This window comes from Miscanthus floridulus, chromosome 3 (genome assembly GCF_019320115.1).
Source record: "Miscanthus floridulus cultivar M001 chromosome 3, ASM1932011v1, whole genome shotgun sequence".
Classification (NCBI taxonomy): Eukaryota; Viridiplantae; Streptophyta; class Magnoliopsida; order Poales; family Poaceae; genus Miscanthus; species Miscanthus floridulus.
The window spans coordinates 118,639,569-118,711,657 of NC_089582.1; the positions used below are offsets into that span (position 1 = coordinate 118,639,569).

Consider the following 72,089-nt stretch of genomic DNA (forward strand, 5'->3'; position numbering starts at 1 on the left):
TTCGACAACATATGTCTTATGATGACTAAGCCCCGAGTTGTTTCCAAAAGAGCAAAATGGCTGAAACATGCCTGAGCCTACCGGCCGAGAGCAAAATAGCTGAAAAGATGCTTGAGCCCGCCGATGAGGGTAGCTAATAAGCTAACGCCCGAACAAAAGAGCAAAATGGCTGAAACATGCCTGAGCCTACCGGCCGAGAGCAAAATAGCTGAAAAGATGCTTGAGCCCGCCGATGAGGCTAGCTAATAAGCTAATACCCGAACAAAAGAGCAAAATGGCTGAAACATGCCTGAGCCTACCGGCTGAGAGTAAAATAGCTGAAAAGATGCTTGAGCCCGCCAATGAGGGTAGCCAATAAGCTAACACCCAAACAAAAGAGCAAAATGGCTAAAACATGCCTGAGCCTACCGACCAAGAGCAAAATAGCTGAAAAGACGCTTGAGCCCGCCGATGAGGGTAGCTAATAAGATAACACCTGAAACAAAAGAGCAAAATGGCTGAAAACATGCCTGAGCATCCTAGCCGAGAGCAAAATAGCTGAAAAGACGCTTGAGCCCGCCGATGAGGGTAGCTAAAAAGCTAACACCCGAAACAAAAAAGCAAAATGGCTGAAAATATACCTGGCCGAGAGCAAAATAGCTAAAAAGACGCTTGAGCACACCAATGAGGGTAGCTAAAAGCTAACACCTAAAACTAGTCGACCGAAATTAAGCTTAAAAAGACCCTCCAGCTCTTCATTCCGAAAAGCAAGAGGCTCGGGGGCTACATCTAGATAGGAATACTTTTTCCTCAGAAAAGCACAAGCGCCACTCAAGAAAGCACTCGGATACCAAAGTTTGTTAAGGCAACATTCTATGCCGAGTCGTTTTTACATAGCGCAGACGAAAGATTGTCAACACAAAGATCTACATCTAACAAGTCATAGCACGGACAAAGCACTCGACGGATCACAAAAGAGGAAGAAAAGAAAAGTACTCGACAAATCAAGGGATTTCGTCAGGATAACGCACAGAGTTGTTTATAGGGCAGAGACGAAAACGGGACAAAGTACTCAGCAAGTCAAGTAACTCTGACCACACTCGGGCAAAGAATACATCAACAAAAATAAAGAATCTTCATTTGAAGAGGAGTGTAATATTACAAGAGGCTGGTCAATTGGATCAAGCATTGTCATCAGGAAGGGAAATATCAATATTAAGACTGTTTACAACCCTACTGGCTAAACCTTCGACCTCAGGCTCCATCCTCTCAATGGCATCAAGGTACTCTTGGCTATCAGCTTCCTCTGCTATCTTGGATAGAGGCGCCTCTGGAACAAGGACCCAGACCTGGGCCAGCACATTCTTGGTACATACTTGATCGCACTTCTTCGCAAACTCTTAGAAACAAGTCAGAATCTAAGGAATGAACTGAGCCCAAGATTGCCCATCATCCGTTGGAGTCCAGAGAACATCAGCTACTGAACGAAAGGATTTCCACAAAACGTTCTAATTTTCAGTAGCCATCGCTAGCTTCCTAGACAAGTCTTCAATAGTTTTTTAGGCCTGCACAAGATCTTTATCAGCTCCACGCCTGATCAACTTAGCAAGTGTAAGTTCTTCCTCAGCATGAGTAATTACCTCCTCAGCCTTGTTATGACTTGTACGAACAAGAGTCTTCATTTCATCAATGCCCTCCAAGAGCTTTTTTTCTTCAACTCGGAGAGCTGGACAAGACACCAAACAACAAGTCAGCAGAAGAGAAAGGTTTGAATACTGAAATAAACAAAGGGAACCCGAAATACCTTTACATTCTTTCTTCATGGCTTCCAAGCTCTTCATGGCCTCTGAGTTCTTTGAAGCCTCCCGGATAGCAACATCTTTCTGTTTCTCCAACTCCTGGGCAACAGTGTCTCTCTGTTTCTCTACCTCTACCACCCGGGCACGGAGAGCCTTTTCCTCCTTTTGATGCAACTTACGCTCAGTCTCCAACTCAGCTCGGAGGAGGTTAAGGTCAGTCTTCAAAGAACTTACCTCGGAGGATAGCTTCTTCTCAGTTCTAGACAAAAAGAAGAAGCCGGTATGGTCATAAGAGAAAGTCTAAACAATTAAAGATAGAGAAAAATAAGGCGTAAGGATGAAGGCAAAACAAATGGCCTAAGAAAGAATCTCAGAAAAACTTACGTGAAGCTTCTCCCTGAAAGAAGTCGTAGAGGACGCCAAGCTCCCCCAGGCTGCGGTCAGCTCCAATAGCCGATGGGTGGCATCGAACTGTTGCACCACGTCACCGGTAAAAGAGGGACCACCGGAAGTGAGAGAAGGGGAAGGAGAGGCCGGCTAGGGCGAAGAAGGAACAACCAAAGCAACCTCCCGGGAAGCCGAAGCCAATCCCTCAGAAGGACCCGACGCGACGGCCACAGTCACCTCTGGGGTGGCCAAGTCCGCAACCTCACCAGGTAGCTCCGAAGCCCCCACAGCAACTTCACCAAAAGCATGTTGTGAGTCCTGAGGCTCGGAACTCAATGGCATAGCGGAAGGCTAGAAGAAGTCGATGAAGAAACAAGAGAAGACGAAAGACTGGAAATTGATAAAAGAAAGCACCGATGAGAACCAGAAGAAGGAAGACAGAAGCAAAAGGATGAAGCCAGAATCTACTCACCCAACCACTTTCTTCTTCACGAAGCCAAAAGAAGGCCTCGTAGGGGGGACCACGACGGCAAAAACATCCCTGCCACCCGACGACGGGAGCGGGATAGCAGATACCGAAGCCACGGAAGAAGCCGGGGCTAGAGCCGTGGAACAACTCTGCACTAGAGGAGCAGTAGAGCTCGGTACCAAGGCTACCAAAGAACTCGACACCGGAGCTTCAGAAGAAGTCAGCGTGGGAGCCTTAGAAGAACTCGTACCCGACGTTCGGTTACTTCAAAAAGTTCAAAACTAAAAGTCAAGACAAAGAAGAGAAATTCAATGCAACAAGAATATGAAAACAACTCACCGCCACATGATAAGGGGTACTTCGTCATCCTCCTCTCCCTCAACCAAGGAAACTAGAGCACCTGCTGAAAAAAGAATAAAAAGTACTCGGTTCAAGAGAAAAATAGGAAAACAAAGGAACAAAGAGTATTAAATGTGCTCACCTAAGAGCATGCTAGCAACAACTGGAGTATCTGAGAGAGTACTTGGTTTGTGAGGCTTCTTGGAAATAGGCAGGCTAGATGAAGACCCATCCGTTCGCCCCCTCTTCGGGACACTACGAGGACCGCGAGGGACTAGACGAGGAACATATTCTTCATATACATCAACAAATCCGGAAGAAACTCCAGGAAGCGCTATGGAAGTTGGGGACTTACTAGTTGTAGAAGTTCCAGCAAGTTTATCCCCAGTCTCCACCACGGCAGGGAGAACATCAAGAGGGATCGGGTCAACAAAGTTCTGCCCAAGCTCCTATGAAAAAGGATAAAATAGCAAGACAACGAAAAGCTAAGCAAAAATGGATGCATCAAGAGTACATAAAGTACCCAAACAAAGAGATAAACAACTCATAGCTGGGGGCGGGTTGTTGGCAGAGAACTTAGAGATAGCAGGAGGAATAACGCTCACTCCTTTCAGCATCTTCTGGAGACGCTCGAGTACCTCCTCATCGGTCAGCTCAAGAGCTGGGACCATGCGTGAAGGATCCTCGGCCCCAGAATACTCGAAGCCAAGGTGCTCCCGCTCTTTCAAAGGTTGAACTTGGCGACGAAGAAAACTCGAAACAATATCAAAATCGGTTAAACCCTGCTGTTTCAGCATGCTAATCCTATCAAGGAGTGGCTGGATCACTTGAATCTCAGCAGGTGACTCAAGTTTCTTATCCCATCGGTCATTCACCACAGGACCAGATCCAGAGTGGACGACAAGGGAAGGGATCAAATTGGCAGCGTAAAACCAGTCGGCACGCCAATCTTTTACAAAATCAACCAGGTCATAGTCAAAGAACTTGCTCTTAAGACCCTAGCAAAATTGAATCCCACAACCACCAAGAACGCTGGTTTCTTCGCGGCGGGGTTGAGGTTTCAGATGAAAGAAGTAGTGAAAAAGAGATAGAGAAGGAGAGATTCCAAGGAAAGCTTCACAGAGATGAACGAAAATGGAAAGATGGAGAACGACATTAGGGGTTAGATGGTTCAGACTAACCTCGAAATAACCAAAAAACTGATAAAGGAAGGTGAAAGCAGGAAGGCAAAGTCCGGCGCGGACAAAGGAAACGAAGAGGACAATCTCACCAGGACCCGGAGCAGGAACCCGATGCTCGCCCGGAACTCTCCATTCAGCAATGACTTTGCTTTGGATCAAGCCATCGCTGACGAGCTCGCGCAGCTGATCTTCGCTTGTTGTTGGAGCCAGCCAAACCTTTTGAGCAGCCCTCATGGCCATGAACTCTTGGTTCTCGATCAAAGAAAGGGATGACTCCTCGTCCATGAAGGTCGCCTGAGACTTGCTCGCGGTTTTATTCTTACCCATGAACTAGCGGAAGCAAAAAGGTACTAGGGAAGATGAAGCTAGATGGCGGCGCTAAGGATGGCGGTGGCAATGGCGATGACGGATGATTAAGAGCTAGGGTTTGAAGGCAAAAGAAAGGCAGTAAAGAAAAAGAGGACGAAGGGTCTATAAATAAATTTTACAGCGTTAGAAATGGCCCACTAGGCCCGTTAAAACAACGTGTGAGAATGCAACGGTCTATTTACCGACGCAGCTAAAATGACGGAGGACACAAATCCACACAACGGTACAATCCAATGGGCAGATTTTAGACTTATCTGTCTAGCACCACGGCAGGGTCATCAGATCACTACAAGAACAACCCGTCAACCAAGAAGAAACAAAGGGCTACCTCGCAAGGAACAAAAGAACCCAGTTATTTAAGAAAGAACTTGGTAATCTCATGAACAACAGGGATCACAGCAGAGAAGTGAAGGACAACTCAGAAGACAAGATTCATTTCATTACAAGCGACTTCAAAAATAGAAGATTACAAATCTTACAAGACCCAACGAACTTGGTACCATGAAAAGCAAAGTAGCAAAGAGGAACATGGACACGGCTAGGCTCTGGAACGACTACGTGTCCCAAATTGCTACTCAGAAGGACAAACCACCATCAGCTACACTGTTTTCTTCAAAGAACAGACACAGTGCATCCAAGGAGGAAATCAGTAGCACAGTAGGACAACATGGAGCAGAGAAGGCCGGCGGGCATCTGTCTACCCAAGACCGATGTGATGCTAGATATGGTGTTGATCTGCACCGAACAGTCTTAGGACAGGCGACGAAGATCAACCCAGAACTGCCAGATGAAGGAACGAAGCCCACATCACAAGACTTCCTCCAACTACCGCCATATACATCCTGGTACAATGCTGTCGCGGGATTAGCCTACCTCTAATCCCTATCACAAGACTTCCTCCAGCTACAACAAGACACACAGGAACTACAAAATATGCCTGGGGGCTGCTCTACTTCACAAACTACCATGTTCATGACCACGAAGGTTTCAACAGAATGTCCAATGGATGAAAACAAGTACTCTGGGATAGTATTTATAGATCAAAGGAGCGGCGCACATGGACTAGGAGTACCAACGAAATAAGCCTAACAAAGGACGCAGTGAAAAGACAGGACTCAATAATGGAAGACTCAGGCGAGAGGGAACAATACTCAAAGACGAGCATATTTGGAAGAATATACCAGCACAGTACAACCCATGAACAAAAGGCATTTACACTCAACCACCACCATACAACTACATCTGACAACAGTAGACTATCAAAGAATACGCCAAGACCTCGCATCCGAGTTCTTCCTAAACAAAACAACACGGATATACGCTCGGAGGCTGCATGCTATGAAACTACTCGGATGATGGTTTAATCCAAGACTAAAGGGCTGCTTCGGAAAGATGCCACAAAACTACTCAGATGATGACATAATCCAAGTCTCGGGGACTACTTCAGAACACAAATTTACAAACAAAATAAAGATTCAAGACCCTCCAACTTTTTGTTCCAAATAGCAAGAGGCTTGGGGGCTACACTCAGTGAGTGCACTTTTTCTTTGAAAAAGCGCACATCACCAAAAGACTTCCTCAATGCAGACCACTTCAAGACATTACGACAAAAAGAACCCGGAACGAGCCATATTTGAGTTCTTTTTGATAAAACTTCAATGAACAATCAGAGCAACTTTAAGACAAGATCCTCCAGCTCCTTGTTCCAAATAGCAAGAGGCTCGGTGGCTACAACCAGATGGATGTACTTTTTCTTCAAAAAGCACTCACCACTTGAAGGTCCCAAGAAGCGCTACAAGGTTTCACTCCAGAAAGCACTCGGATGACGTTTGTTCCTACTCAATAAGACTTGAAGGAGCAAAACGAGACTTTCAGAGCTCAACCATGAAGTGCTCGGGGGCTTGTCGATGTGGGACCCATAGGATACCTCGCAAGGGAGAGAGAAGATCTAGTCCAACTAGGATTCTTCCCATGTAATCTTAGTAGTAGTACTATTTAGTAATCCTACTAGGAACTCTCATTGTAAACCGACTAGGACTCCGGCCTCCTGACTATATAAAGGAGGGTAGGGCTCCTGGGGAAGAGGAGAACAGAACAACAATTGTACATGACACTTCATAATCAATCCAACGTAGAGGCTAACGTCGGCTGGACGTAGGGCTATTACTCGATCAATGATCGAGGGTCCGAACCAAAATAAGTCGTTTGTCTCTTGCGTTCACCATCGAGTTCTGCATACGCTGAAGCCCGAACAAAACTGCCTCGGGGACCCCCGTGGTAGGCTATCGGTGGTAAAATATCGACAGTGCCTTCCAATCCATAACCTCTTGCACCTTACTTGGATCGACTAAAACTCCATTTTCTGACAGAATGTGACCAAGGAAAGGAACTTTCTTCAACCAGAATTCGCATTTGTTAAACTTAGCATATAGCTTATGATCTCTAAGTCTAGTCAAGACAATTCTCAGATGCTCTTCATGATCCTTCTCATTCTCGGAGTACACCAGAATGTCATTAATGAACACAACCACGAACTTATCCAATTCTAGCATGAAAACTGTATTCATCAAAAACATAAAGTATGCAGGAGCATTTGTCAAGCCAAAGGACATGACAAGATATTCATACAACCCATATCTGGTGGAAATTGCAGTTTTCGGTATATCTTATGGCCTAATCTTGATATAATGATAACCGGATCTCAAATCTATCTTTGAGAACACCTTAGCCTTGGCTAACTGGTCAAATAGAACATCAATATGAGGCAAGGGATACTTATTCTTGATGGTTACAGCGTTAAGTGGCATGTAATCCACGCACATTCTCAACATGCCCTCTTTCTTCTTTTTCACAAACAAGGCGGGACATCCCCATTCAGACTTGCTTGGCTGGATAAACCCCTTTTTTGATAACTCTTCTAGTTGCTTCTTTAGCTCAACTAATTTATCTAGAGGCATCCGATAGGGTCTCCTTGAAATCGGAGCTGTTTTGGGGATTAACTTAATTCCAAACTCAATATCCCTATCTAGCGAAAGACCAGGTAACTTGTCTGGGAATACATCCGGAAACTCACACACTACTGGAATCTGATGAATAGGAATAACTTCAGTAGCACATGTCACACTTATAAGGTTCGTTCTCTAAGGCAACGGTACTTGGAAAGTACCCTCACCCAGGGGATCCTTAAGGGTAAGTACCCGACTTCCTGTATCTATAACTGCTCCCCAATCCTTCATCCCTATAATGACATCTAGAACTAGTCCAGGCATAACTATTAAGTTCACTCGAAACTTTCTGCTACCTAATTCAAGGGTTGCCCCTCGAACCATCTGATTGGTCAAAACATCAGCCCCTGTTGAACTTATACAATAACCATAACCCAATTCTGTGCATAGTTGTTCATGTTTCTGTGTAAATGCTTGACTCATAAAAGAATGCGATGATCCAGAATCAAATAGAACAACTGCAGGGTTTTGGTTGATAGGAAACTTACCAGCGGTTATGGGCTCTCCCTCAGGAATCTCATCCACAGTTGTACTATGCACCTGAGCATTATAGGTCTGCTTCTTCTTCTTGGGCGGATAAGGACAGAACCTTGAGAAGTGGCTAGATTGGTCACAATTGTAGCAGGGTCCCCTTACTGTACCAGCAGATCCCACAGCTCCCTTGGAACTGCCCTATACCACGGTTGCGGTTGCCTTGTTAGACTGTACTGCCATCTTGTAAGGCTTCTGGGTCCCCAGAAATTCTAACCTCTCTGTTGTGGTGGCCTGAACCTAGCGCTAGGTGCAGATGGATGATAGGGAGGACGACCTCCCGCAGGTGCTCTTGCTTGGGACAGACCGCCTTCTAGTGCTCTCTTGCGAGTCTTGGCTATGGTGCTGGCGTTGTTGTTCTTTTCCTGCTTCAGACAATCACTGATGAAGTCATTGAATCTAGCATGGGTGTTGGTACCCACATGCTTCATCATCTTTGGATTGAGTCCTCTCTTGAAACTGGCGATTCTCTTAGCATCAGTGTCAACCATGTCGGGAGCATAACGACACAAGTTATTAAAAGCATGCAAATATTGCGTCACAGTCTTGATGCCCTGATTCAATGCCAAGAACTCTCCCAACTTCATCTCGGTCAGGCCGGGGGGAATATAAACTCCACAGAAGGCCTCAGCGAACTCTCTCCACGTAATCTAAGCATTTGGAGAGAAGGTTGTGCGATGGTGCTTCCACCACATTCTAGCTGGTCCTTGCAACTGATGTGCATCATACTCAGTTTTCGAACTCTCCCAACTTCATCTCGGTCAGGCCGAGGGGAATATAAACTCCATGGAAGGCCCCAATGAACTCTCTCCACGTAATCTGAGCATTTGGAGGGAAGGTTGTGCGATGGTGCTTCCACCACATTCCTGCTGGTCCTTGCAACTGATGTGCAGCATACTCAGTTTTCAATACCTCAGTCATCCTCAGCACATGGAATTTATCTTCTATAGTGTTGATCCATTCTTCAGCATCGAGTGGTTCTGTTGCTTCCTTGAATATTGGCGGCCTGGTGTCCATAAAATCTTTGAAGATGCTATATTGATTCACCCCATTGCCACCACCCTGATTGTTACCGCGCTAAACATTGTTGGCGATAGTACGTAGAAAATCCTCCATGTTCTTCTAGGACTGTTCCGTGTTGCGCTGACTCCCGAGCAACTGTGCGAGGAACACCTCTGGGGTGAGCGGGGGAGGAGGTGGCAAATGCGGTTCATGGGGGGGCTCATTGTTGTTGCCGTGGTTTCCACCACCACCACCGGTTCCAGCACCATTTGCACCGGTCTCAGCGGCCTCATACGTGGTATGGCGAGTATTTGTCATCTGCATATTTCAGCAACAAGTAATGATTGAGTGAAGCTATAATAATTATGAGTGAAGGAAAAATTATGTCCTACTGAATTTACTGGAGAGAATAAATTCATACAATAAAACAGAGGCATAATAATCGCATCCCAATTAAAACAACATCACTAATTAAATTACTTCAAATGCAAACATCGCATCCAATACAACCAAATTGCCAGCATACATACACTGGACTTTTATGCGTTTAGATATCACATTACTAGCCAAGTTCCAATCACATGCCAAGTCTCATAAGTTTGAAGCCAGATACATTAGGTTACATGCCAACAAAAGAAAGGTCATCGTGACAGGACCTAAACACTAGCGCAAGGCAACTAGCCTACTCCTCAGGGCTGTCGTCAGGGTCGGAGATGTCACCATCACCCCTAGGTGAAACTACAGGATCGTCCTCGTCATCATCGTCGATGTCCATGCCAGCAGCGTCTGGAGGAGCATATGGGCTAACCCCATTATAGAGCACGTGAAACTCCTCGTGTAGGTTGACGTTGTACTCCTCTAGCTCATTGACCCTCTGCAGCAGAAGGTCCCTCTCGTCCTAGGCTTTATTCCTTTCCTGAACCAACTGTCCAATCATGCAGTCTGCATTGTTGTTGGCCTGAGTCAATGTATGCACCCGCTATATAGCTCTATCACCTCTCTCTACTGTCTGGTCCCGCTGTAAGCTCATATCAGCCAACTGCTCCTACAAACTAGCTATAGCACGTGCCTGCTTCTTCTTCTGCTTTCTTACCTTGAGCTTATCATGACTACATAAGCCAATCAAAGTCCAATAGGTACTCTTAAGACCCTCATACGCTCTGATGGCGGCGAACATAGCACTCATAGCATGGTTATCGCTAGCTCATCCCTCAGCTAGACCTCTGACCAAGGCACTTCCCTGAGGCTGAACCCAAATAGCATCATGAGGATCATCCCTCGGAAAGGTGCCAGCTAGAGCTGCTGCAAGCTCACTGGGAAATCTGCTCATGATATCCCTAATGACACGGAAAGCTGCTCCCTCTGCACCCTCAATAGGAGTGCGACCCTCAAACTCCAAGCACCATACTGAGACTGGGTCTCAAGTGTAGGGGCTTGGAGTCCAAGTTTGGACGGGAACGTGGACCCCTTGATAGGAGTGGAACGGGTTGGTCTTGTTTGTGCCTAGGGTACAAACGGGGCGTATGTTTTGGGGTATCCAGCTATACATTGGTTCATGAATCACCGTTTCTGTGAGATGGTATGACTTGGCTATGACCTAGCACCGTAGTAAGAATTGAAAGATGAAATATGGTGAAATGGTTCTGATTGCTTAACCCTTGCTTGAAAGTAGAACAAGTGCTTACTTAGAATGTTAGCTAATGAATTAATCATGACTGCTAATAAAACTTGATATAAGGTGTAACAAAACCGGCCAATTATACGAAATTAAGTAAGAAAATCATCCACCAGAGCAGATGATTTAGCAAACTTAAGCCCGTATAACCCAATAGTCCATAAAATCATGAAGGATTTCAAACCAACTCACATACCAGCTAAGATCGTAATAAGTTTAGCGGTCACCATCATGTATTACATAAAAGTTTGCATCTCAGATACATCAGAGTTTAAACATAGTTATTACAAAATGAGTTCAAATAGAAGTAGCGGAAGCCATTTGTTCAAAACCACACACACTCACACGGAGTTCAAATACAGTGCCAGCTAATGATCATGCCCATGGTCCTAAGCATCACCCATCGTAGGATAAAGGCAGTTGATACAGTAGCCGTACTACATCTGCCCATCTGCAATAAGTGGGAATAAAACCCTGAGTACGAGAAGGTACTCAGCTAGACTTACCTGACATAACAGAAAATAAAGTGACACTAAGGATTATGAAGGGCTTTATAGTAGGGTAGCTGACTTATTTGCAAAAAGAGGCATTTTTAGTATTTCAAGAACCTTTCCAAAAGCATTATTGTCAAGTTAATTATTATAACATGTCGACTACATTTGCACCTATACTAGAGCAAACATGTGATTAAGCAAATAATGATAACCCATGATCATTAATAGCTTTCATAATGTCATATTCATTATAACTGTCTAAGTGTTCCATCAACATTACTATGATGAAGTCACTTAAGTCAAGTGCTCACTATCCAGGAGCGATGGCGATTCGAATCGATTCCTAACCAGCTGGTGATTTATTCCTTACACAAACCTCACTCACCCGCTAAAGTGAGGTATCGGTCACCGAGTCAACTATCCAGGAAAATCTTGAGTTTGCTAGGAACCACATGTACCCAAGGGCCGACTGACTGCCCTTTGGTCTTATCATCGCGCCCCCGTGTCCTACCACACCTACTCCGGTACAGTGCGCTACGGGCAATCTACTCGGCCCGAATAATCTCCCAGCTTCACGGTCGAAAGGTACTTTATTCGGCTAGCTAAATGTAAGGCATGCGTTCAACATGACTCGAGGCCCAACAACGGTCGGTCCTTAATCGACACAGACAGAAAGCACTACAGTCCAAAACTCTGTAAGTCTCCGTTCGGTCTCAACTTCAAATTAACACTTAGTTATACCATGACTACATAGTTATCCAAGTAGATCTAGATAACCACCTATAGCTCGTAGGTGATAGGAAATCACCCGACTTCTACCAATCTAAGCCAGCTAAGCATTGACTTGACTACGGATACCAGGGTAACAAGGATATAGTATAACAAAGGTAGACAAGGTATAATGCAGCAATGGTTGCAAGCAACTTCTGAACATAATGCATCAATTAAAGTAAAGCATTTAATTAATAATTGCAAACTGGGAAGAAAAATGCTCCGGGGCTTGCCTCTCTCGAAGGAGCTCGGGCGGTGATTGGGGCACTTCGGAAGTTCCTCAACGTCCTCCTCGTCTGCTTCGGTCACTTCCTGCGGCTGCACCTCGAGCTGCTCCTCGGGCTCCTCGGGTATGACGACTAGGCTCTCAGTTTGCAATCCTGTATGATGCAGGTGTGTAAGTGCTTATGCAAAAGGTGCATCGGATGAAATGAACACAATGGATATGCTTGAATGCAAAGTAGTCAACATCATCCAAGAACATGTACTACAAGCATATGTCATCTACTGCATTCTCTTCTATTACTAATATGCTAAGTCAACACATCTCATTAAATGCTTCAAAGATACACCAAAGCTTCACTAATTTCTTAATCATGCATAAGGCAACATTTGATTAAACCCTAATTAATAAAAGGTTTGAATAGCAACATCTATTTTTATAGCTTAGAAAAATCTTAGAAAATTACCATAGCATAGTACTGCCCTAAGTAGCCTACCATTAAATTTTTATGACATTTGAATAAGTGGAGTAGCCTACACAAAAATGACAAGCTATGGCATAATTATGAACATGAAAATACTTTGTATTATGAAAAGTGTCAAACAACAGATGTAATATTTTTCCTATGTTCTATACAGTAAATAACCATTGCACAAAAATTATCACATGCATGTTTTATACAAATTTTGCTCTCTAGCAAAAAATAACAAAAATCAGCCATTAAAGGCACTTGGACTACATCTCGCAATTTTTCTATAGGACAGGCATGGCATATATTTTTCCTAGGAAGTACATTACACAAGAAGAGTAACAAACTTGGAAGCATATTTTTCTGATACATATAGGTATTACTACACATTTTACAAGATATTAGCAATATCAAGAATTAAATAAAGCTCTATAGAAAAGTATCTCAAAAGTGACATGCAATATTTTTATCATGTAGATCTGGTGACAAGGAACACAACAAAATTTGTTTTAACAAATTTGGAGCCAAAATGAGTACACAAACATTTTCCAAAGTATTTCTCTTCCCAAATAATAAAAGAAAAACCGAAAACAATTTTCCTATTACTACTGGGCCGGTCCATGGGAACGACTGGCCCACGACCGCTTTTGGCCTGCGCAACCGAGCGAAGGGGAAGGGCAATGGCCCGGCTCGGGGCTCCAGCCCAAGGCCAACCTAGCCCAGCACGGTCGAGGCGAGACGGCCACGCCATGCTGGTGTTCCAGGCGCCACGGCGGTGCGACCGCTACCAGCGGGCCGACGACCGTTGCCGACCATGACCGGGCAAGTAGGCGTGCACGCTGGGTGGGCTGGGCCAAGGCGACGGCATGAGCGTGTGAGGAACGCTGGGCCAGCTTCGGCTGATGGGCCAGAAGTGAGGAGATAAATAATTTTTTCAAATTCCATTTTCAATGAATTTTCAAATATCAGTTTTCAAGTACCATTTTGAGCAAGAAAATGACTTTTTTTGAAAGTGGCCCAAAAATAAAAGTTGCTTAGGATTTAATCCTCTACAACTTTGCTTTAGGGACCAACTAAAAATTTTGCATAGATTTTGAATTGGGAAGTAAAAGCTAAATAGGGAGGATTTTTGACCATTTTCAATAAAAATTTCAAATACATATTTTGTCAAAAGTTTGAATACAAACTTTGCTCCCAAAATTGTGCTAAATAATTTTAGATGATTTATAATTATAGCCAAACATGTTTTACTAACCTATCAAGCATAGATAGGGCAAAATAACTCTAAACAAGTGTATGCAGCATTCATGTTTCACGAGCATGTTTCATATTATTTGAAGCATTGTTTCCGTTATTATTTACATGATTAGGCATGTATGATTAGGATGCTTGATGATGCATAATATGCATGATTTGCAGTGCCTAAATGCTTGTATAACACTGGGGTGTTACATAAGGACGTACTCCTAGTAATGCTTTTTGCAAACAAAAAGAAAACAACAAACCCATATTGCCTATCATACTCCTTGGAGTTGGAAAACTATTTCCACTAGTCGGGTAAGCCTTGCGAGTACATTGTGTACTCAGGGTTTATTTTACCCCTGTTGCAGGTGCAGCTTGAGGAGTAGCTCTTGTGTGGAGGATTCTTTTGGTAGGCACACATGGATTCTTGTATCGATTCTGCTAGATGTTTATTTTTCATTCCGCTGTTTAATTATCACACTCTGAACTCTGGTATTGTAATAAATAATTTTCAAGAACTCTGGTTGTATGAAATGAACTAAGTATTGTAAAGCTCATACTCATTATTGGATTCTAGATATAAAACATAGATTGTTTCGAGTTCTCCTTTGGAATGGGGTTGACGAAACTGTCTGATGTAGCCAATTTTTGGGATGTTTAGTGTCTAGTGGAGAGACCCGAACCTGGGAAGCCACACCACCAATGGTGGCTTGAAGTAGAGAGCCCACTGTCTCAATAGAGAGATGAAACTTGCACCTCCCGAACGAAACGACTAAAGCAAAGGAGCCAAAAGAAAGCTCAGAGGAGATCGGCGAGCCAAGCAAATGCCAAACCTTGGCCTGAACCTTAAGGCCCGATGAGAAAGAAAGACCACAAAGCTCCATGAACAGCGGCTAGGAAGAGCAGCGAAAGGGAAGATGATCGAACCTCGCCGTGAAGCATTGTAGAGGAAGACCACACTCAGTGGTCGGAGCCAGACAGCGGCAGAGAAGGCCACACCTAGCAACCGGTGACGAACGACAACACAGACAAGGCATCGAACACCTTGTGTGCGACTACCCAATCCGTCAAAGTCCAGGATGCAATGGTGAGGGAGATGGGAAGCACCTCCATGGTAGCACCGAGAAACACCGCAGCAGCAACCCAAAGAACACTAGTCAACGGCGGGGGGGGGGGGGGCAAGGTGGGCGGAGCAGCAGCGTGCTCTAGGTGAAAGGCGCCATGGCCAGATATGCTTATATGTTGAGGGAAAAGAAAACATGATTCGCGTGCAATGATCGGCCACCACTCACCAGCAGGCTTGTCGCCGTACGCACCGTCAGGTGCCACCGGCCACGCAAGTGTAGCGTGTGTGCAGGGAGAAACACACGTCATCGATCGCTACCATGAAAACCGCCCATGGGTTTCAGAAGATTTTCACACCCTACGAGATCAGTGCAAGGCGAACGCGCGATGACGTCGATGACCCACTTGGTTGGACCTCGATCGGCGCCGTTCTCTCGCATCTACTGGTGACTCACGTCCTCAATTCAATTCCCTCTCGAGCCGCTGCCGATCTAGTTCCTATAGCCGTGCAAGTGCAAGGGGACTCCGGCTTGACTGGGAGATGCCACTCTCCTACGTGGCACTACGCTATCGTGTGGGCTCCATTTTTTACAATTTAGCATTTTTTTCAAACAAAATTATGTTTGGCTCCCTGAGAGATTTAAACTCATCTTTAGACCCTGGGGGTCGACGCCAGGACTCATGGCGCTGAGGTAACACATCTCGATGTCATAGATCTTGGCGCTGAGGTGTAGACTGTCTGATCTTGCTTGGAAAGAGATGATAAATTATTGCCAGCCTTCATTCAACGTGGTGGGTCGACAAACTATTCGTGCAGACTGTCTGATCTTGTATGAAGAAGAGAAATTACAGCTACATCAAAAGATCACAAAGTTGAAGTCTCATGTCAGTTTAACTGCTGATTTGTGTTCGTCAAACCAAAATTTAGGGTATCTTGGAGTTACAGCTCATTACATTGATGAAGAGTTTGAGCTCCATAAGAAGATTATTGCATTCAAGCAGATCTCTTTCTCCAATAACTCATTTGCTGTGCAAGATGGCATCACGACTTGCTTGATGGAGTGGGATTTAGTTGATCGTGTGTTCACAGTGACTCTAGATAATGCAAGCATGAACAACAGAGTGATTAGAGACTTGCGTGCTGCTCTAGGTGCTCAGATGTTCTTTAAGGGTGAACACATACATGTCAGATGTGCCGCTCATGTGCTCAATATAATGGTCCAAGCTGGATTGCAAGTCATACCAAATGTAGTTGGAAGGGTAAGAGACATTATCAAGGTTGTCACATCTACACCTTCTCGTCTGCAAACATTCAGCTCAATCGTTCAGGCATTAGGTCTCAAAGGCAAGTCGGGGCTGGTTCTAGATGTTCCCCACCGCTGGAATGCTACGTATGACATGTTGAATGAAGCTCTAAAATATAAAGCAACTATCAACAGATTCACAGTAGAGCAGTATCAGGATGTTCCTAGTGAACAAGACTGGCAGAAAGCTTAATCGCTTCACGAATTCCTAGAACAGTTTAGTGAGGCTACAAAAGCATTTTCTACGGATAGGCATCCAACGGCCCACCTCTTTCTGAAGATGTTGATGGCAGTTCGAGATGTATTGCTTGATGAGACATGGAATACCAATGAACTCCTCAATGAGTTGGTTGAAGCTATGTATACCATGTTTCAGAAATACTGGGCTGCGCCTAGTATGATACTTCTCATAGCTGCTGTCCTGGACCCATCAATGAAAGCTGATTTTGTCAGGTTCTTTTACTTGACTGTTGAGAATGCAGAAGCGGAAGCGAAGATGAGAGAGCTTAGACAATACTTGAAGAAATATTATCTAGAGTACGAGAGGGTTGTGAGGAACAACACAGGTCCTGTCTTCGTTACATATGAAGAGGAAGTTTTAAGTCAGGGCAAATCGAGTTCTTCTGGACTTCGTGGCAAACGGCATGTAGAGCTTGCATTTGCTCAATTTTCATCACAAAACTCTAGTACTCGCTCAGAAAGATCAGAACTGGATATTTATTTGGATGATCCTAGAGTAGTTGTGAGATCGATAGAGAACTTTAATGTTCTAGCATGGTGGAAGAAAAACTCGAATGCCTATCCTATCTTGTCTTTGATGGCTAGAGACTTCTTGTCTATTCCTGTTAGCACAGTGTCCTCGTAATCTGCTTTTAGTGTTGCTGGAAGGATACTAGGTAAAAATAGGACATCTCTCTCTCTCTCTCTCTCTCTCTCCAGAAACTCTTGAAGCATTAGTTTGTGCGAAAGATTGGTTGATTGGCTTTAATGATGCAGAAGAAGGTAATTGTCATATTTCAGATAAATATTCCAAAGGCAATTTTATTTACAACAGTGGTTTAATATGTTTGTCTTGTTCAATGCAGGTCAACCAATGACCGGACAACGTATGTTCGAATCAGACGAAGAAGATGATGATTGACAGGTTAGTGCCCCGATGCAAATATTTTTGTTGGTTTACTGTGATCAGTGCATGGGTTCAGAACAAACTCAGTTAAAACAGATATGAATTTGTACACTGAATGGTACGATTGCAATGGTAGCTAGATTTCACTATGTTGGAAGATGTGGAAATCAAAATCCCGTTGTTTTCAACTACTGCTATGGAGTTGTTTACTCATCTGGAATATGCAGAGTTGAGAGTCCTAGAGTAGTTGTATCTAGCTAGCATTTTCTTAGTTGAATCACCGTGTGGCTCTGAATGAGTTGTTTTCAACTACTAGCTGATATCGTTGTTTCCTATCCTATCATTTACCATCAGCATTCTAAAGTTGCCATCATTATTTAATTGCTTTAGTAGTCAGCAATGCTTTGATTGTGAACTGTAATAGTAAAATATATTCAGAAATGCTTTGATTTTACTTTAGCTATTCTTCTACATATGTTACTTTAACAATGCTACTGCTAAATGTCCTCCACTAGCAACATGTGTGTCCTGTCCAAGTTGGTAAAGAACATGATTTTTTCTTAAGCTCAACACTAGTACCGTGATATGAAATTTTTTAAGGTAGAGCATAATGCTTGCTTTCATTCTTAATTTGGATTGTAGGCTACCAAAACTGTTATTACATATTTTCATGATCTACACAATTGATTGTGATTATAGCCATGTTAACTTCAAAACCAGCTCCATGTCATTTTCCTGCTCTATATATTCAGTACATGCAAGCTCTGTTCTTTTGTAGCTCCATTCAACAGTTAGGCATTGTGTTGTCTGAATTTTGCAGCACGTCAGTGCATAGCTTTGCTCTGGTTTCAGGTTTGCCTGGTGCAGTTCGAGTGAGAGGAACTGCAGTGCATGAACTCATTTGTATGCATTGTCATTTCCATGACACAATGATCACTAGTTAAATAATTATTGCATGTTTTGTCTCAAGTGCTTATTTACTGAACTGAGCAACGTCTTGTCCTTGTTCATTCACAAGCCTTTTTAGCTAGCTCATGTGATGTCTCGGTATGCATGCATATATGTACTGTATTGATCTCATTTGGTCACTAGCATATCAGCAGTACTTTTGGAAGTTTTGAGTTAATCTCTGTGCTGATCCTTATTTGCTCTTGCCAATTAAAAATATATGCATGTGTTTCAGCTCATATATGTACTTGCTCACTTAGGTTTATTTCTTGAGAGGCAGCTGTGTGTAACCAGTTAATTAGTGATTAATTAATTCATGCTTTGCCGTTCTGCTTCCGTGCCGCTTTGACAACACAATGCCTAATGTGTGCTGAAAATGTCCAAATGTGTGTTGTCTTAATGTGTGGGGCTGGTTATGGTGAGGTGTGGTGGTGGCAGTGGTACTTACACCATGCTGTCCTAATGTGTGGGGCTGGTTATGGTGAGGTGTGGTACTTTTTATTCCATTGACTTAATTGCTGTTGTTTCTAAGTTTCAGCTTAGCTCTGCCATCTGTATACTAAACCTGCTTAGTTTGGTTATGCTTCTTGGGCCGCGTTTAGTTGGCCACCGGATTCGGCGCCGGCTGAATTTGAGATACTGTAGCTACACTGTAGCATTTTATTTTTATTTGATAATAATTGTCCAATCGTTGATTAATTAGGCTCAAAACGTTCGTCTCGCAAAGTACAACCAAACTGTGCAATTAGTTTTTGATTTCGTCAACATTTAGTACTCCATGCATGTACCGCAAGTTTGATATGACGGGAAATCTTCTTTTTGCATAGTGCCAAATTCTGGAATTTGGGGCAACTAAACATGGCCTTGATATCCTTCCACACCTAGTTGTCTACTTGAGCAATGGTTCTTATCCTTCCACACTTAGTTTGGGACTTGTATTGTCATGTCTTGGTGTTAGACTTTACTAGCATTAGAAAGGTGTTATCAGTAATTTTTCCAGTTAAGTTATCATGTCTCGCTGTTTTTCTACTGCTTAAGGGCTTGTACTCATTTCCTGTCATTTGCAACAGCTGTTGTTTCTACTACTCTCCTATATGGCAATAGCTGCTGCTACTTTAGATAGGCAATAGTCTTCTTAGTACAAAGATAGGCATGGGTACTTCTGTTCATGCTTTACATGTTTCTTGCATTTTAGATTTTGAAATAAGATTTTCAGTGTTGCTATGTTTCAGGTGCAAGGATCAAATTGTTTTGGAAGAAAACTGGTAGTTCTACAAGATGCAGCTGGCAGTCTTACAATGGCATTGTTACTGAGAAATTGTGACTTATGTCATTCAAAGGACAATACATATTTGCATGACATTATTTCTTATTTTCTTGAATTAAATCAATTTGCACGGACATATGTAGCAGATGGATGGAGAAACTTGGATCCGGCTACATGTTTTTTTTATTTTTTTTCATCTTTTTAAATTAAATTAACATATCAGTGCTAGTGGTCGTGCTCGTGATTTGGTTAATCAGGGCCTTGTACTCATTGCATTACTGTACATGTGCTTGCTTGTGAGAGCCCTCGGATTGCATTTAGGATCCGGCCCGAGGATTCAAAAAGGGCTAGGGCTGGATTAGAATGGCGTGACGTGTAGGATTGGATTGAACCGAGCTAAAACAAATCAGTAGATGCTAGGATCAGGCTGGGTGTAATAATTAATCACATAGGATTGGAGTGGGGTTGGGGCCGGATCACAGCCTATTATCAGGCGGAGACGTGACAGGACACAGCCTTGACCGGACATCAATTCTACAGTATACTCATTGAGCCCTTGTTTAGTTGGACCCCAAAGTCCAAAAAGTTACTACAGTACCTATCATATCGAATGTTTGCGGCCCGTGCATGGAGCATTAAATATAGACGAAAAGAAAAACTAATTGCACAGTTTTGTGGGAAATTGCGAGACGAACGTTTTAAGCCTAATTAGTCAATATTTGGACACTATTTGTCAAATAAAAACAAAGGTGCTACAGTAGCCCCAAATTCCAAATTTCGCCAACTAAACAAGGGCTGAATCGACTACATAGGATGATAGTTAAAAAAAAGACTAATGTTACCTCAGCTAACACATTTCGTTTTCACCGACTGGGTAAGTTATTTTGACTATTTAGATTCATCCATTTTGTTATATATCTAGACATACTCTCTCTGTTTATGAAAGAATGTAATTCTCGCTTATCGAGGAGTCAACCAATTTGAACTTTGACTGAAGTTATATTAAAAAGTACTAACATTTTTTATACAAAATAAGTATCATTAGATTAATTATAGAATATATTTTCATCATGAATTTATTTAAAGACATAAATGCTAATACTATTTACTATAAACTTGGTCAAAGTTAAAAAAAGTTGACCGGCACAGATCCCATAATTACATTCTTTTGTGGACGGTTGTAATATTATTATATTTAGATGCGTAATAAAATAGATATATATAAAAAAAATTAAAACGACTTATAATTTAGAACGGAGGTAATAACTAGCTTAGCTACGTGGAATCGAGGACTGTAACAATATTTCTACTGCAATTTGTGCAAGCCCGTCAACTCACCGCTGTCATTCAGTTTCATCTTTCATGCCACTGTCCTTGGCTACGGAGAGTTGAACATCCAGAATCCACGGCACTATAGGTCTAGCTAGCTAGCAGTACCACAGTCAATGGCCCAATGCAACGCTCCAGTCAGCGTCAGTGGTCCAATTCAACCACGACCTCGACCTCGACCTCACAAGATTCCGAATTCGTGCAACGCAATTGATTGCAATTGTCTGGATTACACGTACACGTACACTGTACGCCGCGCCCGCGCGCGGCAGGATCACTGTGCCTGCCCGGCTCCGGCCGGATGACTTCTGGTCACCTGCAGCTGCGACGAAACGCGGCGGGCGACCTCGGAGAGACACGCCCGCCCGAGGGCCACGGCCGCCTGGAGGTGCGATGCCGTCGCGTCCGCGGCCCTGGCCCTCAGCTCCACGAGGCCGCGGTCGATGTCCGCCTCGTGCGCCGCCAGGAACGGACGGAGGTAGTCGTCGTAGACGTGACTCGCGCCCTGGTGTGGTGACCACAAAATGGAAAATGGTTTCAGACTTGGCCACATACTGCACATACAGGCCCACATGGGACTGCAATGTACGTACGTGCAAGGAAAAAGAAAACGTCTTGTTCAGCAGGGTGTGGTCTCGGATGGTGGCTTGCCATTGTCTTTGGGTGCCAGAGGTAGACGACGAGCGCGAGCTTCGCCTCGCCGTACATCGGCAGCCACGAGAGCGCGCAGTCGGCGAAGCTCTGGAAAGCAGTCAGGAACGCGAGCAGAATCCTATACAGCACCGCGCCGTGAATGACAGACAGTTCAGAGTCATGTTCACCACAAGATTAACATGGAGCAAAAAAAGAAAAAAAGATTAACATGGAGCAGTACATGAGTTTGTGGGTTAATCTGATCTGATTGCTTGCTTACCAGTACTGGCACCAGAACCGCAGCCGTTCCATCTGCGGCGCGTGCGCGTTCAGTTCCAGAGTCTTGTAGCAGTCGTACGCCGGATAGGCGTATCCTAATGCCAATCTGCAAATCAGGACCAAGAAATAGGAGATTGGATTGGGTCCTAGGGCCCAATGTGAATCTAGAAAGGGACTGAATCCGCAAGACTGCTTACGTTAGAAGTCTAGTGACGAATGATACGGCCATCTTCAGTAATTGGAAGCCCAAGATCCTGTGTCATGTTGTTCAGAGATTTACCGTTCGGGTGGTGTAAATTAGCATGTGCAAACTAGGCAATGATTGATCAGCAATCATGGATGCTTAGAAACAGACCAGAATCGTGACGAGGGAAAACACAAACGATCGATCTTTGGTGCAAATCAAATAACTACCGTGCAGAGCTACTGAAAGGGGAAACAAATAAGTATGCAATTCACCGTGCAGTCAGAAGATGTTACCGATGATTAGATTCCGGAGAAGAGTGGGAGCCTACTTGGGTTAATAGAACTGGGATAACCGGATAAATACAAACTGAAACCGATAGGGGCGCATGGTTAAACATGCAGGCTATGGGAGCGGTTGTATCCGGCGGGATTCCTGGAACTGCCAGCCAACCGCCACGTCCGTTCGCGCAATCAGATATTGGGCTCCCGGAAAGCGGTTACAGCGGAAGGCGGCTCGAGCCGTCCATTCCAAATGGGTCCGAGCATCGATTACCAAACCAGTTCTGTTCTGGTTTGGTAATCGATGCTTGGACCCATTTGGAATGGACGGGATTTCGGAGGTGCATACAGATACAGTAGGCAGCGTTCCAATTTCCAAACACAGCACTAGCCTTTTCAAATTCAGGAGTTTCATTGCATCTTCTGAACGATTAGTGCTACCTGCAGGAATTCATGTCCAGTTCTGAACAAGGCCTTAAAACTTTCGAGAATTTGATATCTCGAATCTTAGCATCTGGACCAAGCATGTGACCATGAACAAAGGCCATCATTTCCACCAGCTCCCCTGATCCAACCCTTTTCTTCTTTCTTTGGGACACAAAAAGGGAAGGAACTCCTCTCGTTATGCTTCACCGTGGAGGCGTGGACCATGCAACTTTTCACCAGCAACCCCAAACACACACACACACACACACACACACACACACATGCTAGGAAGTAGGAATCACATCGGGAGCTGGGAGCCATTACCAGAAATGTCTCTCTTCCCTATCTTATCCCAGGGTTTTTTAGAATGAGGTGAAGCGCCGCAAAAACCGCACGAATACGTGCCATTCATCCCCAATTATGAATTCACATGTTTAGGGCACATTTCAGTTGAGGGGCGCTACAATTCATTGGTACAAGCTTTGCTGAACGACCTCACCACAGAATCAACAAATGAAATACGTCCTACTACTCGTAGTTACAGCCTTACAGGTACACCAGCAAACCAGATAGGAGCACACAGTGAAAAATGACAGCTGTAGGAGCTGCACCATCATTGTACACACAGAAGAAACGTGGGCACTAACTACTGCTGCATGCCATCCATCTGAACGATGGCCAACCAAGCTGTTCTCACAGATCGTGCATCACCATCGGCCACGCCAAAAAACTGCGATTTTGCATGCATCGCTCCAGGTTGGTTGGCACCGCCAAAACATAGGAGCCCTCTAGGTGAACGACTGTACAACAGAGGAAGTGGTGACGAGACCAGAGAGCAGACCGACTAGGGTGCCACTGTTGTAGGTGCTGGACTCTGTCTGTACAGCATTGTCACGAGAATCGACGAAAGTGTCATTCTGGAATGGCCCACCCACCAGGGCACCCATTGCAACATTTGGGTTTGGATCGGGTGAATGGAGATACTGGAATCCTTTGCAGCCTGTTTTCGCATCTGCGGGGATCGACGCTCCTCTGTGATGTACTTGCTGTGGATAGCTGCTCCCATATCCAACAAGATAGCTAAGCTTCATTGGGTTGTCTCCCAAGATATAATTAGCCTGGAATACAACATGAGAACATGAATCAGAAACTTCACGATATCTTTCGATTTACCGTGTAGCTTGGTAAATCTTAGGAACCAGCAATGTCATATGAACACATGACCATCTAGAATTTTAGTATCTACTGTATTACGGTTTCGCATAGTGCACCTGTGATGCAGCAAAATTGCGTATATCGGTAGGGCTGTAGTACTTTCCACTGCACTGCACTGCCGCTGTCCGTGTGGAGAGCATGTAGTCACTGTACACAACAGCTAGGAATGCAGCATTGGTGGCATGCTGGAGAGAATTCCACCCGCTGATCCACACCAACCCTCCTACAGAAGATTGCACTGATATGATAAACTGAAAACATCACTAATGCATACTCTACAGATTCTATTTCTGACAAAATCATAAAATCCTCAGTATAGCGAGCATGTCAAAAGGGAAACTTGTCGATCACAACAAGGTGAGTGCCCTCTTTGTATTGCCAGGTAACACCAGATTAAAGAGCAGATGGCAGATGCACTACAATATACCTCCAGTTCTGCTAGCAGTGGCTTGAGGGGAATCTGGAATCAGACCACAAATGACAGCTTCTGCAGTATCTCTATAACTTTTTAACCCCTCATTTTCAGCATTAGATATCTGTTTGGAGCCAAAGAAATTTAGTCTGGACAAAAGGACCTGCACAGAATAACCAAAGTGCACTTTAAGTTCTTGAGCTCGAATGAAGAGAGAATTATAAAGATATGAAATGAACATAAGATAAGTAACTCAATCTGCCATGCAAATTCACTCAGTTTAGTCCACACAAACCTGTGTGCCTGGATTTTTGTCATCCCAACTGAACCATGTTGGCCTTCCCCAATCAGCATAAGTTTTCCCATTCTGTACAGTTACATAACTGAGATATGTCTGGTCGACTGTGGCATGATAAAGCCAACTTGCTGCCCATAGAAGCTCATCAACATAACTGGTGGAGTTATAGAAATCTTGGAGCTTGGGATAGCTCTCACTTGAGAGGCCTCTATAAGTATCAGCAAAAGTAAATAGCTTCTGAGCATGTTGAAGAAGCACATCAGAATACGTAGTATCTCTGGATTTGAAGACCATTGAAGCAGCTGCCATAGCTGCTGCTGCCTCAGCAGCAACATCTGATCCGGGAGACTTTTTGTTAATCTGTGTGAGAGGTCTTTTCTCAGTCATTGTTTCCGGCCTTTCCCAGCAATTGTGGTCCAGATCAGGATCACCAACCTAGTAACAATTTTCAAAGAGTGGTTATCATGGTTAAACAAAACAAAAATTGCGTCTCTCATGCATTGAAATATTGCTGAATACTCAAAACAAATGAGTAATTCACTAGCCTAACTCCATGATGCTCGAAACTATTTTTTCAAAAATGCAAATTATACACCACAATTTTATTTGGGGAGCGCAATAGACTCATATATTATGATTCAGGTATCACACATTAATGTCTTATTACACCTGCCAAGATTCTCGGGGTTCAACTCTGGGACACATTGAAACTTCCCTGACCCCAGTTTGAAGAGCTGCAACTTCTTGAACAAAGCCAGGGTGAATCTAGCCCATGGTCGAGTTTTATTTTAACACCTTACACCTGGACACACAAGCACCCGTTGCGCCTGCCCTCAAGGATCTACAACTTACATTCTCCAGTTTCATCCCAGATTCCTGTATAGGTAGAGAGTACAGGACTGCCAACCCCCCTCCCCCTCAAAAAAAAAAAAAGGCACACAGATTTCATCTAGGCTATATGACAAAATACAAGGAAAAGGGACACTGAACTTGGCCCAGTCCCAATCAATAGCCAAGGATCACAACAAATGTGTTGTTTAAGCATATCAAGCAGACAACGAAGTACCTACCAACTATTAGGTGTCTAGATCATGACATCTGACCTGGGTTCTTGCTTCCTAACCAACCAAACTTTTGCTTCCAGTGAATGACACCAGGTCCCCATATAACCATACTTAAGCAGATGACATACCCATACTATTGAAGAACCAATACCCCATTAGGATGCCGGACAGGGTGGGATCCGTTTTCAATCAAATATAACTCATACTTCCTAAATCATATGCTTAAAGAATATCTAGTGCTCTAAAGAAACAGTAAGGAACTCTTACCTGAATATACAACACATTGTCAGAAGGATGTGCAGCGATAAGGAAATCTGTAATCCACTTCAGTGCATCGAGGGCAGGGTCCAGTTGCTTTGCAGCGCTCATCTGATCCCCGTACTCCAGCACCGACCACGAGAGCACCGTCGCCGTGAATGCCATCGGGAAGGTGAACTTCATATGATCCCCAGCATCATACATTCCCTTGGAAAGATCCAGTCCCGCTTCCTTCCCATCGGTCAGCGCCGAGTCCCCACGCCACGGGATCTGGTTGTTCTCCAGCTTCCCCGCTGCACCGAGTAAGGTAAATGGCCAGGATTTCAGTTAAAGCAGCAGCTAAGTGTAACCAAAATTTTGCAGTAAGACGAGCGGCCCATAAGTGTAATCACAATTAAGAGGAGAGAGCAGCCCATACATCAGAGCGGCCAATTTGGCAGCCCGAGGGGAAAATTTAAGTGAGATTTGGGAGGCCATACAGTCCAACGATACCAACACTGCCCAACTAAGGGGCTAAGTATTTGGTAAAAAGAAATCCGAATTCGCCGACCCGAAGCCATCAGGGAAAACGTACTGTAACTTGAATAGTCAAATTTACCGGACCATCAATTTCCCCACTACCAGACCATCACTTTCCCTATAGTGGGAAATCATTTGTGAAATTCCAGAAATGGAGTCCACCAGAGAGAGTCCACTAGAAATGAGTCAACGGCCAGCCTTGCTACCTCCAAATACTCATGCAAAAAGCTTCTTCAGCGACGGCAAGGCCTCGGGCGTCAGGCCGCCGGAGAAGCGCCGCGGCATTTGAAGCGCAAACCACCCAGCTCGGCAGCTCGCGAAAGGGAAAGCATTGAATTGGCTATAAAGTAAACAGTTGAGCTACTCAGTACTCACCCTTCTGGACCTGGAAGAACTGGAGCGCGACCCCGAGCGCGTCGCCGTACTTGGAGTCGATGGCCCCCGGTGGGCCCGGCACCGGGAGCGGCTTGATGTGGCGTCCCCCGGGCTTGCGCTTCATGATGGCGAACATCGCCGCCGTGGTCACCAGCGCCACAATCAGCGCCACGATGAGCCAGCCGCAGCACCCCCGCGTGTACTTCCCCATCTCCGCCGCGCCTCGTCTCCTAACGCATTCGCCAGGAAAGTGACCTCCTCGTGTATTCCTCCGCGTTTCCGAGGCCTCCCGCCGCGTTTCGGCAGCTTCGGTTCCTGCAGCAGCAGCTCGTGCGCTGCTCGCCGCGCGGCGGATGGGCTCGTGGGTTGGTTGGTTGGTGCGGTGTGGCGGAGTCGGGGGTGGGAGCGCACAGCGCAGCAGTAATAATAAGGAAATGTTGGGTGCACGGTCACCGGAGGATTGAGAAGGAAGTTTTGGGTCGCTGTCTGTGGACCCGTGCGGGCATGATTGGTGCGGTGGGCCGCAACTGGCAGTGAGGGGAGCTGGTGGGGAGAGGTGAGCGTGGCGAGTGGTGAGGCGTCGAGCACCGACAGGAGAACGGCCGCGTCGGTCCGTGGGGTCCTGGGGGAGGATCCTCTGTGACCGCGAGCGAGGTCGCGCTGTGCTTTCGGCGCACTACACGTACCGTACAACCGCAGCACCCATAGGTGACGTTGCACGGCGGGCCAGGGAGTAAAACTAGTTAGGCTGTCCTGTACTGCAATAGCCTTGAACGCGCAGCAAGCAGCGAGTGACTGGTTACCTCGAGCATACTCGTAGTAGTTGCCACGGTTGCATGACTTGCATCAATCGACGAATGCCAGCTGCTTGCTAATGACGTTGCTAATGTACGGTTATCCGACGACACAGTCGGCAGCGCCTAGATCATGGGAAATGGGATCGGGGATCTCAGATGATCATCTGCCACAAATAATAATCAACCTGTTAGTTTCGGCTGAAACGATGATGAATTATTACTGCTGGCTGGTTTAATTTAAGAGAAAAATAATATTCTAGTTTATAATGACCAAAGAACATGCTGAATCTACGTGACTGCAGGGGCATAATTTTGCTAGGTGAGGTGGGTCGTGGCGTGTGATTACAGGGATCGATAGGCTGTAAGCCGGTAGCGCTCGTCAGCGTACCTCCACCGTCCAATCAACAACTGTTAGCGCTGAACTGGCGACGGCGACTTCTGCGATGGCACCGAGGATTTTTTCCAAAGCTGGAAGCGTCCGTGCCTCTGCCTCCATAACGGGATGCATGAGAGCGATCGATTTATCCCAACGAATTTGGGGATCCCCAAGTCGAATATCTAATGCACGGCCTGCCCGTTCAGAAATGCTCGTCCAGTGTCAGAGCATTTGGGCGGCAGCAGCAGTAGTATTCTAATATATTAATATATTAAGCAGGGCATGTTCGGCAGAACTAAAAAATAAGTTAAAATACTGTTCCGGCTGATTGTTGTGAGAGAAAAATACTTCTATCGGAAAACACTGTTTACGTAAACAGTGCTTTGGTGAGTGGGCTGGCCAGCCAGACAGCCACCAGCCAGCCGAACACCCTCATAGTTTGGTTTGGCCGCCAGCCAGTCCATCCACATCACCCGAATTATTTCCAGCTGTCCGATTCTGCGATCGACACTCAATATTGACTCTACCGAATGCTACAGTAGCTCCACTTCTGCTTCCCGATTCTTCTTCTAGCCCCCTCCTCTCTCTCTTTCTTCGCTCGCTCTCGCTCTTCCTCCCGACGCGAACAGCGGCGACAGAACCAGGCGCGTGCGGGGCGCGGCGGCGGCGCTCGCCCCCCTCCTCCCTCCCTCGCCTGCTTCTCCCTCCGTTTCTCCCTCCCCTTCCTCTCTCTCCTATTCCCTGCCGATGCGGTAGCGGGCGGCCTCCCGACACTTCTCCTCACCCGCACCGTCCCCAACCCGCCGAGCGACACATCCGCCCCCGCCCTCAGCCAGGCTGCCCCCCGACGAGGTTGCCACCGACAGATGCCGCGTTCGCCTCTCCGCCCTCGGATCGGCACGTTGGCCTGGGCGGCCAGCCACCGCCGTGACGGTGACGCCAACCTAGGGTTTCGCCCGTGGCTCAGCTCTTCGGCCATACCTCCTAGTACCTCACCCTCTCCTCCTCCTCCTAGTCCATCTCATCGCTCCTCCTCAAGTCCTCTCTCCATCCATCTCCCCTTTACACAGGTGATTGCCCGGCACTGCAGCTCGCGCTGCCTCCTTGGTGCGGCGGCCCTCGGCCGCGGCAGTCCCGGCATAGGCGCCACTCGGCGCGGTGGCTCCAGACGCGGCAGCCCTGGCACGGGCACCCCTCACGCCACGGTGGCCTGGTCAGGCCCCAATTGCCGCTGTCCCAGCGTGGTGACTCTGCTTCGCCGTGCTGCTCCTCGGCGCGTTCCTCCCGCAGTCCGCCTTGGCTGCAGTGGCCGGCTATCACCTCCCACAAGACCAGCAACTGCCACCAATGCCTGCAGCCGGTACCGTCTCTCTTGTCCTCTACTGTTATCTTCGCATTGTCGCCACTGCAACTCGATTGACAGTTCAGTTGGTTTAGCTTCAAAGCCTGTCAACTGGTTCACGATTTGTAAGCCCGGCGCAAATTGGGTGCATTTTCCCCCCTTTTGATGCTGCACTGGATGCACTGTCTATCAAACTGCACTGGATGCATTGTTTATGACCTATGAGTTTGTTTTTTAATGCTGAAGAAAAAAAAGGTACTGGATACATGAACATCACATAATTTCCCAAGTTTTTAAATTCGTGTTGAGTACTATATGCATATGCATGTGAATCCTATTGTTTTTTCTGATGCCACATATAGTGATGTCTCCGTATCATGTCACAGCTTCCCAGGATATCTGTTGTCCAGTTGTTATATGTTGAATTAATAGATTGTATTAAGGTGATTTAGTTTTAGCCAATTGTCTCATTACCGGCTATTGCATACCCTATCCTTTTTCTCATATATTTCACTTCATTCTAACTCAGAGATTAATTGCATGCCCTGTTGTTTTTCACTTTGCAAGTTTTGCTGGTCGTTCACTGATGATTGAGTGTTGTGACATTTTCTGGTTGTTATATCTTGAAGCCATGGATAGTGCAGATTTGTATTAAAATTATAAATTTACAAATTAAGGTGCTTCTCAAGACCAACTAGGTGTCAACTGATGAGTACTTTTTCAGAATTTTGTTGATGGGAATGTAAATGTGCTCTGCTAACTTATTCTAAGTATCCATGGTCAGCTCTTGCCATTTCAGTAGTTCCTATTAAATTTTCTATAGTTAATGCACAATTTGGTCCCAAACTTAGATACGTACTGTCTGCGCGCGCATTGTCATCCTCTGTCCTATTTGGGTCACTCAAAGTTTGAAATTGGTTGCTTTATCTTTCTGACAAATGAGAAATCAGTTTATCTGCATCTCCTCATTTACTGTTGTGAATACAAGGTTTTCTGGTTAAGCGAGGATAAAAAGTTCATTACCTGTCCAGTGTTAGAGCTTCTTGCCTGATCTGAATAGAGCAGTGTCAGCAGAAACCACGTTGCTATTGCAATGATAAGTTTCGCGTCTCGCTGCTTTGATACTTCTGGTTCATGCTTGTTGTCATTGAATAGTTGTTTTCCCCCCACAGCCTCTGGTACCGTCATCCAGTCAATTGCAGAGGCCAGGACATGTGCCAAGAGCCCAATTCTGCCTAGGTACAACCATCTTTCAACTTGCTTCATTGCTCTACTATGTGCAATATGTGACGTAGGATTAAGTTGTTTAGTCAATGTTATGCACGCTGTTGCAGTTATTGGTTCAGCCTTGCTCTGCTTTTTTTTCCTGGCAGTTTGCCTATTTCCACTCCAATTTGTGTAGCCATTCTTTTGCTTTTGGCACTGTTTGCTTTTCCTTGTTATTGTTGTTTATCGTATATGCATAGATAAAGTTGTGGCCTTAACTAGGTGATTTGCCGGCGCGCGTGAGGACGCGCGTGATGGACTAGTTATTTATTTCGCAGTTGACTTGCGTATGAGCTAATCCAGCATGAGCATCTCCTAGAGTTCCCTAAATCCCTTTCTAATCCTTATTTTTAGCAAGATAAGGAGAAACTCATCTCCAACAACTCCTAATCCATCATCCTAATCTTTTAGAACTTGAAAAAAGTCACCATGTTCCATGTAAAGTTACGCGCTTCTGAGTCGCGCATATCTTCTCTCTCCGCACGTGTTTGTCGGCCAATCTAAAGATAGAAGGGTGTGAAAAGAATAAAAAGTAGGAAATGATTCCTGATGAAAGTGTTGTCGGGTACCATAAAACGGGGTACCCCGAGCGTACACCAAAAGAATCACTTAAATCCCATCAACAACAAAGCTAGAAGGTAAGCCATGGGCTCATCACTGGCCCTGTACGAGCCCATAGGCTCTCCGCCTCGCCTTAGGCCTCGCACGGGAGGTCTCGACACCCTGACGAAATCTCCGCCTCGCGCGAGGCCTCTCGCGAGAGGCCTCGGCAAGGATCCCAATCTCCGTCTCGCCTGAGGCCCCGTGCGTACAGCCTCGAACAAGACTGATATTCTCCGTATCGCTCGAGGCTGGCTTGTCAATAACCCGTCGCTCCCGCCTCGACCAGCCTTCCCGATAGCATGTCACATCCCATTAATGCGTCAACCACTCCCGCAATCTCAGCCGGACGACGGCTCGACACCATGGAGTGGTCGACGGGACAAGAAGTCGCATCAACGCCATGCCGGCTAAGACAAGGCGCGACGTGGATCACCGGCCACTGTGTTCTGGCACTGTGCCCACGATCAGGGCCAGCGCCACACTGTGCCCCATAACACACGCCCCGAAGACAACGTGGCATGGGAAGTCTGGCCTAGGCCATCATCGCCTCCAAACCAGCGTACCAGATCGACCACTCCCTCCGAGCCTCGGCACTCTACGTCAGGGCCTCGGCCATCTCGAGATTCAGGTCCGCCGAGACCACCACCATGGTTCTACCTCGCCACCAACCGAGCCTTGTCCTCGCGTGCAGTCAATACACAGCGACCCGCACGTTGACCGCCACGCCCGCTTTGAGGCAGCCTTGGAGCTCCCATGACGCATAGGATCGGATGTGACCAGCACATCGCCCCAGCGCTCCAAGGACGGACCACTCCGACGACCACACCGCCACAGGAACGGGCTACAGGGCTCGGACACGCTGCCTCCGTTCGCACGACGCTGTATAGTTAGCACATGTACTACCCTTATCCTCCTTTCAACTATAAAAGGAAAGGACTTGGGCCATCTCTAGGAGGGGGCACCCACCAAAGCAACACTCTGTAACACGCACACTTCCCTGCTGCCTGAGAGCAACGTCTCAAGCCACCCACATCACTCCACGCTGAGACCTGGGACTAGCTCCCTCTCTCACCTAGCCTATAACCCCCTACTACAAGCACTTCGGTGCAAGGAATACAAGATCGATCTCTCAGACTGGACGTAGGGCACCAATTGCCTAAACCAGTATAAGCCTTATGTCTCTTTGCATCACCATCCAGGATTGGGAACACGCAGCACAAATTCACTAGTTGGTTTAGGATCCCCCAGTCCGAAACACCGACAGTTGGCGTGCCAGGTAGGGGGCTCTATGTGTCAGTTTTGTCATCCCAACAAGTTTCGGATGGCAGACCCCGTATGACCGCTGTGTCTCGGCACGGTGGTCTGGTTTGGGAGCCTAGAGTTCATGTCTCTAGGGCACGAGTACGACATGGTACTCCTCACACCCTAAGCCCCGCCTGCTGATGACGACGTCACGCACCGGCAGCCCAGGCGCAGGCGGTGCCCGAGCGGCCGCTCTCGCCGCGCTCGCCAGGCACGACGTGAGCAGGATCACCCCGACGCTATGTGAACCTAGGGCGATTCGCCGCTCTCCGCCGGTATCCTACGACCAGCTGTCGGCGCAAGGTCCCTGGTTGGGGACCTGTCTAGCCTGAGCCTGGACAAGGGAAAAACATCGGTGGCACCCGGCGATGCCCCGTCATCAAGCTCCGCTCCACCACTCCCTGAGGAGCCAACCCCGGCGGAGCAGAGCCCGGCGACGGCACCATCTCCATACCCCTTCGGGTTGAGAAATGCCGCCGCCTCTTATGCTTACGCCTACGCTTCCACTCACGTGGATCTCTCAGGACGCCGCCAGCACTTCGCTCTCGACTTCGACACCACCGCGTCGACCCAAACCCACACCGACTCCTCGGAGGAGGATGAGGCATGGGCCAGAGCGGATTTCTCCGACCTCCACGACCGTGAAACCATGCGCCACTTCTTGGCCACAAGTGACTATTGCTTTGGCTACTCCGACTCTGACGATGAAGGTACTTACGATCCCACTCGTGAGTGCTTCCACATCGGACTTGGGATGCCGAGCACGGGCGATGAGGACGAGGGGGTAGGCAACCGTACTCTACTTCATCAGGGAACGGGCGATGCCACACCTTCACAAACCATCCCACCGGCAGCACGGAATGAGAACCTTGCCCTCGGACAATTTCGATGCCTGGACCTGGAGCAGCTCCGTGAGCTTCAGGCCAAGGTCGAGCAAGATTGACTCCTTCTGCAACAGCTCCGAAACACTCTCGAGCAGGAGTAGCAGGGCCGCGGTGACGGTGGAAGAGCCTGATGGCGGGCCCGCGACGTGCACCACCGCATCAATGACGACGAAGGGGACGATCGTCCCCCAACCTTCAATCATGCTAGCCAGAATGTCGCAGCTACAGCGATGCTAGTGCGCGCGATGCCCGAGCCCTCTACCACGGAAGGACAACGGGTTCGCGGCGAGCTCCGAGATCTCCTCGAGACCGTCGTGGTGCAGCAGGCCGAGAGTTCCGCCTCCCAGCGACGCGGAGCCGCCTCGGACCTCCCCTCGGCACCACCTCGGTAGGATAGGGAGGCCTCGGTTCGTCCCGAGCCCGCTCGGGCGCCAACAGCCCACGGGGTCCCCGGGCAGCTCGACCGCCTCGGCAACCAACACGAGGTGCAGGCAGACCATGAGGTGGTCAGCAGGCGACGACGCCATGACAATGAGGGGCCCGCCCGGGGCTACCATCCACACCGAGGTGGCTGTTATGACAGTGAGGAGGATCGCAGTCCCTCTCCTAAACCGCCTGGTCCGCGGGTCTTTAGTAGGTCCATCCACAGCGCTCAGTTCCCAGCCCGGTTTCGACAACTAGCCAACCTCATGAAGTATAGCGGTGAGATCAATCCCGAACTCTGGCTCGCCGATTATCGTTTGGCTTGTCAGCTAGGTGGCGTGGACGACGACATGCTCATCATCCGCAACCTCCCCTTGCTCTTGTCAGACTCGGCGCGAGCCTGGCTCAAACACCTTCCTCCCTCTCAGATCCACGACTGGCGCAACTTGGTTAGGATCTTCGTCGGGAATTTTCAGGGCACATACGTGTACCCTGGAAACTCCTCGGACCTTAAGAGCTGTCGCCAGAAACCAGACGAGTCTCTCTGAGACTTCATCCGGCTCTTCTCTAAATAGTGCACCGAGTTGCCCAGCGTCGGTGACTCAGAGATCGTCTAGGCTTTCCTCTCTGGCACCACTTGCCGAGACTTGGTCCAAGAATTAGGCTGGAACATGCCGCGCTCGGCTGTCGCGCTCCTCGACATCGCCACCAACTTCGCCTCAGGCGAGGAGGCTGTAGGGGCCATCTTCCTCGAAAACGACGCCAAGGGGAAGCGGAGGGATGAGGCCCCGAGGCCTCGGTTCCCCACCTCCCCAAAAGAAAGAAAAAGGATCGCCAGGGGAAGCGGGCCATCCTCGAGGCCAATCTGGTCATGGCCGCAGAACGCAAGAATCCCTGAGGCTCTAGGGGCCCCAGGCCCTTCGACGACATGCTTAAGAAACCCTGCCCTTACCGCTAGGGCTCGGTAAAGCACGCCCTCGAGGATTGCTCCATGCTGCGGCATTACTATGCCAGGCTCGGACTCCCCGACGACGACCCCAAGTAGAAAGGTGCCGGCGACCGGGACAATGATAAGGACGATGGGTTCCCCGAGGTACACAACACCTTCATGAACTTTGGCGGACCCTCGGCGTGCCTTACGGCGCGGCAGCGAAAGAGGGAACACCGAGAGGTCTTCTCGGTCAAGGTGGCCACTCCTCGGTACCTCGACCGGTCTCGGGAGGCAATCACCTTTGATCGAGATGACCACCCCAACCATGTCCCGAATCCTGGACAGTACCCGCTCGTCGTCGACCCAATCGTAGGCAACACCCAGCTCACTAAGGTGTTGATGGACGGAGGCAGCGGCCTCAACATCCTCTACGCCGGCACCCTGGAGCTCTTAGAAATTGATCGGTCGAGGCTCTGAGGCGACACCGCACCTTTCCACGGCATCGTGCTGGGGAAACGCACGCGACCCCTCGGGCGCATTGATCTTCCCGTTTGCTTCGGCACCCCCTCAACTACCGCAAGGAGGTCCTTACCTTCGAGGTGGTCGGGTTCTGGGCAACCTACCACGCCATCCTGGGGCGGCCGTGCTACGCCAAGTTCATGGCAGTCCCCAACTATACCTACCTCAAGCTCAAGATGCCGAGTCCCAACGGTGTCATCATGATTGAGTCCACGTACGAACATGCATACGACTGCGACGTCGAGTGCATCGAGTACGCCGAGGCTCTCGTGGAGGCCGAGACCCTCATCGCCAACCTCGACCAACTCGGTGGCGAGGCGCCTGACTCCAAGCGTCGTGCAGGGGCGTTCAAGCCCGCGGAGGCCATCAAGCTCGTCCTGGTCGACCCCGCCTGCCCCGACGACCGGGCGCTGAGGATCAGCGCCACCCTCGACATCAAATAGGAAGCCGTGCTCGTCGATTTCCTCCGTGTGAATGCTGACATATTTGCATGGAGTCCCTCGGACATGCCGGGCATACCGAGGGAGGTCGCCGAGCATGCCTTGGACATCCGGGCTGGCTCTAGACCGGTGAAGCAACGCCTACACCGATTCGATGAGGAAAAGCGTAGGGCCATCGGCGAGGAAGTGCAGAAACTCTTGGCGGCCGGGTTCATCAAGGAAGTGTCCCACCCAGAGTGGTTGGCTAACCCCGTGTTAGTTAGGAAGAAAAATGGGAAATGGAGGATGTGCGTAGACTACACCGGTTTGAATAAAGCCTGTCCAAAAGTCCCCTTCCCATTACCTCAAATCGATCAGATCATTGACTCCACTACGGGGTGCGAGACCCTGTCTTTCCTCGATGCGTACTCTGGTTACCATCAAATCAAGATGAAAAAGTCCGACCAGCTTGCGACTTCTTTCATCACCCCATTCGGCATGTACTGCTATGTGACTATACCTTTTGTCCTCAGAAACACAGGGGGCACGTACCAGCGGTGCATGACCCAGGTCTTCGGCAACCACATTGGGCAAACCATTGAGGCCTATGTGAACGACATCGTGGTCAAGACCAGAAGAGCTAAGGATCTCGTCAACGACTTGAAGATAGCCTTCAAATGCCTTAGAGAGAAGGGCATCAAGCTCAATCCCGAGAAGTGTGTATTCAGGGTCCCCCGAGGCATGCTCTTGGGATTCATAGTCTCGGAACGCCGCATCGAAGCCAACCCAGAGAAGGTCTCGGCCGTAACCAGCATGGGACCAATCAGAGACCTCAAGGGAGTGCAGAGGGTCATGGGATGCCTTGCCGCCCTGAGCCGCTTCATCTCGCGCCTTGGCAAAAAAGGCTTGCCTCTGTACCAACTCTTGAGAAAATCCAAGCACTTTTCTTGGACCCCCGAGGCCGAAGAAGGCCTCGACAGGCTTAAAGCGCTGCTCACCAATCCTCCCATCCTGGTACCACCGGCCAGGGACGAGGCCCTCTTACTCTACGTCGCCACAACGACCCAAGTGGTCAGCGCTACCGTAGTAGTAGAAAGGCAGAAAGAAGGGCATGCTCTACCCACCCAACGACCTATTTACTTCATCAGTGAAGTGCTCTCCGAGACTAAAACACGCTACCCCCACATCCAGAAGCTGGTCTACGCTGTAGTCCTAGCCCGGTGCAAGCTGCGTCACTACTTCGAGTCCCACCCAGTGACCGTGGTATCGTCTTTCCCCTTGGGAGAGATAGTCCATAACCGGGAAGCCTCAGGTAGGATAGCCAAGTGGGCCATCGAGCTTATGGGGGAAGCCTTGACTTTTGTGCCTCGGAAAGCGATCAAGTCTCAGGTACTGGCCGATTTTGTGGCTGAGTGGACCGACACCCAATTACCACCTGCTTAAGTCCAGACAGAATGCTGGACCATGTACTTCGACGGGTCTATGACGAAGACCGAGGCAGGCGCGGGTCTCCTCTTCATCTCACCCCTCGGAGTACACATGCGCTACATGGTGTGGCTCCACTTCGCCGCCTCCAACAACATGGCCGAATACGAGGCCCTCGTCAATGGCTTGCAAGTCGCCATTGAACTTGGGGTACGACATCTCGACGTCCGGGGCGACTTGCAGCTCGTCGTCGATCAGGTCATGAAGGTGTCAAACTACCTCGACCCCAAAATGGAGGCGTACTGCTAGTTGGTACACCGCCTAGAAGACAAGTTCAATGGTCTCGAACTAAACCACATCGCACGGAAGTACAACGAGGCCGCCGACGAACTGGCAAAGATGGCCTCGGCACGGGCTCCGGTCCCCCCGAACGTCTTTGCTAGGGACCTCCACAAACCTTCCATTGACCACATCTTAGTAGTAGAGGAGGGCCCACCTGTCGAACCCACGACGGGGCTCGACGCCCCCTCCACTGCCGAGACTCTCTCGACCAAGCCCGAGGTCATGGAAGTCAACGCCGAGCCTCCCCAAACTGACCAGGACATGGACTGGCAAATCCCGTTCCTTGATTGGCTTGATCGGGGGGAGATTCCTAGTGACAGGACCGAAGCCCGACGGCTTGCGCACCGAGCCAAGACTTACGTCCTCTACAATGACGAATTGTACAGGCGAAGTCCCTCCGGTGTCCTCCAACAATGCATCACCGCTGAGGCAGGCCGAGCCCTGCTTTGGGACTTGCACGCAGGGGCCTACGGGCACCATGCGGCGCCTCGAACGCTCATAGGAAATGCTTTCCACCAAGGGTTCTACTGGCCGATGATGGTTGCCGACGCCACCAAGCTAGTACGCTCCTGCGAAGGATGTCAGTACTATGCTCGGCTAACACATCTCCCGACCCTAGCCCTCCAAACCATCCTCATCACGTGGCCATTCGCCGTGTGGGGGCTCAACATGATCGGGCCTCTATAAAAGGCCCCTGGGGGCTACACCCATCTACTGTTAGCAATCGACAAGTTCTCCAAATGGATCGAGGCTCGTCCGATCAATTGAATCAAATCCGAGCAAGCAGTGCTGTTCTTCACTGACATTAACCACAGGTTTGGAGTCCCTAACACCATCATCACCGACAACAGGACACAATTCACTGGCAAAAAATTCTTGACGTTCTACGACGACCACCACATCCGTGTGGCCTGGTCAGCCGTAGGACACCCAAGGACCAACGGCCAAGTAGAGTGTGCCAACGGCATGATCTTACAAGGCCTCAAGCCAAGAATTTACAACCGGTTGAAGAAGTTTGGCAAGAAATGGCTCACCGAACTCCCATCGGTCATCTGGAGCCTGAGGAACACTCCAAGCCGAGCCACGGGGTTCACGCCTTTCTTCCTGGTTTATGGGGCCGAGGCCATCCTCCCCACTGACTTGGAATATGGTTCCCCAAGGCTACAGGCCTATAACGAGCACAGCAATCGTACCACCCGAGAGGACGCCCTCGACCAACTGGAGGAAGCCCGAGACATCGTGCTGCTGCACTCAGCTAAATACCAGCAAACCCTATGGCGCTATTAGGCCCAGCGCATCCAAAAACGAGACTTGAAGGTAGGCGACCTGGTGTTGAGGCTGGCGCAGAGCAACAAGGGTCGCCACAAGCTGACCCCACCATGGGAAGGACCGTACATCATCGCCCAAGTGCTGAAGCCCGGAACCTACAAGCTAGCCAACGAGAAGGGTGAAATCTTCACCAACGCTTGGAATATAGAACAACTACGTCGTTTTTACCCTTAAAATTCCAAGCATTGTATATATTGTTTTTTAGAATACAATGGAAAAGCGTTCTTTAGTTGTTCTAATTTTTTGAGAACCCCCCCCCCTGAGCCTATCGTTGGTCTCGGCAATACGATGACACTGTAAGGGAGACTCGGCTCTGCCTCCGCAGAACCGAATCTCCCTCGGGGGCTAGATGGGGGATTCCCCCTAAGTCCCATGCACCATTTTCTTTTAGTCGTTTTTCGAAAAAATTCCTACGCCAAACCCTCTAGCACGCTCTGACGAATCAGTTGCGGAAAACCTAAGGACCAAAAGCCCGTCTCAGGGCCAGAAGGCCAGTAGAGTCGCGAGACGGCCTAAGCCTCTGGGCTACGGCGCTCCCTCACCACCTTTCGCCTAGGGGACGACTTAGGCTCCAAGGAGGTTTTTTTGCAAAGAAATCAGATCAGAGACAACAAGAGGGCAGAGGCTCGGAAATACAAGACAAACGATTAAAGAAACATGAGTACTTTAAAAGAAAGGCCTCGACGGCCACAAGCATTACGATACAAAGTTAATTCCTACTCTATTTACATGGCCGCTTGGGCCCAGGTCAAGGCTCAGGACCTCCGGCATCGGCAGACGGCAGGGGAGGGACCACCTCCTCTTTAAACAACATTGCCAGCGCCGTGCCAGGGCCTTCCGCCGCCTCCAACAGCTTCATCACCACCTCATCGGCCTCATCGTCATCGTCGGGCAAGACGTAGCCATCGCTGATGGCTTGGAGGTCAACACCGACGTAGTGCGAGGCGATGATGGCCAGTGCGCGCTTGACGCCCGTATGCAGCGCTCCTCGGAGCCGCTCGCGCACTTGACCGCTCAATGCAATCAGACGGCTCCCAAGGGAGCTGCCTGATTGAACCCCCGAGACCTCCAAGGCCTCACAGGTGGTGCGGGCGGCACCCTTCAACGCCTCATGCTCCCCGATCTTGGTCTCGAGCACTGTCTGCACCGCGCTGGAAGCCTCGGCTGCCCGGGTAACCTCTGCCTCCAACTCTACACCACAAGAAACGAAATGGGGTTGAACAAGAGGAAAAACAAGCCAAATAAGGACGGAAGCCTACGAAACTCACCCTTGGTCTTCAGCTCCCAGCGACGGGCCTCGACCCGAGAGGCCTCAGCCTTCTCCTTCAAGCGCTGGGCCTCGACCCGAGAAACCTCGGCCGCCCTAGAAGCTTCACTCCCCAGCTCTGCGTCACACCACGAAGTTAGGGAGCGAACATAAGAAAAAGCGAATAAAACGAGGGGACTAGGACTCACCCTCGGCCTTTCCCCTCCAAACCACAGCCTCGGTTCGTGAGGCCTCAGCCGCTGCAAGGGCCTCATCCAAAGCGCCTTTCGTCAGCTGGTGCGCATTCTGTTCCGCCCCTAGCTACCCAGCAAGAGCCTTGCCCGAGGCCGTAGCTTCTTCGGCTCGAGACCTGAAGGCATCCCGATCACTGGCCATGCGGGTGAGCTCCTCCTCCAACTCCTTGACCCGTGCCACCAGGGGCGAGCTGCTCTTGAGCCGTGGCCGCCTCGACCTTCGTGTCAGCACAACGAAGGTGGAGGTCCTCCACCTCTGCGCTCCACGCCGACAGGAGCTCGTTGGTGCCTCCAAGAAGGCCCTTCTGCCGCTGAAGCTGGTCCCAGACGTCCCTCTCCCGCCGGAGAAAGACTGACTTCCCAAGAGACCGGGTCTCGAGCTCCTGGGGGAAACAGAATAGGGGTCAATCCCTACAAAGAAAACTCAGAAAAAGACCACCGCATGAGAAAAGAAAGCACGAACCTGGGCGACTCCGGGCAGATCATTGGCCACCACGGACAGCGCCGTCCGTAATGACCGCTCCACCAGCTGGCGATACTGCTCGAACGTGTCCCAGTGACCGCCCTCGGCCGTGTCCTCGAGGGCAAACATGGGCTTAGCTCTAGGGTCATCCCGGCTCTGCCACAGGACCCGCGGGTGATCCCACCCGTGGGGCTCGGGTCGTACTCGCGCAAGGGCCAAGCTTCCCTCGCCCGGGGTTGGAACCGGCTGTTCCATGACACCGGCCACCTCGGCGCCGGCCATCTCCTACGCCTGAGAAGTATCGTCGGAGGAGATCGGAAGGACCTCTACCTCCTGGGTGCTTTCCTGCAATAACGGCGGGCCTTGAACCAAGGGTGCCACCGAGGCCTCCGCCGCCTTCATCTCCACTTTGACAGCCGCCCTAGGACAACAGAGTCAGAGACGACCGTAGGTGAGCCCACACGGGGCCAAGGCCCAAGCAAGCGAAACGCTTGGGACGCCCTAAGTCGTGTCCGAGACCGGCAGGGAGGTCTCTGAATGGGATCCCATCGTAGGGAGGCGCCGAGCCACCGAGGCCCAACGAACGGCCTCAGCACCCACTAGAGAAACCCTCCGGTACTCTTGGAGTGTGTCTCTGGACCGCTAGCCGTCCCCTAGCGAGCGAGGCATGGGCCTCCACTCGGACTTACCCGATAATAGCTCACCAGAAGTGCCAACGCTCGTGCCCACTGAGGGTAGCCTGGCACATTCCACCCCTCCTTCCGAGCGAAAAGGAAGCGTGAGGGTCGTACAAAAAGCCAGGGGAACTCCTGATGGACCTCTTGCTCCGTGCAGAGGCTAGGGGGCTCTTCCTACAACCTTGCCAAGACCTAGTGACCCCGGCTCGCACTCGAGGGGGCTCGGCAAAACAACCCCTCCTTCCGAGCGAAAAGGAAGCGCGAGGGTCGTACAAAAAGCCAGGGGAGCTCCTGACGGCCCTTTCGCTTCGTGCAGAGGCTAGGGAGCCCTTCCTACAGATATGTCGAGACCCTGCGACCTAGGCTCGCACCCAAAGGGGCCTCGGCAAACAAACCCTCACGCGCGAGGGGCGTACAAAAAGCCAGGGGAACTCCTGACGGCCCTCTCGCTCCGTGTAGAGGCTAGGGGGCTCTTCCTGCAACCTTGCTAAGACCCAGCGGCTCCGGCTCGCACCCGAATGGGCTCGACAAACAACCCCTCCATCCGAACGAAAAGGATATGTGAGGGTCGAACAAAAAAGCCAGGGGGCCCCTGACCGCCCTCTCGCTCCGGGCGGAGGCTCGGGGGCACCTCCTGCACCCAAGATAAAGACAAATGACCTAAGCCCGCGCTAGAAGTTTCGTTACCAACACAATAAAGGGCACCGAGCCCGTTACGGTCCACGGGTTCGAAGGCTGGCCCCCCTGAGGTTTCGACAGCTGCCCCAGGGCAACAAAGTCAGGGATGACTATGGGCGAGCCCACGAATGACAAGGCCCAAGCAAACAATCGCCCGGGGCGTCCTAAGTCATGTCCGAGACCGGCAGGGAGGTCTCCGAATGGGATCCCACCGTAGGGAGGCACCGAGCCACCGGGGCCCAGCGAACGGCCTCGGCACCCACTAGAGAAACCCTCTGGTACCCTTGGAGTGCGTCTCTGGACCACTAGCCGTCCCTTAGCGAACGGGGCGCGGGCCTCCACTCGGACTTACCCGATAACAGCTCATCGGAAGTGCCAACGCTCGTGCCCACCGAGAGTAGCCTGGCACATTCCACCCCTCCTTCCGAGCGAAAAGGAAGCGTGAGGGTCGTACAAAAAGTCAGGGGCACCCCTGATCGCCCTCTTGCTTGGTGCAGAGGCTCGGGGGCTCTCCCTGCAACCTTGCCGAAACCCCGCGACCCGAACTCGTACTTGTGGGCTCGGCAAATACGATAAAAACTCCTCACTCAAACAAGAAAAAAGCCCCTGGAGGAGTAAAATCCACTCCTCCAGGGCCTCGGGGGCTACACCCGGTGGGTGCGCTCGCGCGCACCCACCGAAACCTGAAAAAACAAAACACAATCCCTACAGGAGTGGCTGCAAGCCAAGTCCCGACAAAACCTCAGGAGGAGTGCTCGCACTCCTCCTAAGGCTCGGGGGCTACTGTCGGGTACCATAAAACGGGGTACCCCGAGCGTACACCAAAAGAATCACTTAAATCCCATCAACAACAAAGCCAGAAGGTAAGCCATGGGTTCATCACCGGCCCCGTACGAGCCCACAGGCTCTCCGCCTCGCCTTAGGCCTCGCACGGGAGGTCTCGACACCCTGACGAAATCTCCGCCTCGCGCGAGGCTTCTCGCGAGAGGCCTCGGCAAGGATCCCAATCTCCGTCTCGCCCGAGGCCCCGTGCGTACAGCCTCGAACAAGACTGCTATTCTCCGTATCGCTCGAGGCTCGCTTGTCAATAACCCGTCGCTCCCGCCTCGACCAGCCTTCCCGACAGCATGTCACGTCCCATTAATGCGTCAACCACTCCCGCAATCTCAGCCGGACGACGGCTCGACACCACGGAGTGGCCGACGGGACAAGAAGTCGCATCAACGCCATGCCGGCTAAGACAAGGCGTGGCGTGGATCACCGGCCACTGTGTTCTGGCACTGTGCCCACGATCAGGGCCGGCGCCACACTGTGCCCCGTAACACACGCCCCGAAGACAACGCGGCATGGGAAGTCTGGCCTAGGCCATCATCGCCTCCAAACCAGCATACCAGATTGACCGCTCCCTCCTAGCCTCGGCACTCTACGTCAGGGCCTCGGCCATCTCGAGATTCACGTCCGCCGAGACCCCCACCATGGTTCTGCCTCGCCACCAACCGAGCCTCGGCCTCGCGCACAGTCAATACACAGCGACCCGCACGCTGACCGCCGCGCCCGCTTCGAGGCAGCCCTAGAGCTCCCATGACGCACATGATCGGATGTGACCAGCACGTCGCCCCAGCGCTCCAAGGACGGACCACTCCGACGACCACACCGCCACAGGAACGGGCTACAGGGCTCGGACACGCCGCCTCCGTTTGCACGACGCCGTATAGTTAGCACATGCACTACCCTTGTCCTCCCTTCAACTATAAAAGGAAAGGACTTGGGCCATCTCTAAGGGGGCACCCACCAAAGCAACACTCTATAACACGCACACTTCCCTGCTGCCTGAGAGCAACGTCTCAAGCCGCCCACATCACTCCACGCCGAGACCTGGGACTAGCTCCCTCTCTCACCTAGCCTGTAACCCCCTACTACAAGCACTTTGGTGCAAGGAATACAAGATCGATCTCTCAGACTGGACGTAGGGCACCAATTGCCTGAACCAGTATAAGCCTTGTGTCTCTTTGCATCACCATCCGGGATTGGAAACACGCAGCACAAATTCACTAGTTGGTTTAGGATCCCCCGGTCCGAAACACAGACAAGTGTACAATAGAGAAAGAATATATAAAAGTGATTAGGATAATTTAGAAATAATATAGGATTCCTGATGTAAAATTGTCTTCTATATTTCAGGAGTGGATTATTAAAAACTCTTAAAAATGTTTTTTTTTAATTTTTTCTAATATTTTTTAGGAGTTATAAAACTTTATGTTTTTAGAAAAAAAATATTGGGAGATGCTCGAAGTCCCCGCCGTGAACTCACGCTAGTCCAGCTGCAAATGGGAGCCGGTTCCCCAGCGGCCCGAGCGTGACGACGGATACGTGACATCCTCTGATCTCTGAACTTCACCGTTGCGGAAAGCCGCTGGTACGTGCTACACCAAGACAAGGCGATCTCGATCGGACCCACACAAACAACAGTATTGGAATCTCAGTTTTAGAGACTTTTAGGGTGCGTTTGGTACAGTGGATATGTCTGGATAGGATATAGCTGTCCATGGATGAGCAGCGTTTAATTTGCGGACGACTTGGACAGAGATATTCACCATAGGAGAATATTCGTCGTAGATGCTGGATAAACTCAACTCACCCACAAAAATCTGCTGGATAAGTTTATCCATGTCTTCTAATCTTTGTCGTTAGTAAATAAATTAAGAATTATAAGTATGTTATATTATTACTTAGTAATTATGATGGTAGGATTAATTTTGATAATTGCTAATATATTGATTAGTGCATGTTTTGTGTGCTAATTAAGATATTAGTGGTGCTAATTTTTTTATTTTTAATTAGTGATTATCATGACAAATTAGTATTAGTGCATATTTATTAGTGTCTAATTAGTTGTTATTATTTTTAAATAATAGATATAATTAGCAAATTATTCTCATCCCATCCACGTTCATCCATCCAACAAAACAGAAAAAGGCTCATCATATCCATCGATGTATCATGGATATCCTTATCTCAGCATCCATGGATGGTCATATCCCATTCAACCTCGCTCTCGAACCAAACGCACACTTAGTGAAAGGAAGCAGACTATACACATCGCAGTCATAGCCATCATTGGTCGGCAGCAGAGCCGACTCATATGTGGAGCTTGCAAAACAGGCCACCCTGTACCCTCGCAAGAGATGGAGGTATCTTGTGCCCCGAGAGACGCTTCTGAGGCCAGGCGTTGGTTATTTGGATGCATTCAGGCAACCACCGTATCTGCTGCTAATCACAGTGTCACAAGACCGGGAGCTATCACCGTTGGTCACGAAAGTTAAGGGACACTGATATCTGACCTCGATGCGGTTGTCCTGAGAGAGCCACCTCGTCACCTGGATGGCTCAATCGATTAGCACCAACGCACGGAACTTGTTTTGCTGCCTCCTGCTGGTACTGGTGATTAGGGATCAAGACAAGAAAAACATGGCATAGGCAGTATGTCCAAATAACCTTACAATGCCTAGTCAATTAATCAGTTCGCACTTACTCCTGCCTTAATGCTCTTTCAGCAGCACGTAATCAGTTGTTCGATCCTGCATTATGCTAGCTCGTGGCCATTACTGATCCAATTCCAGTCAATATACAGTTGATGAATTGAAGTACGTGTGAATTTTAGAATGACTCGATATGAGACGAATCCACATAAAAGTAAAAAAATGTTTTTTAAAAAATTTCATTTAGAGTTTTAGACCAGCCAGATGGGAAAAAAAATTATCTGCGGTGATAACGCATGCCGTCTTCCATGCAACATGGATCGGACGCCGTCTAATCCAACTTTTAAGAACCTTGTGCCCATCCGTTAGAAGAAATGACACCGGTAGAAGAAAATGCACTGGTCATTTACCCCGTTAAAGCAAAGGTAACCTTCATCATATTTATTCGGCCACGTCACCCCGAATTCATTCAGGGTGTCCACGTCGTCCGCAATTGCTCTCGTGGCCTAGGTTGGCCGCTCATGCGCTTAAGCATGCCCAGAATATCTCCTCGCCTCCTCCATCTCTATCTCCCTCGCTCCTCGTCCCGTCCGCCACGCCTTTGCCTCCGCTTGCGCCTCCACGCCGCCCGCACCGCTGCGCCGCGGCTCCCGTCCGCACCCCCTCCCCTCCCGCCTCCCCTTTCTCTCTCCCTCTCCCTCGGCGTGGCGGCGCAGCGGGCGGGCTGGAGCGCCGCCTGCTCCCCGCGCTGCGCGCAAGCAGGACGACGGCTGCCCCGTGTGCGGTGTAGCGGCACCACCGGGCCTCGGCCGTCGTCACTCCCCCCGCCCCGCCCCCCAATTTTTTTTTATTTTTAACACTTTTTGTAAACTATTTTTAAATTTAACACTGTTTTAATTTTTTTCCAAAACTAACACTTTTGGTCGCGCCTATTTCCCTGGCGCGGCGAAACGCCTGTGCCGCGCCATGCATGGTGGTGCGACGAGAGGGATGACGTGGCGACGACCGGGCCACTGACCGGTGACATGGCAGGGTCTGCCGCGCCACTGATCTAGGAGCGGCAGTGCCGCGCCATCCCTCACGGTGCGGCAGTCCCAGGTAAATATCGCTCGCGAGCCGTCCTCCCTCTGTCCGCCTGCCCGCCGCCGCGCCTGCCCACCTAGCCGCGCCTACCGCCGGCCGTGGCCGCACGCCGCCCGCTGCGCCACGCACGCCGACACGCCACTCCCACCGCGCCCGCACGCGCCCGCACGCCACCACAACGACGCCGCCTAGAACCATACCGCGACTCTACATCCGACGATAGTGTGCCTGCATCCAGCAGGCGAAGGTCATCGCGGCCCTAGGTGCATCTTCAAGCGAGTAAGATTGATTAAAGTCCTAATTAAGTGCTAATTTTGGTTTAGGCGTTCCTGTAATTAGGTTAATTAAGATCTTGTCTAAGTATAAGTTCTAACAATTGGTGTCCGAGAAGCCGCTTAGCCTAATTCTTGAACCCTAAGACATAATTAGTGTTTTGTTAAGATCTAAATAGCCTCAGATTTGTCTGATTCATAGTTCATTAAGCCAAATCAGAATATAGGGTTTCGCTTAAGCATCGAGAAGCAGGGGAGCCGAATCAACTTCAACACTAAGCCCCAGTTTTTGCCCAAATCCAAACCCTAGGAATGCAAATTACCCAAATCCGATAACAATCCCTAACCCTAAGATCAGTAAGACGCTTTTCACTTACCTTAAGAACTAAGATGGCGCCGTCGGGCTCCTTCACGAGTTCGCCAGTGGCAACAAAAGTGAGCCACGCCACCACCCTGCTATGTGCGCGTGTGGTCTCTGCCCCAAAGTGAGCAGATCACCGCTGGGGCATCAAGAAGCCATGCCGCTGCCCTATTCTTTGGCGCCCGCTGCGCCCACACGCGCCTGTTGCGCCACAAATGCTGGCACACCACGGCCGCCGGTCGCACGCTGCGCCCGCCGTGCCTACACGCCGGCGCGCCACCCCCTCCGGCCACGCACGGTGGCTGCCCGCCGCGCCACGGACTCTCACAGGCATAGAAGACGAGGGCAGCAGGTCCATACATAGAAGTTACTTATTTTTCTGGTGAAGTTGTTTAATATGTCTATTAATGTTACTTTGAATATATACATGTGCTTTCATATTGTGTTTCTATTGCATAACAAGTAGTTCAAATTTTGCAATGCTACATAATGTTAATTTGAATACTCTAACCCTTTGTTTATCAATTGGTAACATGATGGCCCCTTCCACGCAGCACCAGTTGTACCCCCTTCTTGAGGTGGAGTACGACGACCCGCACTGAGCACACTTCTTGACTAACACCGACACAGAGGTGCCCTTGCCTTCTTTGAGTCCTCGCACGCACACCAGGGCGCACCAGTGGGACGAGCGTTACACGCCGACTTCCTCGAGCTTGTCTGTGCTGTTAACTATGGTCTTCCACCCCTTGACCCAGCTCTACTTACTGCAGCTGTAGATAGGTGCGAGTGCCTTCATTGTACGTAAACATTCTTATAATAAATTTGAGATAACTAACAATCATTCTATTCTTATAACTGGTGGAGGCCTGAGACCCACACGTTTCACCTACCTTACGGCGAGATGACCTGGACCATGCAGAACGTGAAGGCTATCATTGGCCTTCGGTTGGGGGGACTTCCCGTGACAGGTATAGTTGACAACAATCACTGGAGGGAGTTGGTGGCTCAGTTCACTGGCTTTCTTCCACCAGACGATGAGGTTTCCAAGAAAAATAAGTGAGCAATTCAAGCCTATTGAATACTTACATTGTTTTTCTGCAGCCATTGGGTCTCATTTTTTGGGTGAATTTCAGGAAAAGTTCTGGTGTTTCGTCGTCGTAGATCACAGAGCGCTTTGATTACTTGGACCCACAGGCTGATGAGGCTCAGATCGACAGGTTCGCTAGAGTGTGGCTCTAACACTTCCTTGATGCTTTCCTATTCCCAGACGCCTCAGGTAACACCATCAGTTGGATCTTTCTTGACATACTACGCTAGCAATGGGATAACATAGCGGCGTACAGCTAGGGCAACACAGTCTTGTCATGGATGTATCGACAACTATGCGTTGCTTGCCGTCGCACCTCAGGGTATGCGAACCTTGGGGGTTGCTCCTACCTACTCCAGGTTTGGTGTTAGGAACGATGGCCTATTGGGAGGCCCCTTGTTACTGGTTTCCCTGTAAGTACTTTGGTTCACTATATTCTTCAAGGCAGTTACATATGATGAAATTATTAATGGCTAATTCATTATCGTGTTCAATGCAGCATTGGAACGGGCATGATATACTACCTACAGCTCTGTATATCTGGACGCAAGTAGAGTTATTTAGAGGGAATGCGAGGCGCATGTACAGGGAGTACATGGACTGTCACGATGTCCTGACATAGCACTAGGTTACGCTCTCTTTACTATCATACATGTGTCTTGTTCGATGTACACTATATCACAATCTAACTCAATTATGAAATGTTCAGGTGCATTGGTGTCCTTGGGATGCTCTGGAGCTCTAGGACTATCTGAGTTCTATCACTAGGGATTAGTCAGACGAGTATCGCTGCAACGTCCCTCTTATTTTCTTCCACGTGGTCAAGATTAACTTGTCCATCTGGGTTTGTAGGCAGTTTGGAAGAATGATAGGCTACCTACCACCGCTTTACTCCACCAACCAAGAATTACATGGGTGCGTTATCGATTAATAACAAAGCTACAATTCAGAGGTGTGTATGGTACAACTAACAATCATTTTGTTGTAGGTATGATCGTAGGAAGAGGTACAAGACCAAGGATTGGCGTGTGACACACAACATGTACATCCAGTTGTGGTAGACCAGGGATCGGTAGCCGGTCGATGCGGGTCCCCCACACGACCAACACACCTTCGACGAATACCTACGGTGGCTTCATAGGTCTACGAGGACATATATCAAGCCCCCATACACTGAGGAGGTGATTAACGAGGACGACGAGGAAGATGTGATCGAAGATGTGTACAACATTGTCACTAGGGATGACACACAACTACAAAGAGCCCCGCTTCAAAGATATGTGGTAAGATACTTGAATGGTACAATTTGTTATCCATTTAGTATTAAGTATGTGTACTAAAACTGTACAACCGCGTTTTTGTACCTAGGCGACACAATTGTCAAGGCTGTCCAACGAAGCAGCGTTTCAGCTTCATGAGTCTAGAGGGCAGGGGCTAGGCGTTCTCGAGGCTTTTATGGAGGTAAACATAAACTTGTCTGTTCTGAAAATATTTCTTTAGTGCATATGCATTTATAAAATAACTTTAATGTCTATTCATGTAGAAGGTGAAGCAGAGTTGCAGAAAGTTAGCTCAGAAGTTGAGCTGTATGGACACTCCTTGGGTGGAACCCGATTACCTGGTGCGGTCGGGTGCCATGTCTTCTGGCTCTTTGAGGACACCAGCTGGCTCTTCTCAGTCGGTAACAGGTGCCACTTCCGCTATGCGTACACCACCACATTATAGCGCTGGGAAGGACCCTGCAAACAAGGACGACGATGACGACGACGATGACCCCCTGGGCTTCCGCATACAACACCACCAGTGGGACCCTTGGCAGCAGGACAAGATCGACATGTCTCAGCTAGGTGGTGCCCCGTTTGGTACCCAAGGAGCCTCGCAGGTAGTAACAAAGGTAGTTTATTTAAATACGTAGGCTCCATAAACTAACGATCATAAAGATTATAAGTAATCGTGCATATCATATACTTGAAGGGTACGAGCCATACGCACCGGCAACGTGACCACATCGACGTTGGCTACACTCCCAATGTGTTGCCTACAAATCCGAAGAGACAGAGGCGTATGAGGGATCCTTACACTCCTGGGACTTAGTTGGTTATGTCGAACTGATGTCGAATGAATATTGTCATCCAAAACTTATAGACTTAGTTGGTTATGTCAGACTTATGTCGAACCAATGAAAATATTATGTGACAACTTGTCAACTTGCGCACATACTCAATTTATTTGCTTCATATTCGTTTTAATGCATCGCGGCAGCACTCGTAGTTGTTTACAGCACCGACAACAGCTCTCGTTCAACTGCAATTGAGGCTGGTCGGCTTCTGTCTGCGTCCAGGTCCTACCGCGCCATGGGTCTTGGCGCGTCAGTGCCGTGTCGTGGGTCTTGGCGCGTCAGTGTCGCGCCGTGGGCTATAGCGCGGTAGAACCTGCCACATCACTGGTCAGCGCCCCGATCATCGCTACGTCATCCCCCTTGTCGCGCCACCATGCATGGCGCGGTGCAGGCGTTTTGCCGCACCAGGGAAATAGGCACGACCAAAAGTGTTAGTTTTTTAAAAATAAAACAGTGTTAGATTTAGAATTAGTTTAAAAAAAGTGTTAAAAATAAAAAATCCCCTCGCACGGCGGCAGCCCGACATAGGTGCCCCCCTGGCGCGACGGGAGAGCCCTAGCACGGTGCGCCCGGCCTAGGCAGGCAACGCCGGTGGCCGTGGCCACTGGCCGTACCCCGCTCCCCCTGTGCGGCGTCCTGCACGTCGTTCGCGTGGCACCTTCTCGATCCGTCTGCTCGCTGGTTTGCTCCCTCCCTCTCTCTCACACACACGCTATCTCTCTTTCCCCCTCCTTACTCTATGTAGGGTTCAATGCACTGAATCTGCCATGTGCGGTGCCATTGCTTTGTGATTTAGAAGCAATCCAATAAGCCAAGGTCAATTTAACCCTAGATCTATTGTTGCCTTACTGCAGATTTTCTTTGCGTTCGTCACCTTCTCGGATCGGCTGGATCTTGAGACTACCTATGTGTTGTGGCATATATTTCATGACATGACCATGTTAATGATATTTATTTGATTTCTTAGTACGCTGCAGTGCTCATGATTTTGTGGCATATATCTGAGGACATCACCATGTCGATTGTATTTGTCTCGTTTGTAGTGCACTGCGGTGCTCATGATTTTGGTCATGTGCAATGATGAGTACACTTTCCTCTTGTTGTTAGATTAATTTGAGGGAATAGGATAGTGCTGTGATGAATACACAATAAATGTTTAGTGTTCGATGCAGTGATCATCTACCTCTACAATCACAAGGCTGCCTTCAGCAGAAAAATTTAGCCACATCACCCCAAATTCATTCAGGGTGTCCACGTCGCCCGCAATTGCTCTCCGTGGCTGAGACAATGATCATGAGCAATGTTGATTGTATTTTTTCTGTCTCTTTCAACCTGTTCAATGATACCTGAGGCAATGGTCGATTGGTTGGTTTGCTTGGTTCTATTTTTTTTATGGTTCCTTTTACATGTCCCTACTATATTGATAGCTAACATAGTCACCATGACCAGTGCTGATTCTATTTTTTGCACCACTTTCTGCCTCTTCCATGATAACTATGGCAATGGTCAGTTGGTTGGTTCGATTTTTTCCTCCCTTTGTATCTACTCTATCTTGTGTACTCAGTGCTCTGGAGCCACCAATGGGATGTACTGTTCATTGGAGTTGCCTCTTAGTTATGAAATTTGAGGGGGCGCTATGCATGGAGGATAGACAGTGAGGCAAGAAGAGATTTTGCCTCTTGTGCAGTACAAATCAGTGCAGTATCTCCGATGGAACGGTGCACGATCTTCTGCCTGATGTGGATGCCCTCTACTCATGGGAGCTCGAACTAAAATTGAGAGCTTCTGATTTTGGTGTCATTGCCTCTGATGGTTTCTCCCTTTGCCTAATCTTATCATTTCCTTTGGTTTTGCGCTCATGCTTACTTATGACCATTGCCTATGATGTCTATAACACATAATTGTGCAATCTCAGCTTCTTATTGCCCGTGAAGTCATACATATATTCTTCTTGGTACTAGGCCTGTGATCATTGTCTATGACCAATGCTTGTGATGTCAGGTTATACACACTTGGTTCTGAGGACACGCCCTATTCCTAGTGATAGCATTGCCAGCCACTTTGCTTGTTTGACTTTTGCTTGTCCTATTTCTTACAATTCTCACTACAACTATGCCTACTGCTGATATAGGTTCATTTTAATAGAGGCAACCTTTTCCTAATTTCCTAATAGTGTTGTTAACGTTCTAATACCGATATTACCTATACATGATCTATCTGTACAAAGTATCTCATTTATCGACTTTGTCAAGATGTTCTAATGTGTTTTGGGGGCTCTAGTTCTCCTTGTCATGGATATGAAGGGAACAAAATGTCTGACATGATATTTACTATAGTATATATCATCAGGCTGTGTTGTGCAAACGATCATGTTTGATTTTGTGCCAGTATTCAAGAATGCTGATTCAGCGTGTTTGGACACATATTTGAATTACCCTCTCATTTCGCTTTAGATTTTATCTTAAGAGCACTGTTTGTACCTACATATTAATGTGGATCCACAGGTTCCTTAATCACTCTTTAATTTTGTGATTATTTCGCTGAATACCCGGTGCAATCTTACAAAAATTTGTGTGCCCACCACCCGTTATGTTTGTATTAATTTCCTCATTGGTTATGGTCTGAGCATTTGCCATTTGCCATTTTCCATTTTCCCCTTCTTTAGTCTGTGATGAAAATTCCATACCCATTGCTCAGAGATATGATCTGATGTTCATTCGCTTGTGAGGTACTAGGCATGACCTGCTACTTATATTGTGCAATTTCTAAGACTAACCCAGTTGTCGGCATGCCTGGAAGCTCCTAGTTGATGAACAAATGATGATTGGTATGTTGTTGAGGCCTCTAAATAATCCTGTCTTTCAAAAAAAATTGTTACCTTTGCCGTTGCAGTTGTATATAGGCGCTGCAGTTCTATATCCTATTTCTATAGCGCTCTCCACTTTGCCATTTTCCCCTTCTTCAGCATGTGATGAAAATTCCATACCCATTGCTCAAAGATATGATCTGATGTTCGTTCGCTTGTGAGGTACTGGGCATGTCCTGCTACTTATATTGTGCAATTTCTAAGACTAACCCAGTTGCCGGCATGCCCTGAAGCTCCAAGTTGATGAACAAATGATGATTGGTAGTGATCTCATGTTATTATACTAATGCTATGAAGTTACAAGCTCAAGATGTTGATCATTTAAGTTTCATAATAAATAATAGGTTTGTAATTTTGTTGGTTCACATCTTGGTGGGAAATTTCCACCTACAGAATTAAGTTGTTGATTTGCCCTATCTAATTTTTGGTCATTGATTCTTGCCTCTTCTCTTTAATCTATCCTATATATTTAAAGTTCATTGACATCTTTGATCTATCTTATATTGATTCTTGCCTCTTTATAGTTTTGTTGGTTGACATCTTGGTCGAACTTTGGCAATTTCATAGCAATACTTGCTAAAATTGGCACTTGCTAATATATTTTAAGAGGTGTAAACAACTATATTTAGCAATGAAGGCACTAAACAGGTACTGTACTCAACAAAAAAACTTTCCCAAGCTAATTAGCTATTTCCACTCGGGTTGCTGATGATGGAACTATTGCCTTTGCTCAGGCCTCAATTACTTTGCATTGTTTAGGCCTCAGTTATTTTGCATTGTTTAGGTACATGGAAGCGGTAACTATTTGTAGTCATAGGATGCCTTTTGGACCAGCAAGGGGCTGCTAAAACCGATAGTTCAACATAAAAAGGTGAAACAAACGAAGGCCTACATTTTTCCTTTTTGATGAGGGCAATACAATATTTCAGTCTGAGGTCATATTTTAGTTATGATACAGTTATATCAGAAGCATATTCAAAGAATTAGTTGGTCACTATGGTCTACAACACCTATCTGGTAACCAGTTATAGCGTAGGATATCAATAGAGAATATCGTCTTTCAACTTTTGTACATATCTATACAACAAAACACAATTGTATGTCAGTTTTTGCTTCATGGTTTTATTTACCTTCTTTTCCTGCCGCTGCTGGCATATATTTCACTTCGGTTTTCTTTTATACCATTGTGAGCTGGTTTAATATAGATGTGCTTTTATTCAGGTATGTCTCTACTAGACCTGTGTTGGATCTCATTGAATCCAAACGATTAATCAGGGTGGTGCTTGTTACAATACTTCTATGAAAAAACAGAGTTTCCTGTTTGCACTGTTCTTCAGGTATCCTACTTATGCTTTTAATTTTATTTGTATTTTTGCCTCCTATATGTTGTGTCCTCCACTTATGGCTACAAAATTATTTCCTGCATTTACAACCTTTGCTTATTCACACATTCACATAAATTTGTGTTGTACGTTTCTGCTACATGAACTCCTTGCTTTTGCTCATAGGGTCAGTTGGCCTCCTTTCCTTTCCATCTTACTACAAGTTCAGGGTCAACACATTTGTGCCACCTTCAACTTTTCCAATGCATTCTCAGTTTTCACTGTATTAGTTGCTCAAGCTCAATGGTTCTCTTCTGTGTATGGACTGAGTACATAATTGTTGATGCCAGCTATATTCATTTTCTCACATGTTTATTATTCTGGACACTTGGGAAGTCTCATCGCATCTAGAGGCTACCTAGACCATTTTCTTAGACCTATTACCAGGCAACCATATTTATAGCAGACAACTTGCAGCATGATTTTTTGATTTCCTCGATGTATCCACTTAGCGACCAAGAGATCTATGATTTCATTTATGCGTTTGTATTTCAGTTCTGCACTATTCTAACCGCTCAGTGCCCTTCTTCCTTAGGTGAGGATGCAAAGGATTAATGAGAGGATGGGAGATGCATAGGCGTCAGTCCCTGTGTATGATAAGGTGACCTTCCTTGGCTCATGCTTTAAATAACGCACAGGTTAACTTTGAGAACAAAGATTCCTATGTGTAGGTTTTTGCTTTTCAAAACAGGATGGTGGCGTAGGATTTCATGGTAGCACTGTGAGAATCCTAAAATGGAAGGTGTCTGCTTCTCTCCATTAATTTACACTTACATGTTCATTTTTGCGACTAAAAATTATCCTAGGTTAATTTGGATAGATCACTATGTGCCACGCCTTACCTTTTGTTTTTACTCCAATTTCCATACCTCCCGTGACTTTATCATTGGTTACCTGGCAAATATGTTGTAACACCCTGGTGTTAATCATGCATTTAGCATTGGCATTGTATGAGCACAAGCATCATTGATCATTCATGAGCATGAGCATCTCAAATTTTATCTCTATGATTGCTTATATCACATGTGTTGTCACTAAATGCTTTACATATGCTAGGGCTCACCAGTAGCTCCACCATCGTCACATCTTTCACCCCGACCCGCTAGCCTAATTTGCTGAGTTAGGGTGAGGGCGCATTTCACATCACCGTCGTCATGATATCGTCGGAGCGCCTCCGTGCACTCAGCTCACCGTGGCCACATCATTCCACCGCCCCTCCCATTCTCCTCTTCTCTGGTCTGTAGCCACCTTGTGATCCTTGTGCTTAGGCAGGAACTAGGTTAGATGTTACTACTTGGTCGTGCAGGAACACACCACCGCTCCCGCCGCGTCCGCCATGGCTGCCGTGGTACTCGAGCTCGCCGTTACCGAGCTAGCCCATCGCCTTTCTCCTCTCTCATGCGCCTTCGGTTGAGTAAGCCTAGACCTAGCGGATGGCATGATGGAGACATGCCTTTTGCCACCATCTAGCTGGAATGGAGAGAGCACCACCGTGCTCTGTGCGCCGCCACCACGACATGCATGCGGTCGGAGCTCACCGCCGCCTCACCAGAACCCTAAGCACCCTAGATAGCTTCGCTAGGATTCCACGAAGCCATAGCACACCTCACCAGAGCACGCGATGGCCGAAGAATGTTGGCGTACCATGGCGCTACCTCCACCGTCTGCCATTGCCACCGGTGAGCTGTCTCTGGTGATCCCTAGGTCGTGTCTTCACCACCAACCGACGTGGCTCGTTGTGGGGAACACGTTAGTATCACCGTCGTCGCCGGTGATCTCACCGCCGGCGAGATATGGCTGGCCGGAGCGCCTCCCCTGTCCTGGTGTCGCTGATGCATGGGTCCTACTAACCAACGGGCCCCATCTGTCAGTCTGTGTGTTTGTGTTGATTTTCTTATTTTTCACAGATTTGAATACCAACTTCAAAAATTCATATCTAGAGCTAGGAGTGTCCAAATGGAGTGAACCAAATTTTGTTGGTTTCATCATGGAGTGTAGTATTTGATAAAAATATAAAACCTACTGTTTGGGATGTTTTTTCTAGGATAATTAAATAGAGCTATATAAGTGCTTTTAAATTGTTTTCAATCCTGTAAAATGCATAACTTGAGCTGGGAAAGTGATAAAATTGTGATTCTAATTTTGCTGATCTTGTGTTGACTTGCTTTAGTTAGAAAAAATATTGAACTTACAGTAAACTTGATTGGAGTAGGGTCTTGCTATTTATCTTTTAATAAATGGTGTTTTCTGAGGAAATTCATAAGGACAAAAATAAGTAACATATTGCCATGCAAATTTTTGTACAATGTTAATGGGTTTTAGGGAATCTAAAAAAAATATGAAACCTATTGTTTGACACTTTCAAAAGGGATAACTATTTTCACTAAAATCACCCTTTTAACTTGTCATTTATGTAGACAGTGTTGTACTTGTCTATTAGGCATGAAATTTTTATAGTAGCCCATCGAGATCATATATGAACCACTATAATTTTCTTAGAATTTATTGTGCACTTTTGATATATTTTCTTTATTCCATCTTAGTGTCCAAATGAATTAATAAAGGTATTTAAATAAATTATTTGGGCTTGACCATCATATTTTCTAGAGTGTGTATGATTCCTATGAACTGTTGGTAACTTTGGTTGTGCCTAAATTTGATTTCTAGTGTGTAGTAAAATATTATGGCTCTAAAATTCAATTATAGAAGTTGTTTGGACATATTCTGTTGCTAGGTGTTTTGCATAGGTAAAATAGGGTTTGCTATAAAAATGGTTAAAAACAAAGTTTAGGATCATAGCATTTGGTTGAGTAGAACTCCAGTTATGATCTAAACTTATACCTACTATGTTGTGATCTAGAAATGGACTTAGTATGGATTCTTGGAATTTCTAGAGAAGAGATATTGCCCCAACTCAGTAAATAAAAATTTAACCTTGTTATCATCCTAATGACCTAATATGATAGTCATTATTTAACCATGCGCATTATCATGACATATCATCCATGACCCTTCTTATGCATTCATGATTCTCACTTTTTGCATATGCATGCAATAGGTGCGACGGAAGAAATCATCGTGTTGGAGTACGAGGCTGATCCCTAGGAAGTGCAGCAACAGGAGGCCCTAGGAGAAGGTGAGCTCGATGGTAAACAGTTGCCTGAGTGCCCAGATCACTAGCCCTCAATCTTTGTGAAAGGCAAGCCCCGGAGCATTTTCTATGCCTCCTATGTTTTTGAACTATCAACTTGAGTCCTTTTATGTTGATGCATTAAGTACTAGGAGTTGATTGGAACCACTTGCTGCATATATCTTCCTTGTCCAGATATACATATCTTGAATCCTATGTAGGTTCAGGATCGAATATATGCTTAGCCATGCTTAGTCGGTAGAAGTCGGGTGATTACCTATCACTTGCATGATATGGGCTGATAACTAATCATGGTTGGCTATATGTGCTAGCATGGAATATAACCATTTGTTAATGAATAAAGACCGGGCGAGATCGTAATAAAGAAACAATAAGGAATGGAGGTCTTGGGTGCCTATTTATCCCTGTCTGTGTCGGTTAAGGACCGATTTGCAATACGTTCTCATGTTATGTTGAACGCATGCTTAGCACTTAGTTGGCCGAATCTGATGATATGACCGCAAAGCTGAGTAGCTCAATTTAGGCCGGGCCTCGATAAGTGAAAGTGCGCACACTAGAGGCAGTAATGATGTGCGGAGAGCCAATGGTGTGAGTTAAGGGCGGGACCGAGTCCCAATCTTCCTGGTAGATTGGTAGAATCTCTGAGGGTGCGGCGCTGATTGGACTCGCGAGTTAGTCCTAAATTATACCAAAGGTGATCTGAGGCTACCTTCGTGGGATGTGCCTTGGTTTGTGTTAGGAATAATTTCTCCAGCTGGGTAGGAATCAATTTGAATCACCGTCTCTCTCGGATAGTGAGAACTTGACTGAGCAGCGACAATGTAGAAGCACTAATTGAAACTTGATGGTTATGATGATGCTCAAATTATTCTTATATCGGATATGGTTACTAATGCTTGTTGGCTTAATCAAGTGATTGCTCTAGTACATGTGCTAATCTAGAGATGCTTAATTGAATAGGTATTCAAATTGATTCTAGAGGTACTAAATCTCCAAGTTATATTACTTAAGCTTTTATACAAAATGTTGTCAAGCTAACTCCACCTCTTAAAGTCATGCATACTCCTTGGTGTCTTATTATTTTGGTCTATGACGGGTAAGTCTAGCTGAGTACGTTCTCGTACTTAGGGTTTATTCCAATTTGTTGCAGATGACGTGATGTACCATGGTTACTGCAAGCATTGCATAACTCCTACAGTTGATGGAGAGTGAGACCAAGGGCATGGTCATTCTATATAATCTCATCTATGTGCTTTTGTTGGAGATGATCATAAACTGGCTATGCATTTGAACTATCGTGATGTTTCGAAACTATGTTACTTCTGCTACTTCTAAATTGAGCTGTAATAACTTTGTTGAAACTCCGATGTATGAGAACTATTTGTGAACCTATTTTAACATGTGACTGGTTGTGTTGAATCATGTACAATCTTGGTTTGTACATTGGTTTATTTGAGATCCTTTGTGATTTCATCGGACTACCGGGTTTATATGGGTTCAAGTATAACGGTTCGATCGCTTCGGTGATTGTTATTGTACTTGTGCTCTTATAAATTAGACGGTTCTGTTACAGCTGGCAATGGAGCAAGGTTCAACATTAAACTTGTCATATGTGTATTTAAAACAAAGGTTTTTATTTTATAAAAATCTAAATTATGCTAGTGGTCATCTCCTTATGCCCAGTTAAGGACTATTAGGTGGCTATATAAGTATTGACATGTGATGGGTTTTTACTTTCATTGTCAATACGACATGCTATTGTATGGATGCCATTCACTTGAGTGGTAATGTATGGATCAAATGCCTCTGCGCCTAGGTAAGAAGGTAAGTTGATGAGTGGTATGACCACAAGATGTGAGCATGCAGTCAGGGAGAGTTAGCTTTGATACGTGTCTATATGCATGCTTGCATGTGTGTATGGTGCGTATTTAATTGTGGGTAATAAATTGTCATCGGGTAGCTTTGATACAAAAATATATATATTGGGATACATATATGAAAGTATTTAGTTTACCACTGTCATATATTTAGCATAGAGCCTAGATTACATTCTTGTACATTTAATTGTTGGTATGGGCTGAAATAAATCTTCTGCAGGTACACTAACAATGAAACGTGTAGCTCGTTTAGTTACAATTATATTGAGAGAACATATGTATGCCACCGCGTATATCGTTAAGGTTTTAATTTCTCCTAAGTTTGTGAGGATGTATAGAACATGCATGCATCATGATAAATCATTCATTCATATCATTACATTGTTCCTCCCCTTATAAGTTTCAGCTTATGTTATGTAACCCTTTTCTATGATCGCGTTGTCTCACAGGAGTTATACCGTTTTGATACCGATGGCAGCCCAGGAGTCCCTGTTGCAAGCAGCACCTTTTTGGCACTATTTAGAACTCCCACCCTACCGTGGAGGGTACCACACTTGGTCGGATATGCTGAACCGCCTCGCTACTTTTAGAGCGAAGTGGTAACTAAGGGACAACAGTAGTACGACGTACGGGTGAATGTCCCAGCCCATGCTGATCACCCACAGTGGCGAGGCTGGAGTGTGGAGTCAGGTGGACAAACACCTTGGGAGGGTGCCTAAGTTGCAGCTTTTGAGGTCCTCAGTGAGATATGTCAGGAGTTTGGGGGTGAGCTTGTTAACGGTCCTATCGGATCTTTTCCTCAAGTGGACCCCTCGCAAACCACTTGGATCCATCTAGGTGGTAATGCTTTGATAAGAGACTAGGATGAAAGAGCAGTAAGTAGTAATTCTACCATGAGTGTCATGTATGCTGTTATGAAGATGTTTTACTCTCGCCAGGATAGTTACATCAGCTGTATGCAAGAGCTCCAAAGAGCATAGGCTGCACCACGCAGGATGCGAGAATGTGTGCACAGGCACTAAAGGGCAGTTAGAGCAGCTCAAAATGAGATAGATAATTATATGACATCCTTAGAAGCTCGTCGGGGACAGTTTGTCCATGCTGTTGCTGAGAGGGATGCAGCCATAGCAGAGGTTCAGGGGATCCATGTGGAGAAAGATGAGGCTATTCATCTTGCTAAGACTAGGGAGGCAGCTAGAGTTCAGACGGTGTTTTAGGCTGCTAGATAGGCAATGGAGTTTGATCGTAGAGAGCAAAAACTTATACGCCAGGTTGAGGAGCTTCAGCTGGATGTTTATCGTCTCAAGAACATGGTGAACCCAATTCTTCCTCCAAATGCTCTAGCAGTGGAAAAAGATCCCGATGTATTGATTGGGTTTCACTGAGCCACCCTCACTAAAAAGAACAAAAGTAAGACAATTTTTTGGTGCGACATTTTTTGGGGTCGCCCTTCCCTCTCCCCCCGTGCGATCCTACCATATGTACTGCGATCCTCCATGCACGCCGGTAGGCGGGCCTCCTCCACGCACACGCAATCACCCTAATCAACGGCACCTAGGAATCACAACAATCATTCCATCGCACGGGTGCCTCTCCTTTCTCCGCGCTCGCACACCACTGAGCTAGCTCACCTCCCCCACACCGCCGCTGCACTGGCGCACCACTCCTCGCTCGCCCACTTGGGTCACCGACCGCACGTAGGTGAAGGGAAGAGAGGCTGATCGAGAGAAGCCCACACTAGCATCTCCTCCAGCCGGCGGCGGTAGAGCTCCTCCAGCCGGCGGTGATGGTGACTTTCTTATGTGGCAGCCCATCACGCAACAGTTTAGAGCCACTAAGGCACGACGAGCCTTCATCACAGCGGTGGCCCTGGCGAAACCATCGACCAGGCCAGGCCTCGATCTCGCAGCGGCACGTGCATAGGAGGATGCTGGCGGCACGCGGACATGTGCTCGGGAGGGGAACTCCTGGCAGCAGCGATACGGAATCACTGATACCGAAGTAGGTTCTAATCCATCGATTCATGCCTCAGTTCAGGATTTAGGGTTCCTAATTTGGCGAAAAGTTTTGATTGACCAAATTAGGGATTCAGGAACTTGGGAAAAGTTCATATTTGATTGAGATTTGCAAAATCCCATCATTCCAATTGCTAATCTGAACCGTAGCTCCTTCCAGAACTCAGCCTTTCTGATTCCCTCTCTTTTTTTCTCTTTCTGAATCTAGCTACTATTAATTCATTTTGGTTCATTGTCATTGAGGCAAAGTCCTGACATTACGGACCTCTTAGCTCTGACAATTTTTGCCTTCAGATTGCCAGAAAGGTTTGCTGACTTTTGTAGAGATTTACTTACTATAATTACTTTTGCAAGATATTATCTTGGACAAATGTGGCATAGACAGCTGCAGCGTTGGAGATCACGGTGGGTTTGCTCCAAATATTTACAGGCAAGTGAGAAACTAATTTACTATTTTCCGATCACACATTTGAAACTAATTTCCTAGAGAGTTAATTTCAATATGCCATATCTATGTTGCTGTATTACTGATGTTCAGCATGTCTGAAGGCCTGGATCTTGTTAGTGCGGCAAACGAGAGGGCTGGATATGATAGAAGAATAAAATTTACAATTGATGTTGCTGCTAATGATTTTTGTGTGTATTACCTATGCAGGGACTATGTAAATGTTTAGAAATTAACTCTCTAAATATGTAGCAGTGACATCTCAACTTCCTTAAAAAAATCTTTTTTTTAGAAAGGGGAATATATTAATAATATCCTAGCTTCTGCATCGACCAATGCATATAGTTGTTCCTTATTACACAGAAGAGTCTCGCGGGGCAAGTAAACTCAAAAACGACGTTTTGAGCCAAAATGAGGAAACATAACAAATCAAAAAACCAAATCTAAAAACCGATTCTATTGCTGAAAAATCTAGCAGTTCTGAAAATCTTGATAGTAACTGAGTTTCAACACTTCAGTGGTTATTATTTTTAAAATATGGTCACGATCTTTCTTTGCTAATGTGTGATTGCGATTTGGTTAAACAAAATTGGATATATACTCAAGATCTGAAGCTAAACTATATACTCTATTGACTGCAGTTTGTTCTTGTTTGGCTATGTGTGCAGGAGATGCGGGCTTGCAGAGAGCTTGCAAGGTGATGTCAAAAGAAAATGACAAGCTTGAGGTAGCATCTATGCTAAACTGTGTAATTGTTATGGCCAATATTATTTTCTCCCACTCACCCGTCATTGGCTGATGGGTAGGAATGTGGGATATATGATGGGCTACATTAAATAGAGTTTTCTGATGTTTATGTAGAAAAAATCTTAAGTAAATATTTGGAGCTTAGCTGAATATTAAAGGGATTATTTGCCAAGAGACCTTTGGCCTTTGCAACAAATGTGTAGAGTACTATCTAACGTTCAGTGCAAAACTACTCTTAGATATTATCCTTTTGCTTAATACTGGCCATCCTTTTGCAAAACTACTGAATATGAAAGGGCCAACATTTTCAAGAAACATATTGTCCTTTTGCTTAATCGGGATCGACACTGATTTACATCATAATATTGTGGGTGGCTTAAGAGTCCTCGCTGGGGGTCCAATTACTGCTGAAGTGCAAATAGTATCAGTTTCCTGAAAAAAGGAAGGGTTAATAATTTCAAGCTCTTCTCATCCTGTTCTGTCATTCTCTTATGCCATTGTGAACATCACCTTTTTCATGTCCTAGCTGTGTAATGATGAACTTTTAGTGATCAGTTCATTGCTATGAAAATGTCGACATGGAATTTCGTCCCGTGCCGAGGACACACGAGCAAGCCGGAAGGGTCCGCTCGATGGAGCTGGAGATCCGCCTAGCTTCAGCGCAGGGGTGGTCGATCCTGCGCACTCCTCCCGAGACGTGACAGTCAATTTGACCTTGCAATTGACAAGGAGAGAAAGTTTATCAGTAATTTAGGGCGAAACATGCCGGTGTTGCCAGACAGTCCCAAATGTGCGGCTCTAAGAGCTGATATAAAAGAAGATCGACTAAATAGTCGATTCAAGCATATTCATAAGAATAAATCGGTTAAAACTCGTGGGGTTGTGTAAGAAGAATAGGTTATCGTTCAGGATGAATATCATTCTTCAGACAAATATTGGTCAATGGCAATAACATATTAGCAATAATTAGCTTATACTGAGCCAATGACTGCAAGTAACCGAACCCCTTTATAAAAAAAATAATTCATCATCATTCAACTATTTAATAGAGATAAATCTAATAAACATATTAGATCTCATCTATCGCTATGAGCAGTGGAGCATGAGACAGAATCATGTAGGCCGTAGAAACAACAATAGACTCGACGACCCTAACTTATTACCAATATCAGTGGGGCATGAGCCATAATCATGCAGGCTGTAATACTATAATAAGATCATGGGGCTAACACATCTTTCAACCCATCGCTACTTGAACGGTCTCGTGACGTGAACTGTTCATGAAAGCACTCGATATCGGCTAAAACAGCCGATTCAGGCATAGCGCACAGTTAAGATCATGCCCTCTCAGAAACAGATCTACCAAATAACGATCCCCACTCCACGGTGCTAATAGTGGGGTGTGAGGCAGAATCACATAGGCCGTGATAACGAGCCACGGAACGGTTTTCGCTAGCCAACAGATCTACTTAAGATCAAACACGTCTTAACCGTACGCTATGCACGATTAATATTGATATAAAATAGCCAATAAAACACAACTCATCGTTTAAAGTGCAGATTATATCAGTTTAGATTAACAAACGATGGGTTAAAAAGGATATAAGGCTGATCTAGATCAATCCCAATCGGGTGAAGTGATATTGCTGTAATTAAATAAATAATGGAAGCAATAAACAATATCGGTAACTTAATAAATCTATCCAAAGGAACGCCACCCTTATATAGAGCCGATAACTTGACCTTAATCTAGTTTAAGCAGTGGAGGTCGATCGGGTCGATGCAGCCGTACTTGAACTAGACAAGAGTCGATAACTAACTCATACCAGAGTCGCAGTGGAGGTCGACTGGATCGATGCAGCCATACGAACAGAGGTATAAGTCATGGCGGTACTTATAGACAAGCAGTGGAGGTCGATCGGATTGATGCAGCCGTACTTGCTAAAGAACTCACCGAGACCTACTCTACTCCTACTCCTAAGGGGTGGCCAGAGCCGAAAAAAGTAAATAACTTGTATTGGATTGATGGTGTGTTTTTTACAATAGCCGGAGTTTACTATTTATACCCAAAGCCTAAGCACGAGTCTAACTCAAGTACGACTTGGTACAATCTTTGGTATGAGGAAAACATTCCTATTCTAAGATAACTTGGACTCTAATCTTTCCCCTTTTGTAGAGTCCGATATGTATCTTTCTCGATGTCAATCATTGTTATCTGCTGACGTCATTTAAAGAGAATCGATCCCAGTATCGCATCCGAACCGGTAGATATCAATCTTTACGCGATCGACTCCTTGATTGACACAATCTTGGAAGCTTGTGAGTTCCCACGCTCTTCTTCCAAATTTTGGTGTAAACACATGCCTCCCAATTTTGGGATAAAATTATTTTATCCCAAAATTCTAGTCCATTGATTTACCACGCCACAACTGTTCTATCCCAAGATATACGCATGACTCCTGACTTCCCAGCCCGAGTTTTATATAATATCCCAATAGTATCTTTTCTGACCCTCTCAGCCCTTTTGCTTTCTTCCTCTTTCTTGAGCCAACTTTAATAGCTAATGCCGTCATTGCCAAGGCCCCAAACCCTAGCAAATCCTCTGTTCTATCGAGCTGTCATTCAAGCTATCTTTGTTAGATCCGAACCTGTTCCGGCTGTAATGGCGATCAACGACCATGTTCCCGAGGTATGCTTCCGAGTTTCCACTCTTCAAGTGTCGGCCGCTACCCCATATTTCTTCTCTTCTTGAATTTATTTCATCCAATTTCTAGGAAATAAGGAACGAAATCTTGATCCCATCGGCCATCGTTTCTAATGTCTATTTTCTCGGGCCTATGGATGACCCCGATCCATCTGATTTCATCCATCAAGAAACCAACTAGATTCCCTTCAAACAGTCTGTAGTAGATTCATCTTCCTAGAATAAAATCCCCTTCAGAAACTGGCCTAAAGCGCCTAAGGGATGGAGAAATTGGTTTTGTAGGATATCCAAGAAAAAGGGTGGAGATTGGGAGCTTTATGATCTGAATCAATGCTTGACACTTTCATTGTCTGAAATGGAGAGGAATGATTCATTCTTGATCTCAGCTTCTTATTTCTGGTCTAATGACCATCACCCTGGCTGATGTTCACATGTTGACCAGCCTTAGAGTCACCAGATCAGTGTAGCCTTATGAGTATTTGAGTGCTGGTTCCAAGAGATTAGCCAAGATAGCAGACTGCACCGGATGGACAAGTTATATTATGAACCACTTTGGAGATGAACCAACCGTTAGTGAAAGGGAATATGTGGCCTTCCTGAATATGTGGTTGGAGAGATTCATCTTCTGTGGGTCATCTTATGGTTCGACTTATAATCAAAAGCTTATGGCAGAGCATTTGGCAATAGGCAAGGGTGTCCCTCTTAGAAAGTACCTGCTAGGGGCTGCTTACCATCTGATGTATTAGGTAGCTGCTCAATTATTGAAGAATGAACCAGTGCATACTATCAGCGACCCTTGGTGGTTGATACAACTATGGCTCAATTTGTATATGCACAGGATTGTAAGGCCTGATCTCAGAGACCTGAGCTTCCTTCCTCTAATTTTGATGAGGAGTATAAGGGCAAAGAAGGAAGAACTCGCCAGTGTATGAGCTACGGTGAAGCTGCATCGGCCATAATAATTGACTTCGATGTTGGCCACCTCTTCAAAAGTTTTATAGAGGGTTTGATGTAGACATCTTGACTTGGCTACCTTATAATGAGGGGATGAGAATGATGAACTGACTTTCCCATTCAAATTTTGATTTGAATCCGGCTGTTCGGACGAGACAGCAGCTGTGATTTTTGACTCCTTCATCAAGCCCTGTGTTCTTCCAGCCGAATTCTGTCACGGTCATGGCAAAATGGCTACAGGATCCTTTATTCCAGGCAACCTCCCAACTTATGAATTCTACAATCCTTCTTTCGTGGCTCGTCAGTTTGGTCTTGGTCAACTCCCCCCTTGCCTGGTACTCAAGAACATACTGAGGCCGAGAGAAGACATCAGCAAGGTGTTGGAAGCTTCAAGGGTCTTTCAATTGGGTTCAGATCTTCCTTCCCTTTGCTTGCATGACTGGGTCAGGGCTAGCTTTTCTTCCAATCTCTTTGGCTCTTGGTGGCAAGAATGGCACTCCCACCTCTTCTATGGGTTGGTTCATCCTATGTGCATAGCTCTGGATGGGGAATATGCTTCTGATAGAGAGGTAACTTGCCATTTCTTTTAAGAAAATTGTTTGATGAATTCTTTCACCAACCATTCTAACCGATCCTTTTTAGGACATTGAATTTGATCCTCCGAGTTTGGATAGGGAGGGGCGTCCCATAGACTATCGGCCACCATGCCCGGTTGCATGATTAGGATCGACTGCACCTTCGTTGAAGAAGTTGATGAAAACTCATGCTGCCCCCATGATTATGATATGTCAATCTCCAAAGCGCAAGGTGGTCCAAGGGGCAACTCAGAAAGCCACTACTAGAAAAAGACTCCACAGGACAAGACCATCAGCTGCTCAGGTGAACAATCCATTTTTTCTTGAACTAAGGTTTAACTTCCTGACTCCGTTCTTTCGTAGTTATCAAACATTGCATCTCAAACTTTCCTAGGTGCAGAGTTGTTGTCTCAGGCGTTTGATTCAGCACCAGTCAAACCTTTATCGGCTGATCCTCAAAAGGAGCCAATTTCAGTGGAAGTAACCGATGCTTCCACAACGACAAAAAATGTGAGTTTTTCCTTCCGTTTTATCTTTGATGCTTGTTGGAGTATTTTCCTAAAAAAATCCTAATTTTATTCAATTTTCATCTTTCATCTGATTTCTTGCTATGTCAGGTACTTCTCGAGGAAACACCTATACAGGAGCAGGGGTTTGATGGTCTCCTTATTGAAAATGATCCTGCTGTTGCTGATATCCAAACCATCAATTCCCCAGTCCAGCATACGACTGTTGGTAAGAAAATCATATGCTCAACTCATTTCTCCACAACAAACACGAATTAAAATCCTTCCATATTACTATAGATACCAACGCTAGAAGCTTAGAACCGATTCAATCAGATGCTATTGGTGCATCATCAGCTGTTCCCCCTCTTTAGATAGAGGCTACTACAGAGAAGGTACTATATCTTCTTCGCCATCCATTTTGTGATAAACTGATTCAAACCTCCTAATCAGGATTTCCCTTATACACATGCACTCAATCTTCCAGTCTAGAGTTACTCTTTCAATCTTAAGGAGTATTTTGATGAAGATGAAATCAGATCGTCAGCCACTTCCTCTAGTGAAGCTTTGTTAGAGGAGACCAAAAATTGGCTAAGAAATATACTGCCAACATTTGAGAAGAATATAACCGATTTGGTCCAAGATACTGATTTAATGTAGAGAGCTTTCTTGGCCATTAAGGGTGATTCATCCCCAGCTCTCTCCAGAGTCTTGTCATCTTTGTCCATTTTCAAAGATCAGGCCCTAAAGGTGAAAAAGACCCAGAGGAATTTGTCCAATCGTGAAGCCTTGCTGGCCAAGGGGAACTCCAACAGGCAAGAGGCTAAAGAGCTGACGTAGTTGATTAATGATTTGAAGAACTCCTCCCTCAGGACCAATCTAGAGTTGTCCCAATTGGAGATCAAGCGTGCAGAACTTGAGAAGGAGCTAGAAAACATGAAGGCTGCCATTGATCATCACAAGTCCACTCTGGCCCAAATACCTGATGCCATCAAATAGAAGAAACAGGAACTATTGGCCAAAGTAAAAGAAGGCAGAGCCATCCCAAGTAGCCTTGAGAATATTCCTAGAATAGCCGAAGAATATGAGCAAAAGCTTGGAGAAGCTGATGTTATCCAGCTAGAAGTACTAAAAGTCATCTAGGATATTCTAAACCTGTGATCCGTATGTTAACACATGTCTTGTGTAGGATCAATGATAACTTGTATTTTCGTTGCCTCGTTGTATTTCTCGTTTTGGCTAAAGAGTCGATTTGAAAACAGTCGATTTCATACTTCCAATCTTAATCCAGTTAAGTCTGAAAACCCATCTTTTATTAAGAGAACCCTTTGATTTTCTGCCCTCAGTTGCCCAACGCCTTATTCTCTTCGTCATTAGTGTAGTAGCGCTTTGCCTTCTATTAATTGTGGTTGCCTTTTGCCATCCCGAGGCATTTGCCTCTTTGCTTCATGTCTTCAAATACCAGCCGAGGGCTTCAACCTCGAACACATCTCCATTCATAACTATTCCTTCACTCTTCTTCGCCTGCTGAAACCCTATAGCGGTTTTCTTTCTCCCTTCCGTAGATCCAATCATCCTTCATGGCCGGCGAGGACAATCGAGGCAAGTGCGCGATGGAGGAGATCCCGGAGGAGAACATGCCGATGAGCCAGCGTCTCCGACGCATGAGGTGAGATTAATGATTCCCACTCATGGCGACAAACTGTTCTGACTCGCTTATAGGTTTGTTGTGAATGACAGTCTTCATCCCCTTCCCAGGGCCGGCGGGCCCTCCAATGCAGCATCTTCTGTGCTGGCCTCATCGTTGGATTCTTTCAACTCCTACAATGGTGACAACGCCCGATGTTTTCTTCATGAGTGGAGGATGGCTTAGAATCGTTATTCCGAGGTGACTTGGGAGAACAGTCAACTCGAGATTCATCTCAGGGTCTCTCAGGCTGCTCTTCATGTGACCGAGGAGGAGGCCAGCGCCGTTCGAGCGCGGCTGGCCGAGTTCAACGCCATGGTGGTAGGTAAGATGAATTCTAGGAATGCCTCATTCTGATTTCCATTGTCTTTATCTTGATAGTCTTTTTATTCCTGTGATTGCCAGCCCTGACGGTGTAATTGGAATCTCTCCAACTGGCGGTGAACGTGGCCACAGACACTGGCAATGCTCAGGGTTCCCCCATCGACGCTTGTCTCTAAGACATCTCGGCCTGTGTTCAAGAGATTGCCCTCGACGGTGTTCGTCACGGTGCGGCAGTGGCGCTGACTGCGGCGCAAGTCCAAACTAGGTACGAGCTCCATGCCATGGAGAATGGTTTCCTAATGGGTGACGGCCTTGAGGAACATGAGGACCTGCTCAAAGAATTTGTTATGGCAGCGGAGGCCATAGTAGACATCACATCCGCTCAGGATGTGGCGAACAAGGTCTTCGATTAGATTATATCTAGGGTAATCCGATGAACAAAGACTCCTGTTCTTTTCATGAATGTGTTTTAGTGCAATGCCCTTGTGTATGACTGTTTTTTTGCTCTATAGGCTATACATATCGTATCGGCTTTTATTGTCTTTGAAGATTTTTATTTTTGAACTAGAGGCGATACCTTTCTAGTACTGGCTATTAGAGCCGACGACCAAACGAATCGACTATCAAGTGTTGATGAAATGTGAGGATAATATCCCCTGAAATATTTTGCCGTAGAACTTTTCATATCAAGGGTTAAACGATTGATCAACATAGGGCAAGCATTTCATTAAGTGCAACAAAACTTTATTTAAGAAATCCATCGATTCTGATCCGCACTTAGGATTCCATTTAGCATTCATACATTGGCCTAAACCCATACTCAGAACTAATGCTTATTTTTCCTTAATCCAATGGCCGACGTGAATCCATGACTATTCACTAAAACAAACTCTCAGAGCCGATCGCTTGCATTGGTTGTTGTCTTTCATTGCTGATTTTAATGAAGCCTCCTTCCCATAACTTGCCAGAAAAGCACTCGAAGTCTCCTAGTTCCCAAAAGACTGGATCGACTATTGCGATGCTCATAGATTCATCAGCGTGAACCACCTCGACATCATCTCCATGCCACTGAATCAAACACTGATGCATGGTCGATGGTACACAACAATTCGCATGAATCCAATCACAACAAAGGAGCAAACTGTACAACCCTTTTCTATCGATGACGAAGAATATGGTGAGCAGAGTTTTACTCCCGATTGTTAGTTCGACGTTTATTGCCCCCCGGATCTTAGATGTATTACCTCTAAAATCCTTAAGCATCATGTTAGTCTCCATCAAATCTTCTTGTCCCTTGCCAAGTTTATGAAAAGTGGTGTAAGGCATAAGATTGACAGAAGCACCTCCATCCACTAACATCTTGTTCATCGGCTTTCCATCAACAAACCTTTCATATATAAAGCCTTTAAGTGCCGATGCTTGACTGGTTTACCAAATATTGCTTGCTGTACAACCGTCAACTTGGCAACTATCTCCTCATACTTCGATTCATCGAAATTCGAATAAACTTCTTGATCTGCCAGAGCTCTGAATTCAGGTGGCAACAAAAAAGCTATTTGGATATTAGCCGATAGTTGCTTTCTATCATCTGTTTGCTTAGTACGCCATACTTGAGGTTTACTAGATACCTGAGCTGGTTCCAACTCTTTATTCCTTAGGTGTTGCACCCTTCTTTTCTGGCTCCTTGTCAAACCTCCTGGACACCATTGGCCTTCCTGTCAAACACATTCTCTTTTGTTACCTTCTCCTTCATAATCAACCTAGTCTTGGGCAACAACTCTTTTCCCAAGCCGATCATCAACACTTTTATTTTTTAAGCGCCGATCTATATTATTATGACGATATACATCTTGAGCATGGATAGACTGGCGGTTGGTTTAAGATTGTCTAAACTCCCAATTTTGATTGCTGCATTCTGGGCAATCATGTCTGGTAGGCAACTTCAAACCTTCATTTCAGCAATGTCTGAAGAAAGGACAATTCCAATGTGATTTGGCCTGCTTCCTTTCATACCTCTCTTCTTCTAGTTGATGCTGGTATTCTTGATCCTTTAACCAACGCTGGTAATCCTTTTCTTTCTGCCACTGCCACTTATTCAACAGGATCTAAGACATAACTCATGGCTTTATCGCCCCATCTTTTGACGCTTCTCCCTGCTCATATCGGCTCTTTTGCTTGACGCGACATCTTCTAATGTCTCTGTACTCATCAGCCGATATTTGCATCTTGGGATCGACTGTTCTAGCTTCTCTTGACTTGGT

General features: G+C 46.9%; 3 protein-coding genes and 1 pseudogene across 3 annotated transcripts; 2 read left to right on the forward strand and 2 right to left on the reverse strand.

The window, feature by feature from the left end:
• Positions 1–15,753: 15,753 nt before the first annotated feature.
• On the forward strand, positions 15,754–17,445 carry LOC136544279 (zinc finger BED domain-containing protein RICESLEEPER 2-like; annotated as a pseudogene).
• Positions 17,446–21,010: 3,565 nt separating this feature from the next.
• LOC136542203 (putative HVA22-like protein g) lies at positions 21,011–22,307 on the reverse strand. The gene is made up of 4 exons (XM_066534532.1): positions 22,084–22,307; positions 21,888–21,992; positions 21,626–21,746; positions 21,011–21,479 (listed from the first exon to the last, which is right to left on the reverse strand). Exons 1-4 carry the CDS (start codon positions 22,113–22,115, stop codon positions 21,249–21,251), a joined length of 489 nt encoding a protein of 162 aa, XP_066390629.1. The 5' UTR covers positions 22,116–22,307; the 3' UTR covers positions 21,011–21,248.
• An 843-nt stretch (positions 22,308–23,150) lies between these two features.
• Positions 23,151–27,328, reverse strand: LOC136542202 (endoglucanase 24-like). The gene is made up of 6 exons (XM_066534531.1): positions 26,919–27,328; positions 26,034–26,317; positions 24,700–25,137; positions 24,420–24,567; positions 24,049–24,215; positions 23,151–23,895 (listed from the first exon to the last, which is right to left on the reverse strand). The coding sequence occupies exons 1-6, from the start codon at positions 27,127–27,129 to the stop codon at positions 23,566–23,568; spliced, it is 1,578 nt and encodes a 525-aa protein (XP_066390628.1). The 5' UTR covers positions 27,130–27,328; the 3' UTR covers positions 23,151–23,565.
• Positions 27,329–35,501: 8,173 nt separating this feature from the next.
• Positions 35,502–35,804, forward strand: LOC136544280 (uncharacterized). Its single transcript, XM_066536497.1, has one exon. The coding sequence runs from the start codon at positions 35,502–35,504 to the stop codon at positions 35,802–35,804; it is 303 nt and encodes a 100-aa protein (XP_066392594.1).
• The last annotated feature ends 36,285 nt before the right edge of the window (positions 35,805–72,089 follow it).

What these genes read in the sequence shown, in the direction of transcription:
- LOC136542203 (XM_066534532.1), bottom strand. Translation starts at nt 22,115, where the DNA reads ATGGCCGTATCATTCGTCACTAGACTTCTAAC. An exon ending in TTCGTCACTAGACTTCTAAC is followed by an intron (nt 21,993 to 22,083) that starts GTAAGCAGTCTT and finishes CCTGATTTGCAG; the next exon opens with ATTGGCATTAGGATACGCCT. An exon ending in TCTGGCACCCAAAGACAATG is followed by an intron (nt 21,480 to 21,625) that starts GCAAGCCACCAT and finishes TCACCACACCAG; the next exon opens with GGCGCGAGTCACGTCTACGA.
- LOC136542202 (XM_066534531.1), bottom strand. Translation starts at nt 27,129, where the DNA reads ATGGGGAAGTACACGCGGGGGTGCTGCGGCTGGCTCATCGTGGCGCTG. An exon ending in ACAATGTGTTGTATATTCAG is followed by an intron (nt 25,138 to 26,033) that starts GTAAGAGTTCCT and finishes AATTGTTACTAG; the next exon opens with GTTGGTGATCCTGATCTGGA. An exon ending in CACTGCTAGCAGAACTGGAG is followed by an intron (nt 24,216 to 24,419) that starts GTATATTGTAGT and finishes AATCTTCTGTAG; the next exon opens with GAGGGTTGGTGTGGATCAGC.
- LOC136544280 (XM_066536497.1), top strand. Translation starts at nt 35,502, where the DNA reads ATGGCAGTCCCCAACTATACCTACCTCAAGCTCAAGATGCCGAGTCCC.